General features: G+C 53.2%; 9 protein-coding genes and 2 non-coding genes across 11 annotated transcripts; 5 read left to right on the forward strand and 6 right to left on the reverse strand.

The window, feature by feature from the left end:
* The first annotated feature begins 11,251 nt into the window (after positions 1 to 11,251).
* Positions 11,252 to 11,324, forward strand: COL26b_011051. The gene has a single exon. It is a non-coding gene; the product is annotated as a tRNA-Lys (tRNA).
* An 8,232-nt stretch (positions 11,325 to 19,556) lies between these two features.
* COL26b_011052 (uncharacterized protein) lies at positions 19,557 to 20,852 on the forward strand (the record flags this gene model as incomplete). Its single annotated transcript, XM_053183732.1, has 5 exons — positions 19,557 to 19,580; positions 19,637 to 19,702; positions 19,818 to 20,046; positions 20,093 to 20,159; positions 20,228 to 20,852. The coding sequence occupies 5 exons, from the start codon at positions 19,557 to 19,559 to the stop codon at positions 20,850 to 20,852; spliced, it is 1,011 nt and encodes a 336-aa protein (XP_053032319.1).
* Positions 20,853 to 21,090: 238 nt separating this feature from the next.
* COL26b_011053 (uncharacterized protein) lies at positions 21,091 to 22,134 on the reverse strand (the record flags this gene model as incomplete). The annotated part of the gene is made up of 2 exons (XM_053183733.1): positions 21,091 to 21,511; positions 21,581 to 22,134. 2 exons carry the CDS (start codon positions 22,132 to 22,134, stop codon positions 21,091 to 21,093), a joined length of 975 nt encoding a protein of 324 aa, XP_053032320.1.
* A 98-nt stretch (positions 22,135 to 22,232) lies between these two features.
* COL26b_011054 (uncharacterized protein) lies at positions 22,233 to 23,045 on the reverse strand (the record flags this gene model as incomplete). The annotated part of the gene is made up of 1 exon (XM_053183734.1): positions 22,233 to 23,045. One exon carries the CDS (start codon positions 23,043 to 23,045, stop codon positions 22,233 to 22,235), a length of 813 nt encoding a protein of 270 aa, XP_053032321.1.
* A 230-nt stretch (positions 23,046 to 23,275) lies between these two features.
* On the reverse strand, positions 23,276 to 24,118 carry COL26b_011055 (uncharacterized protein; the record flags this gene model as incomplete). The annotated part of the gene is made up of 2 exons (XM_053183735.1): positions 23,276 to 23,619; positions 23,764 to 24,118. The coding sequence occupies 2 exons, from the start codon at positions 24,116 to 24,118 to the stop codon at positions 23,276 to 23,278; spliced, it is 699 nt and encodes a 232-aa protein (XP_053032322.1).
* A 292-nt stretch (positions 24,119 to 24,410) lies between these two features.
* COL26b_011056 (uncharacterized protein) lies at positions 24,411 to 25,864 on the reverse strand (the record flags this gene model as incomplete). The annotated part of the gene is made up of 3 exons (XM_053183736.1): positions 24,411 to 25,310; positions 25,357 to 25,425; positions 25,475 to 25,864. 3 exons carry the CDS (start codon positions 25,862 to 25,864, stop codon positions 24,411 to 24,413), a joined length of 1,359 nt encoding a protein of 452 aa, XP_053032323.1.
* Positions 25,865 to 26,152: 288 nt separating this feature from the next.
* COL26b_011057 (uncharacterized protein) lies at positions 26,153 to 26,816 on the forward strand (the record flags this gene model as incomplete). Its single annotated transcript, XM_053183737.1, has 2 exons — positions 26,153 to 26,300; positions 26,362 to 26,816. 2 exons carry the CDS (start codon positions 26,153 to 26,155, stop codon positions 26,814 to 26,816), a joined length of 603 nt encoding a protein of 200 aa, XP_053032324.1.
* A 23-nt stretch (positions 26,817 to 26,839) lies between these two features.
* COL26b_011058 (uncharacterized protein) lies at positions 26,840 to 28,096 on the forward strand (the record flags this gene model as incomplete). Its single annotated transcript, XM_053183738.1, has 1 exon — positions 26,840 to 28,096. One exon carries the CDS (start codon positions 26,840 to 26,842, stop codon positions 28,094 to 28,096), a length of 1,257 nt encoding a protein of 418 aa, XP_053032325.1.
* A 5,053-nt stretch (positions 28,097 to 33,149) lies between these two features.
* On the forward strand, positions 33,150 to 33,783 carry COL26b_011059 (uncharacterized protein; the record flags this gene model as incomplete). Its single annotated transcript, XM_053183739.1, has 2 exons — positions 33,150 to 33,254; positions 33,475 to 33,783. 2 exons carry the CDS (start codon positions 33,150 to 33,152, stop codon positions 33,781 to 33,783), a joined length of 414 nt encoding a protein of 137 aa, XP_053032326.1.
* Positions 33,784 to 45,789: 12,006 nt separating this feature from the next.
* COL26b_011060 (uncharacterized protein) lies at positions 45,790 to 46,176 on the reverse strand (the record flags this gene model as incomplete). The annotated part of the gene is made up of 1 exon (XM_053183740.1): positions 45,790 to 46,176. One exon carries the CDS (start codon positions 46,174 to 46,176, stop codon positions 45,790 to 45,792), a length of 387 nt encoding a protein of 128 aa, XP_053032327.1.
* Positions 46,177 to 56,300: 10,124 nt separating this feature from the next.
* Positions 56,301 to 56,395, reverse strand: COL26b_011061. Its single transcript has one exon. It is a non-coding gene; the product is annotated as a tRNA-Met (tRNA).
* Between the last annotated feature and the right edge of the window lie 13,467 nt (positions 56,396 to 69,862).

Genomic DNA, 69,862 nt, shown 5'->3' on the forward strand with positions numbered 1-69,862 from the left:
TGCAAGTTTTCTTTTCCTTTTGCATTTAATTCCTGTAACCCGTCATCTTCAGGTGTCGGTCTGCTTCTCATTCTAACCTTCTCTGCCGCGCCCAGTCGGGTTTTCATCATGCGGTTTTAGGAGTTGTCGAATTGCAGGCCTGTGGCGGTCTTGCTGCTTCCTTAGTTTAGATAGTTTGTGAGGTAAATGGAGCGGCCCTGAAAGTCAATCCTTCTCTTGACTTTCGTCACTTCCGTTCGTCACTTTCGTTTGTCACTTTCGTTCGCCACTCTCATTCGTCACTTGCGTTCGTCTCTTTCGTTCGTCACTCTCATCGTCACTCTCATCGTCACTCTCTTCGTCACTCTCTTCGTCACTCCCAATCGTCACTGCCAATCGTCACTCCCAATCGTCACTCCCAACCGTCACTTTCATTCCCTCACATCCGTCACTTTCACTCATCACTCTCATTCTTCATGAGCCATGTCTTCTAAACGGGTCCACTTGAGATGATTTGCCCATCTTGTTGGTCCCGGAATTGTAACCCATCTATGTTCAGTTCGATGGATCTTCCTCGTCGGCCTGTCTGAAGATTCATTCCGCTTAGCTTCGGAACGAAGCGTTATGGCCCATGAGCTAAGAAAGCAGATGGCGGGGAAGCATATTGTCAAAAGTCCAGGCATTGATTTGTGCTGGTATGATCCCTGATAGTACTTTCAAACTAACTCCAACTGATTGCTGTCTCTCTCCCCACATGCGTCCCGACTGGCAGACCTTGACAACTGAGTCTATGGGAAAGTCAATGTGGTTCATGCTCAGACTCTGGCTACGCCTGGTATAACAGGACGGTAGTAGGATCTTTAGCCAGACATGAATAGATGTCGCATTCTTAGTATCCACGTTGAAGTCCAAAACCAGGAAACCAACAGCTGACCCCTTGCCTGGGGCAAGTATCAACATCTCTTCCTCTCACACCATGCCATCATTCGTACGGCATTCGCTGCCATCGGCTTCAAGCTGGACGCAAAAGGCATCTCTACTCCCGCTCGCCTTCAAAGCCGCAGCAAAAGTAAGTTATGATCAGCAATCTGGCCTGACCAACACCCCGCCGTATATTGAGGGTTATGTTATTTCGCCTCCAATCTCACTCTTGCAAAAGTCTCGTCGGGCTCATGGCTATCAATCTTCGTTCTTGACGATCAAAAATGTGATATCTATCGCCTGAGTGTCCCTCCACCAATTCAAGTATTTCCATTTTCATCAATTTCCATTACGAGTCTCTGGTTTAATCCAGTATGCATCGCATTCCTTCATCTGTGGCTTGAGGTGTAAACAAGCAAAAGCGCTGTTGACGCTTATCTCATCTGCCAATTGTCCAGAACGATCAAATGGTAACTTGACCTTGGAATTCGATGGCTACAGTCGTTTCAAATATAGACAGTCGACACACGGGCTCAATCTCATGACACCTGGATCGGAAGATTCTGAGACAATCCTCACCTAATGATAAGTCTCAAAATTATGAAGAAACAACTAATATTCACCTCCCCCAATATGAAGACCACCGTAGCGTATTTGAAGCATGTAATGTCAAGACCTCAGAGAGTCTATTCTTGCAGAACTTATTAGATCTATGACGCACTAGCTGATTTGGCTTGAACCACCTTCGACACAATTATGCTCTGGCATAGTGTCGAGGTCACACTCTCCAAATATCGCGCTTTCGGAAGCTCCCATCAGGGAACTTGCGCATCACCATCTGGCCACTACTAGGCTCCATCGCGAAGCGGACCGCGGCGTCCTTTCCGCAAATTTCATGGCTGATGCGCCTGAGAGTTGAGCGATATCTTACGTGAAGACGATTTGATACTGCGCACCTAGACTCGCGGCTGAAGGCTCTCGATCCCCATGACGCCAACATCCACTTGGAAGATGAAGCCGTTCTTGTATGCGAGTCGGGCACAGCGCACGCGGAGTCCTCAGGACCAGAGGAGGAGAACAGAACATCCACCCAGCAACTGGGATTCATCAATGTTCAATTTACAAAGCTCGTCTCATGAGCTAAGTGGGGCTGGCTAACGTGGAGTTCAGTTGGGGAGCATGGACAAGAGTCTAGATTTCGTTCCATGAGACATCGTTCTGGGAGACGACACATGCTGGCTAACATTCCTCCTATACAAACAGGAGCACGCACGCCAGGGTAAATCCATACAACTTCCATAGAAGTCGTCAAAATATCGATTGCCCTGATGCGGCGTCAATATTGCGTCTCACGTTCCTAGACTTCCGCAAGATTGCTATGTCCCACATTCAAGCAGCTCAACCTGCGTCTCGGGATCGCGAGTTGAACTTTTGGATAGACGTCATGTGCGGAGATGACTGCATATCAGTCCTTTCAGAAGTCCCATGTAGGCATCATCAAATTTGCAATCTGTGAATTATCCATTGCTAGCCAACACTTGTGCTGCATCCTTCTCCAAGTGATTCCATCACCTGAACTAGCCCTTTGGACTTGCAATGGCTGTCGCCTGCCGCCCTTCCATCTCACGGTCGACTGAAGTACTTATGTCTTATTGTCCTGAGACCCAAGACATCTGCGTCTTTCTTCATACCAATGGAGCTTTGTCGTCATTGATGCAATAGGGGCCAACGCAAGGCCCAGATGACAGGCTTTTGATCGACAGGGTGTCTGAAATTGCTAAGAAACCTCCAATCTCAGCCACCCCGAAGCACAATCTGAAGATCGCCTGAAGCCCACGTCTGATGAAGTTGGCGGCTTGAGCTTGTATCGATGAACGAGCTGTGTTTCCCACGGCCCTTGTATTTGGCTTCAAACATCTTGTTACGCCAGACGAAGACTTCAGTTGATTTAAAACTGCTGGTACCGACTCAGAGGCTCATTGAATGCGAGTGTTGGTTCTGACTTGAAAAGACGAGCTGCTAACTCCAAGTACGGACGAGGAGGTGACTCTGACTTTGACCGCAGTTCAATCCATGCAACACTTTCACGAACCATTACATCTGTCATTGCTCAATCTGGTACTCCTTTATGCGCACAGATGAATGCGCGGACGGCCGATGTTCGTATCACACGCGGATGGGACGCATGTTGAAGATTGCCAGCATGCGAAATGCGGGAACAGAGAAGCACACTTCAGTTACAATCGCCGTCTTTTATTGGAGAGGATCTACTCTCTACATAAGACCCCAGCAAAAGCTTGTGTCGGTATGATTGATACTGCTAAGTATTCCTCGAATTTATCACATGAGATGTTTCACTTGAGGCAATAAGGGGTAGCAGACCGTTTCAGACCGCTTGATTACTAGTAGATCAAATACCGATATGAGCTTTCGCCGCTCAGGCTTGTATATTCTCGATATTCTCGTCATCCTATCCCTCACTTGAACAGTTTGTGATGTCAGTCACTCAACCGTCATTCTGAATGATCAAGATACACACAATATCATGCTCAATCATTATTCCAAAAAGCACGCGCCGCCAGAGACATCATCGTCTGAAACCCAGTGTTGAAGACAAACTAGAATCTGCATATAGAGGGAATAATGAACTGTCGGCCTCCATGGCTTCATAAGAGTCGTTTGACCAACTCCAAAGACTCAGCCGCCGCATCTATCAGAAGGACGAGTCATGACGCGTTCTCAAATATATAAAGTCCTCAAGGAGATGAGAAGACCACATCGTGAATTACCCGTTGCCTTCAGGGTGAAGCTGCATTTTACAAAGCGTTTCTCACATTTTAGTGCTCGTGCGCCGGTATAATATAATACTGACAGATCTCAGTCAGCGTCTCAAGAAGGTATTCTCCATGGTTTTCTCCAGCATGGCGTAGAGTCTGAGGAAATCGGCTGACGACTAGGTGGCCAGGTCGACAGTAACGGCGTCAAAAGTTCCTCTGCGTGAGGTGGTCTTGTGCTGTAAAGTCTTGTTGTTTGAGAAGCATTTGGGATGCCCTCTTTTGCGAGCGATAAGACTGCCATCCTCTGCTACATGAGGTTCCAGACATAGTTAGCCTTCGCATGCCCTGAGGAAAGAGGAAGAAAGTGTTCACAGGCATGATGTGTAAATCTGATGGGACTGGATCGTCGAAGGGCTTGGCTGGTTCTGAGGGACAATGGAGGCTCACTTTGCTCGACCTCGATGGTGAAATCCTTGGCTTTGTTGAAGACTAACTACTGCGAAAGCATCTACCAAGACGTTTCATTCATCAGGTTCGAACGCTTAGACATGCGGCTCCTCCTTCTTCCTCATCGAACCAATGCTCAACCAACAGGGACGAGCACAGCATCAAGGTCTTCGATTGTCTCATGTCATTCGGTATCTGAGAGCTGACAGGTCGGTGCGCCTCCAGGCGGCAAACTGCGAAAGAAAAGTTAGAAGGGAAGAAGGATTCGTACGAAGGCTGTGCAAACTCGGTGATTTCGACGAGCAGAGTAATGACTTGCATAGTCTTGCCGAGGCCCTTGGTGTGAGCCAGGAGACATCCTTGTCTTACTTTGGGATCACAGATAATCTGCGAGACTCCGACTCGTCTGATTCTCCTGTGAAACAGTCCGGAAAATGCCCTCATGGGGACAGAAGACGGTGGTCCTGAGCTTCTCTCTTGTTCTCCTCGACACCTTGGGCTGCTTATGGCGGTGATTTCCAACCGAGACGATAGGAGAGGAACAGTGTGGACCTCACCGTCGGCCCTGCCGTGAGGCGGAAGCGTTGAGGAGGGATGCTAGAGACATGCCCTCTTTCGCGAGGACTGCGAAGGCGGGATGGTCGAGGGATGGCGTTCGAGAGAATCTTAAGGGGGCGTCAACAGGCCCTGGTGTGACCCATCCTGGCCCCCGTAAATGTCTCCGTCAGAGTCATACGGCAGTCAAAAAGGTGCGCCTGTGGGCGTTAGAAAGGTCAGAAGGAAGGAAAGTGGGTTTCGTACTGCCTTCCGTGGCTAGTAGACACTTTGTGTCAAGCCCTCTGGGGAGTGTTGTCCAGACAGCGAGCATATATTGGGTGAATTTCTCGTAGTCGTTTTGCGGGAACCGGTCCAGATCCTATCCGAGTCTCAGCCCAGAGCCCGGGTCCCACGTTCCGCCCCGCAGGGGTTTATTTGTGGGCGCAGCCGATGAGCCGGCCGGTGCCGAGAACCTGATCCCCATATCGGGCTGCCGCATGCTAGTTGGCCTGGGGTGTTGCGGCTCGCAAAGGCAGCTGTCGTTGTTTGCTCTCTTGACTGTGGAATCGTGAAGGAAAGAGCCCACGACGGCACGTGAGCCTCGGCGGGAGGACGTACCACTTCCTGTCTTGAGCGAGGCTGTTGCTGTGGCGAGGAGCAGCCGGGTACGACACTGACGTTGAAGTAGGATTTGTTGGTGCGTTGGTCGAGGGTTTATTTCGCACCACAACACGCCCCTCACTATCGATACCACGAGTCATCTTTGGATTCAATGTACTTGAGGTAAGGACTGCCAATTGGTTGCACGTCTGTTGTTCTTGTCCTCGGCGGGGCCGTCTTCGTCGCTGTACTCTTGGGCCTTGACATGGTTGACCTCGATGGTGACCTTGACGCCTGAGAGCTCGTTAAGGACCGCCATCCTCGCAGATGTGCAGCGGCCCTCCGCTTTACCGGCGAGATAGGTGGCGCGGGTATGACCGGCCCCGGGGGCGGTAGAGGTCTGAGAAGTTCATAGTTGTCGGTAGAACTGTAGGTGATGCTCAGAGGGTTTGCTTGCCAACAGGAACCTGTTTGGTTTCTGTATGGTTTTCCTTCAGCGTTAGAGGGCACAGGTCAAAGTATCCATGCAGTGTTTCCAGAATCGAGCCCGCGAACAGGGTGAGTTTGCCGAAGTCTTTTTGCGGGGGGGCTGCGTCGTTACTACAAACTCAATGGTCTGTCGACGCCTTTGAAAGTGGTTGCTTCGCCGCAGGCTGCGCAGATTCGACGGTGTTTGGGTCCTCCGATTGGCTGATGAAGCTGCCAGTACGGTTATTGACGGTAGCGTCAGTGGAGTTGTGGCAACTCGAAAGGTTGGAATGGGAAGAAACATGCGGCCGGAGGAGGGAGGGAGAGGGTCAGGCTTCTCTAGAACGGAAGTCAGCACATGAAATCCAAGAGTTGGTGCGCCTGCGGGGCTGTCGTGGCTGACCTCAAATGCACCGCGTCATGGCTCTGGTGCATGCAATCGCCTTGCCAGATCGGTTTCCATGTGGAGTAGGAGTCGCAGAGAGACATAAGTTCAATGTTGGCTGGAGTGCAAACCAAAGCCAACACCCGGTGATGGGGCCGACAGCCCACCCATGCTCGGAGAGATACTTTGGAATTTGGGACGGATATTGAGCGTGTTAGAAGGTCACCGCATCCAGACGAGGTTGTTGCGGACGCGAATTGGAGTGGTTGAAGTTGGGTTCTGCGGAAGGGGAGCTACCCCTGAAAGCAAGACGGCTCGCGCCCTCTCTATATACCCCATAGGTTTGCCATAGAGGTTGCTCTTCCATCCTGGCCCTCGAAGATGTCTTCATCAGGGTCATGCAGCGGTCAGAAAGGTGTGCCCGCAGGCGATACCCTGCTGCACGAAAGCATGAAAAGGGTGTCCAAGTTCGAGCGTCGGCATCCTAAATAAGGTTGTTATGGACGCAAATGGGAGCGGGCTGGAAGTGATAGAGGTTGGCGGCAAGATGAAACTGTGCAGAAGACGTCTCGAATGAAGACGGAGGCTTTTCCCTTGGGCTGCGTCTTGGGGCAGACAGCAGGGATGGAAGACCTGCGCGTGGTGGCCTTCATCCGCAGCAAGGCAGAGGCACGCGAGGAAGTCGAAATCAGGTCGACAACGTGCAGCTGCACATCCAGTAGCAGGTCTCCTGTGAACCTGGAAGGTAGCGTGGGGCGGGTACCTTACTTCACCGGGCGAACATGCATCACCTTGAGAAGGAACCTAAGGACTCACCCAAGCACCTGCGCAGCCTCATCTCGGTGTGTTCCGGCTTGGTTTCATTGGAACGGTCCACCGTACCTTGATGGAATCTCGGAGCACAGGGGTTCAGGCAAGGATAACAGAGTCGATGAGCTTGCTGGCGACCTTGAAGACAGGTTTCAAGCCTCCAGACACGATTGACAGGAGGCAGATTTGGTCCGCTAGGATGCACAACCGCATCGAAAGCCAAATATTTCTGCTCGATGAAATGACTGTCATCGCTGGTTATGCAGTTGGTGAGGGAGAGGTTATTCGGAAAGAAGGTTCGAGAGGACCATTTAGTTCGTGCCATACCTTGGGAGTTGGGCTGCCTTGCACGGATCACCCCAAATTTGGATGATTGAGCATGTATCATCCTAACTGGATTTAAAAAAGCAGGATCAGCCGGGTCGGGCCTGTCGCGATTGTTGCTCGCAGCTCCGAATCCTTACAGGGTACCAACTCACTGCGCGCGCATTATAGCAGAGCACCGGCATGCCCGTTCTGGATCCGCGTTCCCCGTTGGTTCCAACAGAAGCAGCCGTCTATTAGTCTCATCCGACGACTGATTTTGGGGTGCCATGGGGAGGGAGCTTGCAATCGAAGCGCACTAGATGCTAGTTGAGGCATGGGAGGAGGTCATGCTGGAGATGGCGTGTTGGCAGACTGTCGGGGATGGCGGGTGCCGGGTGCGGGCCTTTAAGGGTCGGGGCGGAGGCTGGGGATGTGTCGACGCACTTGTCATCATCTTGTTGATTTGGTTGTTGTCGTGGGACTTTAGATGCCTCTGGATAGACTTGGCCTCTTGGGGTTGCAGAAGCTCACGCAGCTCCTGACAAGTTCACCGTTTCTTGGCGGAAGGAATATTGGAACCATTCAGTACGTACCTTGCCTTAAGTGTTAGGTTACCAGGTGTGGTCAAGATGTCTGCGCAGAACTCTGACGTCATGTGCTGCGTCCGAAGGACAGAGGCAGGCACGAGGTCCCAAAATCTGCAGGGCCATCTGGCTACAGCTTCCTGCTGTCAGTAACACTGCCGAGCAGGCAGCACGTCGCGCGGTACTTTCCCTTCGGAGCCCTTCCGGTGAGGCGTTGACGATTTTTCGTCAGCACCTCCAAAATCGTCAGTACCTCTCCAAGCACCTCACAGGAATCAGAAGCCCACCACGGACTTTCCCCCCGCCCGTCTGCCTTCTGCCCGTCTGAGTCCGTTACTTTGCTGAACCTGCGTCGCCGGCAAGCTTGAAGCCAGCTAGCAGCACATTTTAAATCATTAATCTCCCACTCGTTCCATCGCCGCCGCCGTCCGCAAGACGTATGCAAGCACCGATTCGCCGAACAGGCCGAGGAGCTGTTCACAAAACCGATCTGCGATGGAAAAGAGCCGCACGAAGTCCATCAAGCGATGTTATCTTGATGTCTGCTATACCCGCGCTCGCCAACGTCTTGGAACGAAGCATTTTTCACCACGACGAAGATGGTTTGGTCAACACGATGGCTGCTTGGAATCCGGAAGTGGCTCGGTGCAACCACTTTCTCTCAAGCCGGCTGCCCCCTTGATTCGGGTCTGTTTATGCCCGACGTCCTTTCTTGACAAAACCGCCAGACCGAAAGCTGACTTGGTGCTGGAGACAGGAAGCTATCCCTTTTTCTTCGAAGATACCGACACAATCAATTGGGCACTCGACCCTCAATCCCCCGAGAACAGTTCGAAATCACCTACCGACCTTCGCAGATCGCGAAAATCCAAGCCATGCCTGGTGTGGATCTTGGCTGCATCGCTGTGGTCAAGACAACAAAGGAAACCTCAAAGAAAATCTATCACACGCCCAGAAACGCCGTCGAGGGGCTTTGGAATGCGATGGGGGCCTCTTCGATTCTAGGAAATGGGAAGTTTGGCGGGAACCTGTGCATGGCAACTTTGCCGGGGGTTTTAGGCAGGTCTAGGGTGATCAAGTACCAAGGGTTCGGAGACAAGATGGCCGATTTTGAAGATGCGTCAGGAGGAGTACACGACAAGAAAGTGGCCATCGAGAGGGAGGGATTCAGGCGAAAGAAGGCTTGTAATTTTTGTCCTTTTGGGAAAGCAAACATTCTTTGGTTGGTGTTGCTGATATGGGCCGGCTCTCTCAACTCACCTCTTGAACACGATTGAAAGATGCACGACAGGGCAGGAGAATGATGGATTAGGGGCTCCCAGCATTACGCGAAGCCAGTCGAACTTTTTATCATAGTAGTGCCTTCTTGCATTATTCAAGGGCCAAGTTCTCCGTGACCACTTTACCAACCGCATGCCCCTGCTCCGCCGACTCGGAGTTTGCGCCGATATTACAAGGGCAGCAGACAAGACGGAACCCGCGCCCGATGCTCTCCCGCAACAGGCTCGGCTCGGGAGGATCAAGGCCTTGATGTCCACTGCGTGGTCGTCCAAGCCATAATCTAGCCAGCGTGGATGATGGTGGCTGTTGAACAAGGACGGGCTTCGCAGCGTTCCCGGACGGCAAAGCCTCTCCCTTGGGCAACGTTATGAGGGGGCTGAGTTATGCTCGTCAAGTTTTATCTACAGCACGTACATATCATGCGCGCTGCGGAAATTGTGTTCTAGAACGGGGTTTTCGAGAAGCCGGCTTCGTTTCTGCATTGATTAACTGCTGGTCTCTGGTTTGGAAGCAGGGCGTCGACACAACGAGAGGGCCTGTGGCGGCACGTGCCTTTCAGTGGGCAGGTTCCCTGTAGCTACAGGGGCCAACTGCCGATCCCAGGCTTGAATTCGGCAGGTGGACCTGCAAGGGGAATTTGACCGCCCCGCCCAGCGCTTCAGCCCGGGCCCCTCCTTGGATTCCTGGAATGTAACCGGGTGGTCGTCATGTTCCGCAAGCCTCCGAGCCCTGGCCAACTTGTCGGGCGTGCATGTGTATTTCACTACCTTACCTTACGTTCTGGAAGACGACTGGATTCAGGCGACTGCGCATATTAAATATTGCGGGATGAACATGCAGAAATCGATTCCTGGAGTTTGCATGCGCGTTGTTCTCATCGACGGGCGTGATGTTCACACATGGACTGCGCCGAATCAAAATGCGCTTTCATCCACCCGAGACTTTTGACAGGCCAGAGTTCTGTGATTGGCTAGGGATACTATCTGTAAATCGGGACAGTTTTGACCGAGTCAACCTTTTTCTCCAACACTCCCGTCCCCGTTCCCGGACCTCTCCGGAAAAGACGTCTGCGTCAGACACGCCGGTGGCGGCATCTGTCGCTGCACAGTGCCTTGCACTTGTTCAGTCAAGGCGACTCGGCCAATCGTTTCTGACCTCTCAGTCCCAATTGTGGGGCATGTGCGAAATTTCGCACAGGAATGCCGCGTCTGGCCAATCAGATGAACCGCCAGAGGCAGAGTGGGGCCCATGCGTTAGCAGGCGGCTGTGAGGACCAGGCCTGAATCTTTCTTCTGTGTTCACCATGATTTTATCATTGATCCTGGCGTTTATGGTCGCATTTTCCATCGGCGGGCGGCGACAGGTACCTTTCACCTGGTCAGCCACCCACGCAAAGCCCCACCCGTGAAGGTTGGGAGCCCGCTCCAGGTCCAAGCCCCGAATGCCGGCCCCAATCATGCACGGGGTCGGCCACACTACTTTGCACTTTATGGCCAGGTTACCCGACACTTGTAGCTAGGTTAATCGATTGACCGCCGGCAACTGGATAGATGTCCTTGATAGCCCCTCGGGCAGCAGCAAATTCTGTTGGTGGATGCAGAGACATGCAGATCTTTTCAGGACTTCGTGCAGTCCTTGAATCCATTCTGAGATCACGGGGCAAGCATCGGCGTTCATCTCTCACAAGTTACAGGCTTGAAGTTGGCATAAAGACGAGCTTCGGACGCTCCAAGATTAGCAAGATCCTCGCCCTTCAAACCGAAAACTTCAACGGCTAATGCTGGCACGACGGGCATCACGGGAGATGCCGAGGCTTTTGGATGAGCCAAACGAAACCGATCATGATGCAGATAGAAGTGACGAAACAAGTTGTACACAACGACCATGCGGGAAAATAGAGATAACGGCCCGGAAGAATAGTAGCCGTGGGTCCTGCCAAACGGCAGCTCTTCCTCGATAAAAGATTTACCTAATTTATAGCAGTCCTTTCCTGTCAAGAATATCTCCATGCACATAGTGTAAACGCAGAATACAAATGCTTCAGCTCACGCTCGCTTCGCCTCCGTCAACTCCGGCGCCCACGTTCCCGATGCCCACCCGCCATAATCCAATTGTGCTTCACTCGTCCCCAACCATCAAACAAGCTGGGTTCAGTCGCCCGGCTAGCTCAATCGGTAGAGCGTGAGACTCTTAATCTCAAGGTTGTGGGTTCGACCCCCACGTCGGGCTCAATTCCCGTCAGCGATTGGCATCCAGCTTCATTTTTGTGTTTTTGATCTTTGGAGATTACCTGTTCTCATGGTTGGGCTTGCGTGGGTCGCTGCGACACTTAGAATCGAGCTGAATGGCTTGCCTCGCGTATAAACGACATGCAGCGTTGCAGGAGTACTCCCACCTTTGACGCTGAGACATTTAGATCATCACAACGTGATTTCAACGTTGTGGACTCTGAACTGTTGGTTTTTGTCAATTGAAGCAGGATGATTGAGGCAAAATGCTCATTTACGGCACACCAATCCCTGAGCGACGCAAAACTAATGTTCGGCGTCTCTGGACAGAGTTCTGCTCGAAGCTTTGACTGATTACAGTGCACTCACATTGAACGGTCGCAATTACATTGGTGTCTCGACCGCCGGAGTACCCCGGAGGCAGGCCCCACTCCGTCGCCGGGCCCCACTGTTACGGGCCCGTGGGTGAGAGAGCACTCAAGCCGAGCCACTCACATCATTTTCAACCTCCCAGGCAGGAAAGCGTTCACCCTGAATGCCTACCCACAGCCAATATGGGGCATCAAATCTGAAATGATCTGTGACGCGTTGGTGGTGGCCTTGGAAGAGCACGCCTGAATTAGTCTCGGGGCAAGGTGGGAGGGAGACTCTCAGGAGGTACCCACCGCACGCTTATGAAGGCTCATTCTGAGATCGTCTAGAATCGCTCTCGGTTCATATCCTTCCCTCGTGGCTCTCTGACTGGGAGTTCTGAATGAGTACCACCAGGATTTCATCGCCATTAATCATTTGTGAGAAGTTCTGCTGCGAGAATTTGAGCAAACCTGCCGAGTGCCGATGACTCTTCCCACTGAAGTGGCCCCCTTCGTATGTCTAGCAAGCGCCAGTCTAATCACATACAGGGTGGCAGCGCTATCAATAGCGGCACTACTAGGTGTTCTGACAACAAGGACACGGCATCAGTCCTTAAAATCATCGTCTGCTCACCATGCGGGCTAAGATTTGTCGCGATTTCAAATATTCCTACATTGCTGCGTCTGAATTCATGGCTTGGCCGGGGCCAGCTTCCACGCTGAGACACCGAGACCACCCGGCCTCACAATGTGTTAGAGGCGCGTTGAACTTGAGGGTATATCTCAGCCTCTGAGCCCCCCTGACTGACTTCAAACTGACGCTAAACAACATGATCCCCATTCAAACATAAAAGCAGTTTCAATAGTAATCTTTTAGCTGAGGTAGAAAGGGTGGAGACTGCTTCATATGGGCGTGTTGGTTGTGGTGGTGATGGGCTCAATTACAATATGGACCATCTCAAAAGCTTGAGCTATAAGCATTCAAACCTAGTACGTCTAGCCTTTATGGTAATGGGAGCGCAACTTTTTCATCCACCACTGGTCGCTGAAACTCGGAATTACTCTTTGAGTGAAGGTTGAGAGCTTTGATTCCACATGTGCATCAGTAGCAATAATTTCCGCTTCGTTCATTCTGAGGCAGAAGCTAGCAAGAGATTCATCAGCTACCTGGAATCACTAGAAAAACTCCAGCTTAAGGTAGATGCATCTCAACGGTCAATTTGCACGGCCGGAAACCGTCTTCTGAAGTGTGTGTTCGTGCGTGGCACCTTCGGTCCACCTACAAACGGGTTCCCCCCGTTCTCGCCCAGCAACCACAGCGAGAAAAACACTCAGCAACCTCGAGAATCGCTGACGAACATGAGGGCATTCACGCCTTGGCCATGTCCCATCCCCCAGTATGTTGGAGTCATCATAGTGCATCCTTTCAAGCTCGGCGTAAGTTGATCTGCTTGCGGCGTTGATGGTCCAGACAGGAGGAGGTAAGGCGACGGGCTGAAGGGCGGCTTATGTCTCCAAAGGGTTAGCGGGTCCATTCTATAAAATACATTCAGTATGTAATTCCCAAGGTGGTGAGTCAACTGGGCGCAGAGATGCCTGACGGTCTCCTTAAATGGCACCCAAAAACATCATCCAGGATCATCATGCAAGACAGGCTATACAAGGTGGCGAGGAGGACAAGGGACATGGGCGATGCTTATTTTTGCTTATAGATACCGGAATCCCTTGCTGCAGCTGAATTGCAGTGTCATAGGATGTTGCTGAGCTCCCTACGATGGAAGATGCTTGTGCGGATGACAAGCCTAGAGTTATTGCCAACATAAACGAATGCTAGATCATCTCACCGGAACAAGCAGTGAAGGCAGCCTGCCGTCCTTGACCAGCATCGTTAGAAAATTCAGAACTTCGAGGGAAGATAGAGGTATAGCACCAATGTTGACAACTGTAGTTGGAGATGGGAAGTGGCGGCGTGGCATCATACTACTTTGGAGCAAAGGCTTCCGCAGGGAAAGAACACCCAAGTACCAACTTGTTGCGGGATAGAATGAGTCCAGATCATCTTTGGATAGCTTTGCCCCGTTCCCAAAACACCATGTTCAAGGAAGACATGCTGCGTAAGCAGTGGGCAGAAGTCGAAAGAGAACAGGGACCAGAAAACAAAGACGGCCACGTTGCCTCTCAAGCGAGGGGGATCCGCGAAGCGACGTTTGAAACCAGACGTGGCCTGCGTTATCCTGCTGGGTCTGAGATCCCTACATCAAAACCAGGACAGGTAGAAGCACCCTAAGACGGTACCAAGCGTATGAAGATCTTGGCTGGTGTCTTGGGAGGCCTTTCAAGCACTATTTCGCAGATGTCCAGTAGCTAGACTTGGAGTAGCCTGTAGTATGAGCCTAACTCGGGGTCAAAGACATGCTGCGTGAATCAGCACGTCATGCGGGCAGCTTTGGATGGCTGCGGCTTCAGGCACGCAAACAAATTTTGGAGTTGAATTGTTTAGAGTGGGTCAGAGGCCTGTCATTATCTTACCTGTTGTGAAAGTATGAGATGGGGAGAGCTGAGAGGAGACGTGGCGAGAAGGCGTGTTTAGCGAGCCAGATCATCGTTGCCGACGACGGCGACGACGGCGAGGAAGGCGATGACAAAAACGGCGAGGACGAAAACGGCAATGACGACGACGACAAACAACGATAACGACAAAGAACGACAATAAGGACGACGACAACGGCAACGGCAATCACCTTGCGCACAACAATGATAGCGGAGAGGAAGACAAGGAAACTTGAACCAGATGTAGAGCCAACAACAACAACAAAATCTGCCCCAACAGTAAGTCGACGTCGTTGAAAGGGCACTCTTGGGTCTCCATGTGCTTTTCTTCTTGCCATTGGCCCACTTGACTCCAACGATGTGTTCAAGCCCCTCCAGCTTGCCATCCTCCGTGGCCTTGCCGGTCGTAACAAATGGTGTGAAGATGGAGGTCTTCGAGCCAGCGCGTCTCCGAGTGGACTTGATCTACTGCAGGGCATGTGAGCAGCGATGGCATCTGTCTGGACATAACTTGGCATACCTCTTGTGGTAGCCCGCCTCATCCTTGTCTTCGAGGTCCTGCTCGACATTCTCTTGGCTCTTTCTCTGTCTCTTGGGTTCAGGCAATTCGCCCATCTCAACGCGGCGATACCGAAAGCCAACGTCACAGGGAGAGTTGCAACGAAATCGGAACCGACGCGGGCCCCAACGTGGGGAGGCCCTGACATACCACCAGTGCCGTAAGCAGGTACAACTACGCGTCTGCACGCTTCGGAAGCAGCAACGAAGAGACTTCTCGGGCAGTAGGTACGGAGGGTGAGGCGGTTACCAGTAAAAGCCACGCTGGCGACCATAGGTCGTTGTCGTTGGCGTCCTTGGAGTCTTACGAGGGGTCAGCGTATTGCTGGTCATCGAGATGGCTAGCCTTGGTCTTGTTGAACTGCAGCGAATAGGACGATTGAGGGGAGCATTGCGGCTTTCGTGGGGGAAGGTTTCGAATCGCTCGAAACACCCCCAAATGAAGGGGGGGCAGAGGGTGTTCGCAACGCGGGGGCACGCATCGTACGATCAATTTCGAAGTGGCGTACCCTCCTCTCGAGCAGTACCTTGCATCGCCACAGACACCAGGATGTGAATTCTGGTTTTCGCCTCGCAAGCAGACCGACTACTTTCTTGCAATCGTCGTTGTTGTCCGTTATCGCTGTCTTCCGTCATTATTGTCGTCCGCCATCGACATCGTCTGTCGTTGTCGTCCGTGTCGAAAGATGCCGAGCCTGGAGGTTGCAACTCGGATGGGCTTGCTGATGGTCATCTCTTGCCGAGATCCACGGGCAGAGAGAGATGAAAAGCAGCGATGCCAGACTTGCTCTGAAGATTTCTGACAGAAAAGAGCTCCGAAAGCAGGCAGTTGCAAGAGGGGAAGTCGGCGTTCGGCTGCAACTGAAAGGAGGGAGGATGCTGCGTCGAATTAGAACTGGCCCGAGTCGCGACTGCCTTTTTGCTAGTGATAGGACGACACCGCCATCTCGTCACACGTCTCTCGTTGACAGCCTTCCGCATCTTTTCGCGCAGGACCGTCTTCTCGCTGGTGAACCGCAAAGTCCCAGGGTCGGCCGATGCGATCTGTGAGTGGGCCGATTCGCTCTGACGGAGCAGTCGTAGACGCAAACCTTGATCAGACCCATGCGCTTCGAGTCCTCAATGTCTCTTGCCACGCGATCCTTTCGCGCATCATCAACTGGGCACACCATTAGCTTTGCGCGCGCGCATTGGCGCAGCGAACTGACGCACTGGGGTCCCATTCCCATCCCTCTCGCATCCACATCCACCGCAGACACGCCCGAAGCTCAGAAATATCAGGCCGTAACAGCTTCGCTGGCTGTGGCCTACTCGCCCCGGTGCTTCTTCGTTGGAGAAGGCGACCCAGTGTCGCGTGGCACTTCCGTTGAAGCCTGGCGGCTTACTGGAGAAGCTGGCACACTCGGTGAGTGGATTGTCGGTGGAAAAAGACGAAGCGGTGTTGTAACTGACCAAGATGGGTTTCTCTTGAGGCGGGTACCTTCCTGTTGTGTGCAGTGCAGAGATCTCAGGCACGAGCTGGCCCAGTTGCTTCCTAGGCTTCACAAGCTACACTTTGAGGCTGGTGTGGTCCAGTGTCGTCTTCGGACGCATCGGATTGTGTCCGAAGAACCAGAGCAGGTACGAAGTAGGGGAGGCAGGCGCATGCTTCCAAGTCCATTGGTCGGCAGGACATCAAATCGGCAGGACATTTTCCAGTAGGTCGTCTGCGCAGACACCTGGACCCACCACGGGCCTACCTTCCCACTTGAGTGACCAGCTGCCGGTTCTAGCGCTGAAGTCGGCAGGTGGACCTCTCTTTGACCAGATGACCAAGCACCATCGCTAACGGCCAGGCACCTTTGGAAAAACACCTCAGCGATCTACCCTCACGACCGTCAAACTCAATGAGCCGAACTTCACAGACACCAGACATGCTGGCTCCTCGACTGGAGAAGATTTTCATCGACGCGACGTGGTCCTTGCTCGGTGTTCACGGTCGGAACCCCATCCCCAAGACAGGATCGAGGGCATGCCCAGCAACACGGAAAGAGACGTGGCTGCTGGGTGTTCTACTTGATAAGCGGGCTTTGGTGTTTCAGTGGTAGGGACAATGGTGGCAGGATTGAAGCGGTACTGCGCATCTGCATTTCGGGAAATGGTTCAGGGCCTTGGATGGAAAGCGTGGAGTTGTGGTTGCCGTAACTTAACCTGGCGTTGCCCATGTGATGTGGCGCATGCGGAGACGTGGTGGGCGGAGCACTGAACGTGACTGAACACACTGCAGTGGGAATGGACGGTGGGGTCGACGGTGAAGGTGGACGGTGCAATGAACGGTACGAGTCTGGTCCGTCCTACAGAATCTCGCTGGCACTCACTGTTGAGGTGTCTCGTCGGGTCACATCCACCAACAAGGTGTCTCGTCCCCTAAGGTACCATCAGGATGTCTCGTCCACCACAACCAAGGTGTCTCATTACTAAAAAGAGCCTTGTCCACACACGCTCTTGAAAACTGAAGGCGCAGCCCCACACCAAAGCATACCGTGGCACACCGCGATCGCGACGAGCGGCCTGCTGACTGCGCCCGCACAGTAGACGCCTTATCGCCGTGCGCTGCGTTCCATCAAATTTTCTGCACCTGGCCCTGCATCCAGTTTTCACCGCACATCTCGACGCGCGATGTTTCTGTAATAATAGAGGATGGCTGCACTCTAAAGCGCAGAATACGGTCACTTTAACCGACAGTTGCACAAACCCTCCTCAAAGACACCATCTGCATATACCTAGAGGCGGCACCTCGAATAGCAACTTCGATCTTTGACGTTCAGCCGGCAACCTGAGCGACTTGACGCCCCGACTTTGGGCTGCGCAGCGTGATCTTCACGGAACCTTCGACCTGCATGTAGTTTGTCAGAGGCATTGGGTATGGGGCATCGCGTCAATATGATTCTTTACAGTCAACCTTGAGCGACATGAGGAATCTAAGCGCCATCATCAAACCTCGACATGTCAACTTCGGCGTGCATAACAACTTCAACTTGGGTACTTGTCGTTAAGGTCGCTGATGTCCTGGGCGTCCGATTACGTGACCGAGAAGTTAAAAGTCGGTCATTGTGCACCCCCAGGTGTACATTGACCCACAAAGGTCTTAGATTCGCGATGGGCTGAGATCTTATTCCCCGCTACCCGAGGGGGGGGCGCTGTTCAATACGTGGGGGCAGCAACGCCATCCCACGTCGAGCGCGCGCGACAACATCTCTCGAAAATGAGCATAACGAAATCAATTAATCGCACATGATTCATGCCTAGTCTAGACATTCGTGATAAAAAATTTCCGTCTTTTGGTCTTGCGCGGATGGACGTGGACTGCAGCGAGAAATTTCTGTGCGGTGCTTTGGCAGGCATGAGTTCGAGCCTCAGTCAGTCTTCAACGTTACGTAAGCTGCGGTTTGTAGGCCAATGTACACGGTGCTGTGACCCACCAGGTGAATAAACTGGCCCACTTGAACTTCTCGGTGCCTTGAGGTACCTACCGTACGTGGCTATTGCGATTTGAATGGTAGCACAGCGCGGCTGGTGCATAGCGTTAGTCTATTGAACACGACGAAGTAATCACTAAATTCGCGACTTCAAGGTGCTTGGACCAGACTGTAATAGAATGAACAGCTGTCGGCGGGCTTGCGATACTCCGCGATAGAGCAGTCCCACGGTACAGGACCTCGTAAAATCCAGGTGCTGCGTCGAGCAGGCGCACTTGGTCTCTTGAGTCTGGAACCTACTGTTCTCGGGTCCATACAATGCATCGTAGTGACGGAAGCTTCCGGCGAGGACCTTGAGCAACTACGTCTCGTTCGTGGGAGAATATATGGGTCTGACGAGACTTTTGGTTGTCCCTGAAAACGGAGCGACCGGCCGAAGAGGTCCACGATGAGTGGATCGGTCAGAACCTTCCTCGTGGCTGTGACAGATTCCGCTATTGCACTACGGTCCCACTGATTGGCCTACCCTTAGGTATGATACCGACGGTATCCTAAGGGTGAATCGTCTCTCTGGTTGGCCTGCCCTTACGATACCAGCGGTATCCTAAGGCTGGCCAGTCACATCACTAATATCAGTGAACCAGACCACTAAGGTACCACAAATGCGATTGTCCGCTGCAATTAAAGCTCTCGTCGCAGGTGCGACGACTTTATCAGGCCAGCTGTGGGCGGATGTGAAGTGTGGCGCCCGGCAGCACATCGCCCTAGAAAATCGGAGGCTTGTGACCGGTGTGGCTGGTGCCCACCTGGCAGATACGACAGGTGCCAGCCCAGACCGTCTCCCAGCGCGACTGGCATCCTCCTTGCACCGCATCAACACCTCTCGTCTGCCTGCATGCCTGCAGTCCACCATTCATTTCCTCTCCACTGGCAGAATCCACGTCACGATGCCCGCCGCAAACCAGTTCGCCGGTCTCACGCAGGCTCCAGTGTTCACGCACCACGCCGCATGAACCTGCAGAAGCTCGCAGGAGCTCTGGGGAGCTTTCAGTGTCGCCGGCCATGGCCACCACGATTGCCCCTCCTGTTTCGGCAATGGGCAGCATCAGCTCAGAGACATTCGAACGAACGGCGATGATGGCGGTCTAGAGACGGTCGCAGGAGCGGTGACGATAGCGGTAAACGGTTTGCAGAGCACATTCTGCAAGAGTCGTCTGGTATATCCACGGACTCCCCGGGAGATGCAACAGCGACCTTTTCGTCACCCGCAAGCTCGTCATCTTACGAGCCTATTGCTGGTTGTCCGTCGCCACGATGTGCCTCACCAACAACTCCATTGTACGTCGCAACCCCCCTCTTCATCATCCTTCTCATGCTGACTGACCTCGCCCCAGAAACTCTGTGGCACCCTGCTGTCCTTCTACGAATCCAAGCCCAAAGAAGCAGCGCGGCTTCCGCTGGTGCGTTCGCACGCGCGCCACCATCCTCTTCGCCCTTTACGCCGACCGCATCCTCCCCTCCGACACCAACCGCCTCCCGATCCCTCGCCTGCGCGCCGAATGTAATATCCTGCAGCACGACCCGGCCTGGGCGTTCGTCCTGCCATACTTTGACAAGCTGGTGCAGCACCATGCAACCAAGTGGGTGAAGGAGCCCGGCAACGGGGCGCTTGTCTCTTGGTGTGCGGTGTCTCGCTGCTACAGGTGGGACGAGCAGCAGACGGCGGAATGGGCACATGGCGGCGTTGATGCTGTCGAAGCTTGGATGCGCCAGGCTCTCGGCAAGACGGACTGGTGGCAGGGAGGTTGGTCGTCCGCGTCATGGTTGGGAGTATGGGCTGATACGCGCAGAACAACCCGCACTCGTCGAGCAGTTTGGCAGCATGTCTTTGCAGGCGCCGTCTAGCCCTGAGAGCGTGTACGTCCCCGGTTTCTTTGTTGCTAGCCGTGATGTTGACCAATCTCGAAAGCTCACACCTTCAGCAGTCGGCCCTCGGTCCACGATCTCAACAGCCCGGCCACCGACCCCGCCCCCGCTCCCGAGACGCCCAACGCGTGGGCAAGTCTCGAGCACGACCCCGCGTTCAACCCGTGGGGCGCCAGCGAGGCGGACGAGGTCCCCGCCAGCAAGCCAGTCGCGGAGCCCATTCCATCCGTCGACCTGACGCCCGCTGGTCCAATGCCGTCCCCCCAGCCCGCCCCGGCGGCAAATCTCGCTGAGACCGACACCGTTGTCTCCGCGCCGTTCAGCACCGTCGGCAACAACACGGTCATCTCTGCGCCGGCCAGGACCGTGTACACCCCGCCTCAGACGCCTCGCACGCCTCGCAGGGGCAGCGTTGTGGGCAACAGCACCGTTGTGTCCTCGCCCTTCAGCTCCGCCGGCACCAACACCGTCATCGACCGCGTTCACCCCGCCGCAAAGAATCCAGACGCCCCACCCCATGCCCACCAGCACCATCATCTCCTCGCCGCCGACCACCGTTTTCATTTCCCCGCGACGACCCCACGCGCGTCGTACCGCCGCCAACAGCACCGTGGTCTCTTCCCCGTTCGGCACCACGGTCGTCTCCTCGCGGCGTTCGACCGTGGTCTCTCGTCGACCGTCTAACGAGCATCACCAACCCAGCGAGGCGTTCACGCGGGCGCTCGAGATGCACCGCGCGGCGCAGCGTATGAAGGTCGAGGCGGAGATGGCCATGAGGGAGCATGGGTTGTTTGGGTATGTTGGATATGTTCAGTAGCGAGGGGATGCTAGTCTACATGGTCGTTTCAATACATCGTTTGCCCGCTAAGTCTCCCACGCACTCTATGCAAGGTTTGTATGTCCCAATGTTGAACAATCTAACTCACAGCTTCCACCACGCCTTCCTCCCCCTCTCCCTCTCTTCCCTGTCCCTCTCTTCCCTCTCCCTCCTCCTCCTCGGTCTCCGCTCCTCCACATCCCTCGCCTCTTCCTCCCCACCCTCACCATCTCTCAGCCTCTGTCTCTGCCTCACCCCCACCGCCTCCAACTCATAGTCCAGCAACGCAAGCGCATCCTTCACCCGCCCAAGCAACACCTCGAGCCCCTCAAACGTACATGCACCGCGTGTCCCCTCCTTCGCCTCCGCCCGTATCCCGTGTAGCGTCGCGTTGAAGTCGTACACCCTTCCCGCCGCGTCCTCCAGCATCCTTGTCGCGGACTCGAGCGTGGTCAGGAGGGCGTCGCGGCGCGGGAGGAGGGGGGTGAAGAGGCGGTCGTATGCGTAGAAGACGTCTTCGGCGGGGCTGTGTGATGTGTCACAGAGTCAACGCGGTCCTCAAGACCTGGGTGTTCAGGGACTGCAGTCGACTCACAAGGTATTCGGGTCCAAGCTGCCAACGGCGAGTTTGAACGCGCCCAGTACATCCCCTTCCATTCCCCTCGCCTGCCTTAGCGACTCCAGGGCCGATTGCAAGGGCACGGCGAGGGCGTTATGGTCGTCCCACCAGTTGGGCAGCTGCGCCGTCACAGCGCGGAAGATGCCCTCGGCTGTGCTGTTCCACACACCCTCGCCACCACCTCCGTTCCCCTGCTGTTGTTCCTGTTCCTGTTGCTCCTGCACCTGTTTATCGATCCCCCACGCCATCAGAAGCACCGTATCCCTCAACGCACCCACCAAATTTCCCGGGCCAGCGCGCGCGCGGATGCCTACCAGCTCGCGCGCGAGGTGCACACTCGTACCGTCCAGCAGATCGACAATATCATGGCACACGCCCGCGGGGATGGCGAGGGCGCGTCCGAGGGTGCACAGCTCGGTGAACTCGCGTTGCACGGCGGGGAGAGGTGTGGCGGGGGTGTTGGTGTCGAGGAGGCGGACGAGGCGGGCGTAGGGGTGGACGAGGGTGGTGGGGAAAGCAAACAATAGCATTCAGGACTGCATAACTCTCAAAGACGCGCACAAACCTCGACATACACGGCAACGAGTCCGTAAACATATGATCCAATCAATTGACCTAACACGACAATCTACTCTTTATTGTTCTTGGCGGTGTTCGCGTTGGCCTCCCGCTCCATCATCGCGTGGCGATGCCAGTGCAGCACCTTGACGCGCACCTCGCAGTCGACGGCCTCGAAGAGGTGGCCCTTTTGCTCTTGCGGGACGCGATCTAGTTCGGCGTCGATTTCCTGCAGCGAAATGAACGGAGCATACAGTGGCAGTGGCAGTTGTTGGTGCTGGTGCTGGTGATCCTGGTATTGCTGGAGGACTGACGCCGCATCATGTTCTGGCTGTGGCGGGGCCTGTGGCTGGTGTGGCTCAGCAAGTGGAACCGAGGGGCGTGGCTGATACTGGAAGCCCTGTGGCTGGCGCTGCTGTGGCTGCGACTGCTGCTGCTGCAGCTGCTGAAGCTGCACCATCTTAGTGCCCCGCCACGAATCAAGGTACCGCGGGTCGCGCATCGCCGCTTCCACCGTCTGACGGTCCTGCGCCGACTGCAAGCCCGGCGCTTTGCGAACGAGCTGGCCGATGTTGGTGAGGCCGGAGCGCATGATGCGCGAGGACAGGACGGAGCGTCTGTCGTCATCGTCATCAGCATTGTTGGCGTTGATGGCGGTATTGTTGGCGGCGTTGGCGTTGGCGTTGGTGGTGCTGAGGGTGTTGTTGTTCATGTTGGTGGCCCAGTTGGTGTAGGCGTTGATATTGGCACCCTCGGGAGCAGCTGTGGCCTGGTTCTTCTTGGCATCGAGCGCTAGATATTCCCTGTCCCTCTCACTCAACTCGCGCTTGTTCTCGAGGTACTCGGCCATCTCGCGCGACGTGATGGAGTCTGAATCTGGCATGGTGACGGTGGAGGTGAGTCTGTTTAGACAGACTTCTGCAAAAAAGACAGAATAGATGCAGAAACGCAGCACATCGTATTTCCAGACTCCTGCTCCTTTATGCTGCTTTTCATACCGTACGTCTTCCCATCCAATCTCACTCTCCGAGACAAGAACCACCCACGAGACACCTAACAAAGAAGCCCACAGACACTGTCCCGTCACGCGTCTCCCAGAACCCTCCTGTCATCTCAATTTGCATTGCGCACCACTCCTCCAAGCAGCCGCTCCCAAATAGCACCCATCGGCGGCGCCTTCGCCCCGCCCACCTCCCGGATCTCCAACTCCCGCACCGCGGCACGGTCCAGCGCGCCCTCTAGTACCCGTAGCTCCTCCAGACACCGGTCGCGCATCGCCTCGGCCTCCGCCCGCTCTTCGGCGCCGGCGCGCGCAATGCCATGCTCGAGGAAGTCGAGGTGCACCTTGAAATCGAACAAGTTGCCGGCTGCTTCGAGCATAAGATTGCGGAGGTCGGCGAATGAGAGGGCGTCAAGCTCCGCGGCAGCGTCATCCTGCTCCTCCTCCTCTTCCTCCTCTGCGACGGGAGGCAGCTGCGCGCAGTGCGCAACTCACGATCGGATCGGGGTAGGCGGTGGGGTGAGGATGAAAACATTCGAGACCGAGTCCTCCGGGTGCACTGTGCCTCTCTCATCCTCATCCTCATCATCTCCATTCTCACTCTCACTCTCATTCTCAACCTCCTTCTCATCCAGCGCCAACAACCGCTCCGCATCCTCCTTCGAAAAACTGACCCCATCCCACTCCTCCTTCACAAACGCCTTCGCCCACTCCTCATACACCACCTCACCATCCTCATCATACCGCCACACCCCCGCCTTCCCCAGCTCCCTGAATCTTCCCTGCAGCGCGTCCTTCATCCGCGGCACCATGAGCCGGTCGAACTCGGCGCTCCACCGCTTGGCGCCGGGGCCGGGGCCGGGGCGCACCATGTGCATCGCCGCTTCAACCTCGTCCATGTGCCGCGTGTGGCAGCTGTGCAGGTTGAGGGAGTGACGGATGATGTGCTGGTTCATCGCGCGCGCGCAGCGCGGGCCCCAGACGTGCCGCGTGTTGGAGGCTTTGAGGTTCCTCAGGGGTCGGCCGCATACTTGCTGGAGGGCGTTAGCTTACTGGCAGTGAGAACTGAGGGAAGGAGGGGGTACGGTTTCGGAGTTGGATTGGCACATGACGGGCGGATGAAGCCGAGATTAGATGAGACCGAGATTGAATGATTGAATGCGGAAATGATTGAGGTGGTGATCACCGACAGCCGAGGTCTGACATCTGGTGGTGATGACGGCAAGTTACAAACACACAAACGGCAATCTACTTTCCACCAGCCTCTCTGGCCTTCTTGCGCTCTTCCCGCGCCACCCACGCCCGGAACCGCTCCATCTCTTCCTCCGTGAAACCACCTCCAATGACAGGGTTGTTGCCGCCCTTGGGGGAGACGCTGCGGCTGCGGCCCAGGCCGTTTGCGCGGTTGCGCTGCCGACCGCCTGGGCCGAACATGTTGGGGCTGGTGCTGAATAAAGCCGCGGGGGTGTCTTGAGTCTCGCCAAAGTCTGGAAATGCGCCTGGCACAGTCGCAGTGTTTCCAACACTAGGGAATGCGCCGGGCACAGGGGCAGTCTGTCCAAGGGAAGGGAATGGGTTAGGTGAAGTGTATCTGCCGCCTGCTGGTGAAGAGTTGGTGGTATCTCTGCGCGTCTCTCCAACCCGAGGCAACGGGTCGAAAGTGGCAGTGCCTTGGACGGTCTGGCCAAGGCCAGGATTCAGGGAAGGATAAGCTGTGTCTCTGCCTGTGACTCCCAAGCGAGGGGACAGGTGAGTGACAGTGGCTGCCGTCTCTCCCACGGGGAGATATAGGTCAGTTGTCGCAATTTCTCTGCCCGGTGTCAAAGGTTTCGCAGCACCTCTGCCACCGCCTGCCATCAAAGGCCTAGCGCCCGGCAGCAGGGTAGTAGACACGGGTAGCCGCGAGCTACCACCCGTCAATGCCATGGCAGGCGTCTGCAGCGTTTGCGTTTGGATGTGGCGCGGGCGACGGGGAGCAGGGGGCGCGGGCTTGACGGGCGTCGTTTGCGGAGCAACGGTGCCCATGCCGCTCAGATTCAGGACTGAGCCCAAGCCGCTGAGGTTCAGCAGGTCTGCGGCAGCCTGGGCTGCCTCATTGTCAGATTGCTCTGGTCCTGGAGCGGTTTCCGCCGACGGCTGTTCCTGATCCTGACATATGTCAGTGTTGTCTTTGTGAAGGTGAGAGAGAACTAACCTTTGCGGCTGCGACATCCTTCTCATCCGCCTTATCCTCCTTCTCCTCCTCCACAATGGCGAGATATCCCTGTTCAACATTAGCATTCTGTCTTTCACGGAAAAAGGGGGAAACGAACCTCTGTAGCTTCTTTCCACGGCCTACACGTCACAAACCCCCGCAGGCTCTTCACGCTCTCCGCCCACTGTGCAGGCCACCGCTCCTCGTCCTCCTCCTCATCTGCGGCAGGGTCGTACAGCGGTTGCAGGAAACGCGCGCGGCGCACGTGCTCGTTGGTGATGGTGTCGGCATGCGGCTGAGCCGGGTCCGCGGCCGCGTAGCGCAGGAGCTGCCGCGCGCGCAGGCTGTAGTCGGTGGCCATCCTCCTGTTTCGTTTCGATGTGACGAGTTGATTGACGCGGAAGGTGCTGCGAAGGGGAGCGTCGGCGGGCCAGTCTGTTTGGGGGTCGTGGTCGCGGTATTCGGCGAGGTGGATGGGGGTGTTGGGCGTGATCAAGTGGCGGCCCATCGATGGTAAGGCAAAGATTTGCTGATATGGGGGTGAGAAGTGAGGGTTGGAAGGGGGGATGATATATCCTCTTGGTTTTCTGTTCTTGTTTTGCCGGTCTGGATGAGGCTGACGAGAAAGCCTTGACCAGATCTGAAATGTGACGAGGCTTCTTCGGGTCGCATGTTGTTTCGGCCCGTGTCTCGTGTCTTCTTTGTCCATCGCTAACCATCGAGCAACCCTCAGCTCAAGTACAAATGCGCGCATCACTCCCTCTGTCATGCCGCGTCTCCAGTCTGCATCACCACAATGCTCCCCCACGGCATCCCCTTCAACATCTTCGTCGCCGTCTGCGTCCTCTTTTCACTCTGCCAAGGCTGGACCTGGTGCTCGACACCGCCCCCCGCCCTCGTGATTGAGATCAAGAAGCCCGCTTCAACACAGACTGTCACCAAATGTAAGACACTTCCCCCCCTCTGTTAGCCCTTTCGAGGCAACCACAGCTAACCGTCCAACAGCAAGCGAAACCGTCACGCGAATCTGCCGCGCCTACGCCGTAATCCTCTTCGCAGTGCCCACGAACCGCCCGCCCTCGCTGTACGAATACCTCCACATCGCCGCCGCCTGCGCCCCGACCCCGGCGCGCTCCAAGTCTTCCTCCGCCCGGCGCTGCTCCACGCACCAGATTTATCTGGCTGTCGAGGGCACGTTGATTGAGTACTTTCCTCACGGGGGTTTCTTCTCCAACTCCAACTCCAACTCCAACTCCAATCCCGATAACAACAATCGCGATACGAACGAGAACAACATAATCCATAACAACAACGCCGTCGTGACTGCGCTTGTCACGGCCATCCTCTTTGACGAGGACACGCGCACCGTGTACGACCACCTCTTCGAGCCTTCACTCTCTGGCGGCGCGAGCGATCGGATTGCGTTTCTCCAGGAGAAGTGCGGCGAGGCGTGGCGGTAGCTTGCTTACTTGCTGCTGCAAAGATGATGACGGAGGAGGAGCTTGCGACACACAAGGCTGGCAAGGAGAGGCTCCGGGCGGAAATTCGTGCTCAGAGGGCTGCGAAGGAGGCGAAGGAGAGGCAAGTGTCGGATGCCTCTGATGTTCCCCCGCAGGAGTCTGTGTCAAAGTCTGGCGAGAAGACACAAGTTAGTTACCCCATTTCCACCACCACGTCCTTCAGAATCAACACCACTGTCACCAACGTCATCTTCACCGTCATCACCACAATCCTCTCATGGCTCTGGTCATGGTTCACCTGGCTCCTCACCTTCCGCATCGTCTACATTCCCTTTGGACTGTTCTACTTCTTCGCCCCCGCCCTCAACACTCTCCACGCCACCCTCTGCACCACCATCCAAACCCTCCAGACCGACACCCACGACGTATCCATCGCCTCCGCCGTGTCCAACTTCGCCCTCAAGAACCTCTGCCCGTCCCAAGCCTCCGAGGAGCCTCTGTCCTACCCCATCGCGCCCGCGCCTCCCGTTCCACGCTACGGCGACGCCCTCCCGAACCTCGCCGCCTGGGCCTCCCACGCAACAGACTTCACCCCACTCCCGCCGTCCGCCGCCGCGCACCTCACAGCTTTTGAGGGTGCCGTCCGCACCGCCCTGGGCGCTGTGTCGTCGAACCAGCGCGCGGCCCGGAACATCGCGAGGGAAAAGAGCGCGGGGAAGGTGAGGTGGTTCCACGTCGGCAAACTCAACACACCCGCCTCGGCTGCCTGCGCGCGGATCGGCAGATTGAAAATTGTGTTTGACGGCGCGCTGCGCACCTTCAGAGACCTCGTGGAGCAGCTGGAGCCGGGTAAGGTGGAGGAGACGTTCGGGCCGGTGGAGGAGACGTTCGGGCCGGTGGAGGCGACGTGCGGGTGGAAGAAGGCGCTGGGGAAGAAGGAGAAGGCGCTGCGCGGGGTGGGGGATGGAGATGCAGACACAAGGACCGGGGAGGTGTTGGCTGTGGTGGAGGCGCAGGGGGCCGTGGCAGGGATCGCGTGCGAGGCAGCCGGAGCCGAGATGAAGCAATTGAGAGAGTTGCGGGGACGGTTGAACAGGGGTGTTGTGCCCGGGTTGGTCGAGCTGGCGAGGGCGGTGCGCGGCGTGGAAGAGGAGGCGCGGGAGAAGGGCGGCTGGGCGACGGGCGCGGATCTCATGAGGTGGGAGGAGGAGCTGAAGGAGCTGGCGGTGGAGTTTGAGAGAGTTGTGAAGAAGGCGTGGGATGCCTGGAATGGGGAGTAATGGTGTTTCGTTCGTCTTGGATTAGATCATGGGTAGAGGAGTTGGTCTTTGGATATTGCCGTGTGGAAATCTGCTTATGTAATGTGGCTTGAAGTCGTGTGTTCAAACGCTAAGGCAAATGCGCCACCAACTCAAAACCAACGTCTGACTTGGATGATATCGCGAAGCACTTGCATCAGCTTCATGGATCGGGATTTGCGCAGTTGTCGAGAAAGAGGTCGAGTCTGGCATTTCGGGAGGCTGCATACATCCCAGGCTACCAACTGAGCTTCCGGCGTACGGCGTTGCTCCGTTGTGTCGAAAGCCGGCGACATCGTCATGCGTGGGAGCGTGGGAGCGCCGTCGCATCGCAGTCAAGAACTAATTTGAGCGAGAACGGCAGGATGAATGGGCCAAGCTAGCAACTCAGTGGAAATGAGCGGAATGTTAGAGAAGAAGAATGGGTTTTGCATCCGGGTTGATGGATTTGATGTTGCAGTCGTGGCGTGTTAGTGTGACGCGACGCGACCTTTAGGGACGGCTGCCCGGGCGGCTACAAGCTGCAGCAGTGGCGGGTGGTTGGCGCCCTCAGTGGCCACATGCCGATTTCAGCTTTGGAATGCAGGTGGTCGCTGAAAGTTCAGTGGGGAGGCAGAACCTGGAAGCCACCTCATTATGCATGGGCCAATCAGTGGCGTGGACTGGTAGCCAGAAATGCGCTACGGACAGGCATGCTGCGTAGCTACAGTGCACCTACCCACTGAAAGGTACGTATCGCTACAGGTACCTACATGGTGGAAGCCGCCAGGTAGCTAGCAGTGCACCAAGGCGCTAAAGACGAGTTGCTCTCAAGAGAGTGACAATCAACAACGTTTTCGAATTTGCCATCGACGAGGAACTCGCATCCAGAATGGAGTGCACATACACTTGCTAACCTTTCTCGCCTCCCTTACCATACAAGTACTGCTCGTTCCAGTGTCACCCTGGAAAGTCATACCCTTCTGACTTCGAGAGATCAAGACATCACCAAGGTACGTACGAGCTGCGGTGGTCGCACTGGCCCAAGCTTCTGACGCCGGAATTTCCAACCCCAAACCCCACTTCCTGAGTGAGCGGCCAATCAAACCGGTCAAGGGGTTCGCAGCAAGTTTCCCCCTGAACGTATCGCGCCGAGGCACCTTATGAGATGGCGTATCCCAACTTCTGACTCTGTATCCATGTCTGTTCTTCAGGTATCCTAGTCGAATTCCTCTTCTTATCGTCAATTTGTATGGGAGTGGTGCGGGCACATGTTCGACTGGGTCCGTCTGCAACAAACGCCTGTTGTTCCACACTGCTATCATAACATCCCAGTCTTCTGACCGTTTCTCTTCATGATTCAAATTGCATATGAGGTAGCAGTCAAGTCAAAGTTACCTCTGTGGCCAAATCAGCCGACTCAGATTCACGCAAGAGCACCTGGTGATCGCGGTCACGCTTCGCCTCATCGCAGGCATCAACAGTTTCGCTCCACAACTCCACCCGCGCGATCTGACCTGACAGCCAGCCCAATTAGCGACGAGTCTTCGGTTGCCATTATCTGCGAAACTCATGATATTCTCTTCCCGTTGCTGATTCCGACACTGATGATTTGTATTCTGTGCCAAATTGGGATTACTCTGTGGCTTCTGATTATGTTGCAAGCGGGTGCCTGACGAGTTGTGCCCCCTTGACTATGTCTCTGCACCTTGCTGATGGACATGATGCCGTTCGCGACCGTCCTGGTGCTGATGACGTTAACGCCATCGGCCTTGATGCTCATCGGCTGGCTCGCCCGGATGGACGTGTGAAACCTGTGATGTCAACATCGCAGTCCGCCCGACAGCCTCGGCCTGAATCTGGGCGTTGCGGTCGTTGTCCCGTCTCGTTGGCACCGGAATCCGTATCGGCTGGTTGCTCATCAGCTTGCCCATGCGCAAGTCATACTCCTCGCTGGATTCTGCCTCTCTTTCATTGTGAGTCTTTTTTGACGGGTAGTTACCATAGCCTCCGAAAGAGGTGATCGCGGGCTGGCAAAATGGAAGTTTCAGGGTGGCAGACTGGACCGATGACAGAAGCCAGGGCTTTCTGAAGGCGCACTTGACGAAGAGCAGGCGGTGGTTTAGAAGGGAAGGCGGGGGGAGGCGTGACCTGAAAGTCCGGATGATCGGGAAGTTAATGCCGGCCAGCACTTGGGGCAGGTCACTTTCCGCTGGACCATCTTTGAAAGTATGGACATAAGCTTGAGGCAAGGAGGAAGGCGGACACTGAGGGAGGCCTCCGTAGGGATTAATGAAGCAAAGTCGTTCTAACGCTGCCCTGAGAAACACCAACATTTCCATGAACTTTGGGATCATGTTCGCTGTGATGGCGCGTCTAGCTGTGAAGACATCCTCACGCTCCAGCCCGGCGTTTGATTGCACTTCCTTGGGTATGAGTTCGTGGGCGGCTGAAACGAATCCTTTTTACGCGAGGTCGACAGCGACTTTCGATGTGGATGATGTGCCTCTCAAGGTCGGACAGCAAGGCAGCATCGATGCTGAGGAGGCTTGTGAGCTTGCGCTGAGGACTAGGCCTTGGTTGAAACGAGGTTCCAAGGTTCATAAGCTAAGGCGAGAACGGCACGCATCATGCATGCCTCTTGAATCAGCGGTCCGGTTGAAGGCACTGCCGTTGAGATGACCGGCAGATCAGAGTCAGTTGGACATGTGCATTAATTTTATACTTGGGCAGGTGCTTGTACAGGTGCAGCTGTGTTGTACTTGCTGTTTCTGAGTGAGACTGGCTGGTTCTCAAAAGGCAGGCAGGCATTTCTGTACCTGCCCAGCCAAGCCATGAGGTCGCAGCTCTTCAGGTCCTCTCTGCCGTTTCATGCTCTTGCCCAACAAGCTCCAAGTCCTGGGCCATCGGTCGCATGGTCCATTTGATAGGTCAGTGGCTTTCCTTCTCCCCTCTGCCAAGATCTCTCGCCGCTTAAATAAAGCGGTGCAGTCCATCAGACTTAATCCGTCCATCCATCCCAACCAGACGACATCCTCCCAGTCCCCTCGACTACTACGCACCGTCAATCTCGTTAACAACCCCAAGGACTGACGACATGGTGGTATTTTGCACCTTTCCAGACCTTTGAGTTCCATTTCTCTGACCCATCTCTTGTGCAGATGCCCAAACTCAGAACCAGCCCCTCCAGACCCCTCGGCACAAGCAATGCATGACGAATCAGCCCCCGTTCGGACTCAACTCCTGCGGACGAGCTTCGCGATGTTCCCCTGACAAAGAGGCGGAAGAAACAGACCCATGGGAGTCCGGCGAAACAGAAAGAGGGATGGCTGCTGGTAGCCTCAAAGCCGCCCCCAAACGGAGGAAGAAGAAAGATTCAGATGCGCCAGAAGGCGATGAGACTGTTGCAATTCCAGTGCAACGGTTTACGACGAAGAAGACTCAAGGTGAAGGGGACGAGAACAGAAAGTCTATGCCTGCGATTCCTGCGGTTTTCCTGAACAGGTTTGTGCCGTTGCTGATCGGGATCGGTGTTCCTGGACGCTGACCAGAGCTTTAGATGCGCCTCCTGGGGAGCAGCTTGCTCGTCTCAACAGCCTGATGAGGGTTGAAGGACTAGCATTTGAGAATAGCGGAAGGCTGTGGATGTGGACAAGCTTGAGGTGGCTGGCGTTGAGTATTTGGGGAGATGGATGGAATTGGTCCGCGGACATGAGGGGGAAGTCATTGCTTTGGTGCCTAATTATTCAATCCACGATGCGTGTAATCCTACTCTCTGACGCGAAAACTCCAAAAAAGAAGATGAATCGAGACGGGAATTCTGCTTCTTCAACCTTACCAAAGCCACCACTGTACAAGCTGCGGGTGCATCGTGCGAAGCAGAACTTACGGGTGGGTGACAGTGGGTGCGGGTGGCAGTGGAGAGAAGTGCTGACGAAAAGTCGGCAGGAGAAATTGGTGCCAGCTGCCACCATTGAATTTTGTGCAGCACCTTCCAAGTGATTTGTGTCTTTTCGCGACTGGCCCGCCCGCTTTCCCTCTTCGCACTTTCCCAGGCGGGCTGGGAAGGTGCTGCCTTCAAGTGTTGTCTGTTTTCCCTACTTCCTCCGTGGGTCGTTGTCTCTTGCTTCCACGTCGATGCCTTGACCCTCTCCTTCTTTCCTTCTAACTTTCTTTTCATACCTTCGGCAGGTTACCGCCCGCGAGCACATCTTTATGACTGCCGCATGACTCTGACGGGGAAATATGTGAGAGCCGAGAAGGTCCTTTCTCTGTTGGGGTTTTCTACCCTTCCACGTCGCTTTCCCTCGTCCCCCTCGCTCGAGTATTCTTGCCTTGCAAAACCAAATCCTCTCGCCTGAACGACCATTTCCAACATACCCCTCGCCGTGTCTCGGTTCCCTCTTCTCGTCAAACAAGCATCGATCTCAACTCCAGTGCGTCATCTCGCCTCTCAGCTGTTCATTTCGAGGCGGCTCTTTGCACGAAGTCCGCACCGCAGAATTCTCCATCCTTCTGGATGTCGCCGTTGGAACGAGTCCCTTTCCGATCCTCGACCGCCATGCCAGCCAGTTCCATCAGGATGCTCAGCATGAGCGATCTTCGGGGGCAGCCAATGGGTTGCTGCCGACATTGTTACGAGGCCGATGCAATCTAAGGTATTTGCAGACCAAACTACACCTCACAGGGCTACTTACCTCCCACCCAGACCACGTTCCACAGAGGACGCTCATCAGGCACGCATTCAAGATCACTTCACAACAAGACCCAACACCCACATGGAACAGAGCGACATCGAAGCCTCGACCAACTTCTCCAAGGTTGGTGTTTCCAAACCCCAACCTTTCTGGAAGTCGATTCCGCTCTACCTAGGTCAGTCCTCTTCCTGTATCTGGCGCTGGATCTGGGTGCGTCCTCTCGCTCCGCATATGGGAAACACTCTAACCTTGATGCAGGGAGGACTGCCTCGTTTTCACGCTACGAACGGGTGTCGAGGTCTGTTACAGCCCTTCAACATCGATCTGGAAGTTTGGGACTGAACCATCGCATCCCCAAAATGCGTGGATCATCATGGCGTGGCACCGCGACACTCAAGTGTCGAGGACCTGGTCCAGCAATCTACGACCATGCACGCACCGCTCTGAAGGATCGACTCACGGGTGTACGTGCCAAATCACGAACGTTCTTTATGACCATCTAGACTGACGCTATTCCAGATCATTCGTGACTGCATCACATATGTCGAAGCGTTTTGCTAGCCGGGCAGTGTCAGTTGGCTATCCGGGCAATGTTGAGTACCGCGGGGCCAAGAATATCACCATCTTCGACCATTGTACGTGTCAAACCACGAACGTTCTTCATGTCTAGCTTTACTGACGTAGTGCCAGATCACCGGTGGCTATTATGTCACATACGTGGAATACCGCGGTGCGAAGACCATCACCATTCACGACGTGAGTTCCTCCCACCTTTGGCCTCCGCCTGCGGTTCTCGCCAGACCACCACCCCTCCGAGGGCCAACTGCCAACTGGAATCTCACGCTGAAACGGCTCCAGGTCATTCACTCCCTTCGTCGCCTCGGGGCACCAATCTACGATTTCGATCCCGAGACCTACCATGCTACCAAGAAGTCCCAAGAAGGCTCAATTGACCGTTCCTGGCCCACCGCGTTTTTCAGCACGCCGAAATAGTTTGTCGAGGTGCTGGCATGAGGACGGGAGCTGCGCACCACACGTTGCACTTTACGACAAGGGTGACAGGGCATTGCCAATGTATCAAGATGGTTTAGTCTCAGGAATTCGTAGCCAGGTGGAACAGAATGAATGAACCAGAATCGCAACGCACCCATGGATCACCGATACTTTTTTCACCAGTGACTGCCAGGTCTGACGCAGCCGCCGCTCTGGCAAGTCCTCAGATGCCGGCTCAGGGAGTCGAGGCTATCGTTGAGCAGCGGCACCGCGTTGGCTCAAGTTGCGTGGTATCGGCGCTCGTTTCGGACAGGGATGCGTGGGAGAGGACCAGCATGCATGGCTAGCTGCAACTCCCTTGGCCCCGCGATGCGACGTGAATGCTGGCTGTTCCGTGATGGGCTCCGTGATGATGTCTGCTCGCGAAAAAGTGTTCCCACTGACACCGACCGAAATGAATGTGCCACGTTGTACAACAGATGCAGAAGCATGCCTGCAAGAAATGGTCTCAGAAATGACTGGACATTCGGCCTGTCTTGATGACGATTGGCACGCTCTGGTTCTTGGCAACACGGCGTGAAGTCGGTCTTGGCTCGATCCGCCCGTTTGCCCGGCCGAAGCAACCGGAGATCCCACAACACAAGCGAGCAAGTAAGCAACATTATTTTGTGTTTAATATTACAGAGTCCTTGTCCACTAACTCATTTACGCTCTCGCATCTTTGCATGTGGGTTACTCTCGCAATCTATTTCTTTGCGTCGGGCTTTTCCCCTGTCTGTACGGGTTGTTGACCATGAGTTGTTCCAGTCTATATTGGTTTCGAGCAGAAGTATTGCTTATGATGATGATGTTATCTGCATCGGGGCAGCTTCCTCGTAGGGGCTGTGCTGGGCTTGGTTTCGGTGCACTTTACCGCAAAGCTCAGCCTCATAAAGCACGAGTTAAAGTGACGGACGCTGGTTGTGGCATGAAACTGTGCATGCTTGGACTCACCTTGGTCCCGCTTGATGCAGGGGAAACAGGCAAGCGGTTGGATACAAGAGACTTGAGATACGGTCTTCTTCATCTTGGGCATGCCGGCGGAGTCAGGAGGAGTCATGTTATCTCTGTGCCTGCCATCAGGCATCTAGGACTAAGGTGTGTTGGAGGGAAACTTGGGATTCTGGCGTTGGGAAACCGAACAAAGACGGTCGGGATATTGGAGGAAAGATGATGGCAATAAGTTTCAGGCAGCCTGTGCCATCCCGTTTATTACAGCAAGCTTTAATGGGTAGTTCGTGTACGGCGACCGACAGCGGCGAAGAAATCTCAATCCAAACAAGGGGTGAGACCAAGGCTGCTTTGGAGTCAGCATTGCGCAACCTCACCAACCTTGTTGTCAAGATCATGGCCAAAGAATCAGCGCTAAACATGATATTAGCTGCGCAAAGTGGCTTGGGGACATGGACCCTTCAGAAGTAGCTTTCGCTCTGATGCTCAGAGCATTCATTCACCGTCTCTCCCTCGTCATTCAGTTTCCAAATCGCTACAAACAAGGCAGGTCACCTCGCTCTTCAGAGACAAGCAAGCTACTGTGGTGCAGCACATTGCGCAGCATCGCGCATGAAGTGAGCTAACTCAGCTGAGATTTGCCAGAAAAAGCTCTATGATTGCCAGAAACTGACTGTTTTGCTTCCTGGGGTGCGTCAATGCCATGAAGTACCTGATAACACGCGTTTGAGATGCGAAGGTAACTTTGTGCGGGCCCATTGCTACCAGTCACCGCATGCGTGTTCAGACGGTTTCAAACACCACAGAGAGAGACAGTAAATGTAGAGAAGAGCGACAGCCGACCGTCCATATAATACATTTACTCGTAGCACAAACCCTTATGCCACCAGAAAAAGACTCAAGGGGTCAAGGGGGGTATTACCTCCAGTCTCAACGAGCTGAATCGTCAGAGCTTCGAGGAGACCTAGCCTCGAGATGAACTCCTTCAGCCGCTTTGCCAAATACGTGTCTGAGAGATGCGAGATGCTTTTGGGGGTGGCACTTGCTACAGGTTTGGAGCGGATGCACGACTTTCGCAATGCCCTTCGCCGAGTAGAAGGTGTTGAAGAACTAATCTGGCTGAGAGTCTCAAATCGGGACTAGTCGAATGCAAGCCACATTGAATCACGATCCATGAAGTCCAGATTAATGATGTGGGCTTCGTTGCTCGAAATGGCTTCATCTACGTCTGCTTTGAGTTTTCTTCTTTCTCTACCTCTGGCTTTTCTTGTTTCGGATGAAGACTCTCCTCCCCCGGATCACGCCCGTTTGGGGCAGCGCATGAGAACGGCGTCCGCCATGGAGTTGATACACGAATCGGAACAGACGGGAAACGGGTGGTGAGACCTTGAAATCGACTTTTCGAAGTTTCACACGTACTTCGCGCACCCCTCTGGTCCACTAGAACGTGAGGTCTCTGGTGGATGAGTCCCTGCGACACAGCCTCGCTATTCGAGGAGCTTTCAGAGCCATTTTGTGTACGCTTGTGAGTCTATTGATTAGTAAATTCTGATGCCAGCCCCCCTTGCAAGCTGGTCCTGGCCGCTTGTCATTTGTCTTCGTAGGTGTCAATCAAGAGTGGACTTTGTTGCTCCATTTTGGTGGCTCGGTGCCGATTTTTCAGCAGGGCAGGACGCGGATTTCAGGGCGGAATACAGGTATGGAGCGCAGCGGAAGGGGCTGCAACTGCCAATGCTGCGAAAGCCTGCGGCTTGTCGGTACGTGCCGATTTTGCCCTTGAAGTTGGGACATGCAGGTCAGGCAGTCAGAAAGCCAACGTGTGTGATTGGCACCTTGTGGTGGGCGACGGGCCCGGTGGTGCGTCGGTACGTGCCTTGTCAGACGCACACAGGTTCGGAGAATTCCTTCGGGCCGGGCCGATGAGATTTTCATAGATCAGATCAGATCAGATGGCACCATCCGAATCTGGTTAGCGCGACACTGCCCGGAGCAACCTCGTTTTTTGTCGTTTGCTTTGACGCCGTTTGCCTTTGGATTGAAAGATTGCAACCTACGCCGTCGACGTCCGCTTCGGTGGTTTCCGGTTTTCTATTACTGGCTTCAGAGTTCCGAAGCCGCATTTCAATTTGAATCTTTCGAAAGTCCCAAAAGCGCGCGCGCCTTGCATCATGTCCAACAACGCCAACAGACCCGCTGAAGGCCCAGGCCGTGAGGCCGACGACGATAATGACGACGTCCATATCATCAGTTGGCGGCGATTGCCCTCTTCCAGTGCCAATCAAGCTGCAGACGCCCGACAGGATGATGAGGAGGATGAGGTAGAGTTCCTTTCTTCACGCGCCATTCGGCCCAGTCCGGGACCCAGCAGCCTTTATACTCTGTCCCACTCAGGAATGTCCCGTACCATGGCGGGTGGCGGATGCCTCTGCAGCAGCTCTGTCGAGAAGAAGTATCTTTTTACCGAGTGTTTCCATGTGAGCAAGACCTCGTTCTCGCCACGCACCATTGCAATGCTGACCGTTGGCTCACTGGCAGATGGCATGTGGGGCCTGCGCCCGGGGCGCCAAGTGCTGCCATAAAAGCCAACGTTGCATCCTGGCCTACCCGCCTCAGTCTCCAGAATGTCCCCTTTGCGAAGAAGAGCCGGCGCTGCACCTTTTGGTTTTCGAGTGCGGTGAGTCTTGTGGATATCCTGTACATCGGATGCATGCCTGTGCTGACTGCGATGGTGATAGGTCACATAGTGTGTCCGACCTGCCTCCCAAAGTTGCCGAGTCTCCTCTGTCCGCTCTGTCGCTTGGATGTGTCCACCGGTCCGGTCGCACAGTACCCCATCGCACCAGGACAAGCCACCCTCCGCGTCTGAACAAGCCACGCGCCGACATCGTTTGCTGCGTTTTCGCTGGTCAGCCTGTCTGGCGTCCTCCTTGAGGTTGAGCGGTGGAAACGGCAATGTCTGTGCCGTGGATAAATTGGTATGACCTGCGGTACCGCTACAATTCAAACATGACCAGAGTAGCTTTCGAGTGTTGATAATGGCGGGTTTGAAAGGAGCCACGCATAAGAGGGGTGGAAATCAGAGTGAAGGGTGCGAGGAAGGGTACTTTGGTGTGGGTCGGTCTCGTTTCTTGGTGGCCAGAGGGGCCGCTGGGCTTGGTGGGCTTGGTGGGCTTCATTGTGACTGAGGAGGGGATGAATCTGAAAGCCCTGCAGCCTGTGATTGCCTTGCGTGACCTTTACAAACCACGACATGACGTCTCATCCAGGCCCTCAAGGTGCACTGAAGGAGATCCAGATTCTCGTTGTGCCTGCCGTGCCCAACTACCTACGGGTTGATCTTCTCCTCCAGCAAAAGGTGTCGCGCTTGAGACGCAAGAAAGACTCATTGCCTATCAAGATCTCGCCATTCTCGAATATCCAAGCTTCAAAGCCGAAGGCGGCAGCAGATAAAAACGATGGGCGCGGTGCCTTGGAGTGCCAGACAGGCGTTTGGCGTGGGAAGTTTGGTGGTGTGGGTTCCAGGGCGTGGGTAAGGCCCGTAGCTGGAAGTGCGCTACCCACAGCTTCAGTGGGTAATGAATGACACTGCACCCACCCGCTAAAAGGGACGTATCTTACAGCGAGACCAATGCCTGGTGGGTGCCTAGCAATTTGATCCCAACCATCTCCATCGACAACCACTGCCACGTTCAATTAAATCTGTCCAGCAAGAAGGTAACTCTTTGGCAGGGGCATGCGCCAGTAGCATAGCTATCTCATCGATACGGATGGGAAAGGGGGCCCAATCCGCATTCTTTGAAGACTGGTTGGAAACGTATCGGTCGTCGTGAAGTTCTTGGTCGAGTTAGACGGTTGGGGGCTGGTTGGCAACATGCGCACATCCAATACCCTCCACAAGGTCGACCGTCGAGGTACCCGTAAAAGAACACATGAGCCCGTACAAATAAACCAGCACAGTGCAAAGAGCCCGTTCATTTTCCAATGTCCATCGGCTCATTGCCGAGAAGGCTGGTATGTTGAGATCTAATCACCAAAAGGTACGATGGTGTGGTTGGTGCTGACCGCCCTGCTGCTGCCACTGCTCAGGATACCCGCCCGCCCTCCAAGCCCTGGAGCACACCTCACATTTCTTCCACCAGCCCGCCTTCGACCACCCCGATCAGCTCGCCATCACTTTCCTTGAAACTTCACGCAGCCACACTTTTTCCCGCGCACGCAGCATAGATTTTATAAACAATATCAACAATATCCACACTTAAAGTCTGACATCTCCACTGGCCCCGAGTCAACACGTCGGTGGAATCGCTGCTATTAATCGCTACCAGTGGAGTCGCTACCAGTGGAGTCGCTAGTGGAGTCGCTACTATTTATGCTTTCCCTTAAGGTTCCTACTTGTAGACTCACTGCCATTTATCGCTGCCATCTGTCGCTGCCATCTGTCGCTGCCATCTGTCGCTGCCATCTGTCGCTGCCATCTGTCGCTGCCATCTGTCGCTGCCATCTGTCGCTGCCATCTGTCGCTGCCATCTGTCGCTGCCATCTGTCGCTGCCACGGCACCCGCATGGCATGCCCTCAACCTCTCGACCACATCTAGACACCGCATACCTGTCTTTTCCACCCCTCCGCGCCTAGATTTAGTTTCGAGAAATTCGCCGATGCGTCTAAGCCGGATGAAACAGGGCAGGCTACCAACATAGATTGGACGGGGCAACAACCACATGCAATATTCGGGCGGCTGACATGCAGGCAACAATCTAAGGCCAGCAGCTTAAGTGCTGTATGTCTGAGCGAATTTGACTGTTGGAAGGCCTGAGATGGACACTGGACCTGTGGTATTATCTTCATCAGCGCCCGTGACTTTGCAGTCTCGAATGTTTGCAAATCTCGTCGCAGCGAGAGCATCGATGGTGACCCACAATGGCATAGCCATATCAAGCAGCCTCAGACGGCATGGGCTCGATGCAATAGAGACCGACACCTATCGTAGACACAGACTTTTGAACCAAGCAGCATGAGTTGAGTTCGAGCCAGCCGTCGAAGGCAGAGAGATTGTTGTCTATCCGGTTGACTCGTGTAAGCACTCACATGCACATTGGGCATCAGGCTTCCCTGTCAGATTGCCAGCGCATCGACTTCATTGCAAGTATCTAAAGCCACTTACCGTCGAAGACTGAGCAAAATGTATTCAACGCGCTATTCCAATAGAGAAACTAGCCATATTCGTGCCGCGCTGATGCTTCTCAGCCTGTGCTGGCTCCTCTGGGATGGAAAGGTGTTGGCTCAGAGTCGGGAGCATCATCATCAGCTTCGATGGATTCCAAAGGGTTGGCAGACAGATCAAAAGACGCTAGTCATAAGCATCATACACCAGGCTATCTAGAACCGAGGGGAGGCCATGACATATCAAACGCCAAAGCGCGAGGCCTCCCTGCGGCGTTAAGCCGACAGATCCGTACGGTGCGCAGTGCAGTAGCCATCCATCGAGCTCCCAAACATTCTTCCGTAGTCAAAGCCGGCCGTCGCCGACTACTTCAATAGCAAGATACATCTGCCCTTCGCCGGTGAAGTCAAGGTCGCTTCCCCTGGTACTCTTGTCATGGCGCAGACCTTCAAGCGTCAGCTGGAGAAGCAGATGTAGGAAAACGGCCGAGGGTGTACCGTCTTGTTGGTTGCGATGAGGAGATCCCTTGGAAGATTTCTGCACGCTGTGAAAGTGGACGTTTGGCGTTGTCACCATCATTTCTTTCGGGTGGACCAGCCTCGAAAACCCGTCACTGCTGTAATCACCGTCAATGAGGTTAGTGGCGATGGAGCGTCGAAGCTTTGTCAGAGATACACAAGTGCGAGAGCCGAAGCTTTTGGTCGGATTGACTCGTTTACTCCGCCATTGTGGCTTGATAGGCAGGGTCGGCTGAGCAGAAGCCAACGGTCGAAAGATAGAATCTGGGAGCGGGGCCTGGCAGCCGATTAAAAATGCAGACAAGGAGAAGAGAAGTGACGAACAGACCGGCCAAGCGGGTAAAAATGTCGGCAACAGAATTATTATGGTGGGTGGGCGCGAGGCGTGGAGACAGGTAGTTGGAGTAGGATGGCCAACATCCGACGATGCCGTTCGGAGAATAGTGTGACGAATGAGGAGGATGTGGAAGATGTGGGAGGAGAATCAGGTGGAAAGCAAGCCGGGACCGTGCTGGCGTGCTGGAGCACCCGGGTAAGGTAGGTAGGCAGGCAGCCTTCCTTTCACCTTTGCGGCGTTGTATAGGGGAAAGAGCGGCCTGGTCTGTTAGTGACTGCCCGATAGAACGAGGGGCAGTCATATGTGATTGAGGTGGGGGTGGCGTGCAGCTGGGTGGGTCGGTGTGAAAAAGTAGGCAGGATCTATGCGAATCAGCCCAGCTGGGTGCGGCCGGCGCCTAACCCATGTGGCAGGTGCACTCTTCAGCCCACGTCACTGCAGAGACGTCCAACCATGTAAGCACAGCGACCAACGACGAATACTACCATGACGATGACGACGGCAACATTGATTGAGGATTTCTATAACTTTCCATCCGCCGCCACTTATTTAGCGAGATTTTCCTCGAAGATCCGGTCGCAGTCTCAGAGCTCCCAATCTCACTTGAAATCGGAATGGTTGGAGCCGACATCCAGCGCCTACTTCGGCACCCAGGCTTTGAATACTGCCGACCTGGTTCCAAATTCAAGCTTCTTCTTCTGCGGAGACAGTAGCCTGCTATGCGAAAGTATGAAAAGGTCAGAAAGAAAGAGGACCGCCGTCGCCGCAAAGAACCACTTTACCACACATCGCTGAATGCAAGGGAGCATCACAGCAAAGGGGATCTCCTGTGCCTTCTCAGTCGGCAGGTGTACCTCTTTCCCAGCTGGAGCTGTGCCTTCTCCCTTCTGCTTTGCTGTTTCAAAAAGCTCGGTGATATCCATCGCTGCTCTTGCCCGGCTGACGCCTGCAATGCAAGATGACGATGCAGCGTTCCACTCAGCTTCCAAGCCGCGAGAAAACGCACCAGGTTGATTGAATCACTGCTCTATCTCAGAGCCTCTTATCCATAAGAATTAGTTCAAATTTGTTTCTCATGCTTGAACGCCACCGACTCCTAGTGATGGGTCAGACTTGCCGTCGACAATTCAACCTGGATCATCCGGCCGCAACCCCAGCTCGCCACATTGTCGCTCGCCGACTTCCGCGCGCCTGCGCCACGGTGCTGCAACTTGCTATCCAGATTCCCCTATTTCGATTCGACAACCAATTAACACATGCCCATTTCCCGCTTTCGGGCAGCACGTTGCACCGCGCATCGCCCGCCTCCACTGGCGCTACGGCCTTCTTTTCACAGTGAACCTTCGATGCGGATCTTGTGTTCGTTGGGCGTTAGGCCTCCCCAGACTCTCAGCCGTCCTCTCAGCTGCGGCGCTATTGCTTTCCTTTCCGATTCCATTCACGCTTCGCCGGGCAACCCGCTCGTATGCATTAAAGCGAGGCAGATGTTTGCTGGATCATGGAGGCCGCTGAAAACCCCCCCCGACTTGAAGCGAGGGCACTGTCGCCGCCGCGTTCCTGGTATTGCGGAGGATAGCCTCCAAGCCCTCCGCCCCCGACCAGAAGCCAAGACTCCGCCGCGCAATTTGTACCGTCAATGGTGATTTGAACCCCGAACTATCAGGTCTGGCTGGCGATAACTGCCTTGGCTGGATAAAATTCGAAAGGTGCTCTGGGTAAGGTGTTCCAATCAAAGCGCAACCGCAGAAACATAATACAGGCGCACCCCAGACAGGACAGGGCAAGCGAACCTTGTAGTGGAGTGGGTTTTCAGCAACTGCCGTTTACAAGCTGCTGATTTTACCTCCTGCTGATTCTCAACTACCTGCCGATCCAACAAACTGACGGTTTTCAGCAACTGCTATTCCGTCCCTTCCCGCACAGCCCTTTGAGGTACGAACCTTCTGACTGGTTTGGACTCTTCATTTTTAGTAGGCGAAATGCGAAGTCTCTCCTGGCACACTGGCCCGGGGACGTTCGCGACTGTAGTGGCGGCGACAGATGGCAGGGAGTCCAGTTCATCTGACGCCACTTTGTAACAGGGAGCCTCCGTCTCTTTGTCACTAGCATATGCACCTCTGGAAGCCAAAAGAAATCAGATGGCTTCTTCAGATGACCACTAAAAAAAATACAACGCACATGTCTTGGTGGTGGTGGTGGAAATTAGTAATAGGACCTCGCGATAAAGACTCTTCTTTATTTTCTTTATGGGAGCGCGAGGTGGTCGTGGTAATAAGGACTAGCAGCGACTCCACTAGCAGTGATAGAAGGCAGCGACTCCACTGGCAGTGACAGATAGCAGCGACTCCACTAGCAGTAACAGATGGCAGCGACTCCACTAGCAGTGACAAATGGCAGCGACTCCACCTAGCAGAAACCTTAAGCGACGGCATCGATAGCATTGACGGAAAGCCGCGACTCAGTTCTGGCAGGTGCACAAACCAGCATCGTGGAATGGCTCGCCGAACCTAGATCACCGCACCCAAAGCAAAATGAAGCCTTTCAAAAGCCATAGCTACAAGGTTGTACTTTGTGTCTTCCCTTGGCTAGGAGCGCATCTGGGAGTCTCTCTCTAGTTCAGCTAATCTGCATCCCAGCTTTTATTTAGCGAAACTCTGGGCGCCTCCGCGACGGACGCGTTGTCCTGGAGATTCATTTCGATGACGAGGTCGATGATATTTGCCTTCAGGATGTCGCCCTCGGCGGAGACTTTTGCTGCGGGACCATTATTTCAATGGCTTCAGTAGCGTAGCCGGGAGGGATGGATGCAGAGGCAGAAGTCGACCTATTTGCACATATCGGGCTGGCAAGGTCGAGGGTAGTATTGGTTTTCGTTCTCTGAATACGTTGAGACGTGAAGAGTCAGACTAAAGGAATAGCAAGCGAATGGGAGATTGGCCGCGGTACGAACCATCAAAATTTAGCTCGGCCAGATTGACGACACCACGATGGAAGCCGATGTTCCCGGCGCTTCCTTCTATGCGCGATGACGACAGATCTTGCTCCGCAGAAAACGCTTGATTTCGAGCATGGAAATCCGAGACGGCCGCCTAAGGGTCTATCGACAAAGCACAAGAAGAATCTGGCTTGCTTTTAATTCAGCTGGGTGTTACTTTTTGTTCTCCAACGCCGCTGGCTGGGGTGACGGGAGGATGGCGTTGACAAAGGCTGCGGCGATGCGGGTGGTGGTGGTAGTGGCGATAGCAGCGTACCTAAATTCCGTTGGCCACACACTGATTTCGAACCTGAGAATCAGCGGGAACTTCTGCAGCTTGAGCCATGAGTCTACCTTAGGTGTGGCACTTCTAGCCTAAGGAGGGGCAGCAGGTCCATATTAGTCACAGTAGGCTTGGTAGGCGTGGTAGGCGTGGTAGGCGTGGTAGGCAGGCACCCTTAGGGCCTTCCTACCTGCTATCCTTCCTACCTTCAATCCCTTTTACTGGGTCCCTCTCAGACTTGAACTTCTTCCCTAAAGACAAACACTTGCGAAATACAAGATTCTTTCTTACCAAACCGTGGGTTTTCCCGCTCGTTCCACGCGTGGTCAATCTGGTACGTTCCCCCACTCCGATTCAGTCTCTTCCAGCTGAATTGCCCCTCCCCCCTCACTTGCAGATATGCTAGCCGCGTACTGACTTTGAAGGTCCCCGACAGCAATCTATTCCGATCACAATATCTTCATCAAGAATCCCAGCCAAGCCACCACCGCGAGTCTCTCCAAGTCCCAACACAGGTGTTCAGCTTGCGCGATTCCCTTCAAAAATGCTCCTGCCCAGTTTGCCTCAACGGAAGCTCCTCCCTTGTCGACCTGATGTGAAAACTTTAACGTGACTCCAGAGTCAACCTTGACAAGTGCCATCTCTATGGATCTTTTTGGCGCTTCAACCCTTCAACGCAAGACGGGGCATGCCTTTTGCTTCGGTCTCCGGCCATCTGCAAGATCTCATTGGAGGCGTCGCTCGCCTGCTGCCCCCATCCACCCCCTCTTCCATTTACCTTGGTCGGTGCGTCAAAGACGCGAGCATTCCACCAAGCCTCCTCTACCGGCGTGTCACCTTGTCAACCGAAGTTACTCATGGCAGAGATCCTTGTGTTACGGACCAAGTACGGAAACCAATGCCGCCACAGCAAAAGTCTGTCATGCTGCGGGAGACCTTGGTCGTCCTCTGAGGGGTGTGGTCAAAGACGCAAAGAAGGTCTGCGCCGCGCGGGACAGACACCACATTACTATGGCTGCCACACACATGCGATAATTATCATTCGCATATAACGCGCCTTCATGACTTGATGGTATTCTTTGGCGGGCTTTACGAATGGGCATCACGCGAGATGCAAGCACGCAAAAATCACCTTTCTGGTTCCCGGTTTTCTCTAAAATAATGGAACCTGCCTGGATGCTTGTGGTTCAAGATGGTCTGTCGGTGGATATTGCTCGACTTTGGCGCTGCTTGAAATCGGCATGTGTCCACTGAAGGCCCATGACGGGAGATGTACCCGGGCCTGTTGCGAGCTGCTCAGCCAGTGGCTCGTGTTACTTACTTTTTCCAAGGGCCGCATTTCTCAGTTCGGGCCTTGGACGGCGTCTCTCCAAGCGACAGAACGTGTTTGGCAAAAACGCCATTGTCGGCCCCCAAAGTATGTTCTCGGCCTCGAGCATCCAATCGGGGGGTGTCATCGGCTTAAGCATCTTCACGCGAGCGGTGATGAGAAGCAGATAATTGAAGATCTGATGATCTTGTCTGTATTGACACTTCATCAATCGCAAAGGTCCTCGACGAGCATAGAGGAGTCTGCTTGTCATTACTAAAGATTACATGCGAGCCATTCCTCCAGCCGGTTTGTATTAAGCTGCAGACTCGGTGCCTCGTCTTGGGACGCAATGGGTGCGGGCGTTCGCTGGAATCATAAGGCCAACAATGACCACAATGCAGATACACATGATTCAATCGATGCACGCGAACTACCGATCAACATCGTTGGGGCCGGCCGCGGAGTTGAGCAACCAGTCGGACTCGGCGCGGAAGGGAACGCCAATATGCTTCCCATAGCACTCGTCACACAGCCTCAAGCTCTTGAACCTTCGCTTTTCAGACCTGCCGCACCACGTCGACACAACACCGCAGATGGCGATTTCCTCTGCCTTGTTCATCGGGTTTGGGCCAATAGGAGTGTATTTTATGATAAGGTCGATGAGGCGGTCGGCGGGGTAGTCTCGGTGGCCCCAGGTCGGGTTGCGGTCGGGGTTGGCCATGCGTGCCTTGATGGCGCAAACGGGGCATTCGGTCGATGGATCAAGAGGTGCTGGCTTCGGGTCATGCGGGTCACCGATGAAGTCGGGGCAGCCCATTGTGTTCTGTTGGTTGAGAAAGATTGTAAGCGACGGAGGCGGCGGTCGGATTGGGAATCAGGTCGGCAGTGAGCGTGGCAGCGGAGACGGAGAGATTCAAAGTGGGAAGATGCTGCGACGAGACCTGTCGTCTTCTAATATGCTGCAAAAGACTGTCAGCCTGGTGGCTTCCGGGGGCAGACAATACAAGGGGCCTTGTCGATGTTGGATCAAGCAAACATTTCATGCTGGCTTGGCGTTGGCGGTTAGCCGGGGTCTTCCGGCGAGGCTGCTGTGGGAGGGACTCTGGTGGAGGGATGAGCAGTGAAAGTGAAGTCCGTTGGGGTTTGCTGTGCGATATAGACGATGATGACGCACTGCGTGTCGAGTAGAGCACTGCGCTCGATATGCGATGTTGGCGGTTACTTGGAGGTTCCTGAAAAAGAGAGAGAGGAGATGTTGAATGCCTCGTCGAGGGCGTACTTTTCTTGGGGTCGAATTTTTGAGGGTTGAAATCTTTTACCCTAGGTTCGAATTCTTGTCAGGTCGAATTCTTGTTGAGGTCGAGTTTTCCTCGAGGTCGGGGTTCGAGACTAGAGCCTGATGGAGGTCGAAGCTCTGCTACTTTCCGTGAACCAGCTTCTTCACAGGGACGGCGGCGGGAAATGCGCTACCCAGAGCTACACTGTGTAGCTACAGTGCACCTACCCACTGAAAGAACCTACCACGTGACGTTCCAGGTTACCACAGGTGCGTGGTGGGTGCTGGGTGCTGGGCCTGGAATCGGTACGTGCCTAAGGTACCCACCAACAGCACTGGAACGGTTGCGCGGCATCGCCCTCGGCCGTCCGTGTCCCCCTCCAGTGGACGCTTTCCCCCACGCAGCAAACTTCAACAGGACTGGGAGTCTGCTGAGGACTTCCTTTATTCCATAACATCTCATTGGGGTCCAACTTCTGTAGCCAATGTGGAATGTTCTAGCTTGAGTGCGGCGGCGCTACGACAGGTGCTATCCTCCGTGTGCATTGCCAATTTCATCAAGCGTCTGGCGGCGACGGCACCCCAGCTACAGTGCGGTGACCAATCATCTTACATGTTCAGCGCCCAGACCCTGCACCAACTGCGCAGCCGAAGACGAAATGAACCAGCTCCATCGGTCGCAAAAGCTCATCAGCCGATGAACTGCAGACGGCGCCTCAAGCAGAAGGCGTCCGAGGTCCAATTGCAGAGAGTCACCAACAGGTCATCCCCACTCGACAATGCTCACTAAAAAACGTCGAATCCATGTTGGAGCAGGGGTCGTCAGGTCAGCCCAAACCCCGGGATGGGGATGCGTGGCAAACATGCCGGGGTCGGGGTCAGTACAGCTGTTTGTTTGCCTGCATGCGGCTAATTGGAGGGTAAATCGACCCTGCACCATGCTCACCAGGCTGGTTTTTTCTCCTTGCCCACTGTTGGTTTGGAAACTGTTGGTGCATGTTCGCCATGGTGTTCCCCTTGCAAGACAAGCACTCGGTTGGGGTCTGTCGCCCCCCAATCTGTCCACCCCCTGCCGTTGCAGTCTTTTTCTCTGGTCGAACACCATTCAGGCTTCCACATCCTTTCTCATTACAGCTTGGTTGTTGGATCTTTGAATCACGTCGACAAACACAGGGGTCAGTTGGTCTGGGCAGCGCGAACGTTGCCCCTGTCTTCACAGGCTGGCGACTGCGGCTTCTACGGATACCTAATCACAGCAGCCCCTCGGTACCTTCCTCCTCCCCCTGAGCAGACCCCCCGCCTCCCCGCCTTCCGCAAACTTGCCTCCCCAATTTTCGACGTCACAACACAACAAACAATGAACCAACAAACCACAAGCAAACTCGCCAACGGGCCTACACCCAGCTAGAGCTTGGGCAAATTTCCAGCCCCTTCGATGCCAGATCGTCTACCTCTTTTGAGAAGTCGTCTTCCGTCCCCGATCCACCTTCCTCTTCCGCAGGTGCGGTCGGCGTCCACTGAAGACCGATGGCAGACCCCAACATTCTCCAATCCCTCGCAATGCAGCTCTAGCGGATGTCTTCTCCCCGACTTTGACTCGCGCTTCAGCGAGCCGTGGACATGGATTCGCAGGCTGTCCAGCGATGCTACCTACCGAGAAGTCCTCTGGCGCCGCCACTTTCCATCAGCCACGAGCAAAATGCAACCGAGTGGCCCAGAGCTCTGGGTTTGCGTACCGAGGTTGCTGTGCAAGAGATTGTCGTCATTGGCTGCTGGCGGAGGCATTCATCCCCATCACGCTGCCCTGATACGTACGCTTTTCCTACCCTGAAGATCGTCTTTTGTTGCAGAAGCTGACTGGCCTCGGACGACTCGCAGACGTTGCAGATTTCTCCACACGATTCGTCAGCCCGGCCTGACGCGCAGTCCGCGCCCACGACTTACATCGCCACCCTCCTCATTGCCATGACACCGCACCAGCAGCATGCGACCCCGCGAGTCCTCATCATGATCCCAGGTGAGCAGCTTCGGTCGCTCATATCAAATGATTGTTCTGTACTGACTGACACTGTTCTAGATCCACCGGCTCGTCGGTCGTACCACGATACGTCTCGGTCGGTGATCTACACAGCCGGCGCTTCCCGTCCCCTCCTTCGCTGGTTCCACATATTCGAAACGATCATCTCCCTCCGCCTGAGTTTACATCGACGCCAGGACAGCCCCAAGCGAGCTCTAGGTAACATTGAGAATCGTCGTCTCCATCCCATCGGCCCCAACGGCAAGCAGCACTTCCACGACCTGAATACCAATAATACGCAGGAACTTCACAAAGATTCCATAGTCTTTGAAATCGACACCGAGCCATCTTTTTACGCTTGATTCGTGTGGCAACGAGAACATATTCTGCCGAGAGGTTTTAGAGCGAGCGAATATGCTGAGTTTGGGAATGGAGTGTAGTGGATAGAAAGATGAACCCGCATGCTGTCTTCTTGCTCGCCTGAGCATCGTTATGGCAATGCATCTGCCGATGTCATGTCTAGGTGATTGAAACATGGCTCACATCCACCCAAGACGCACGATCGTCACCACAACCCATACTGATGCATCAGGCAATTGGGCAAGGCAATCAAGCTTTGGTCGATGCTTCGGGCATCTCACCCGTCAGACTAATTGTCAAGCCATGCGACAGCTTCGCGCAGAGTGGTTATTGATGCTGCAGGAGGGAAAGAGACACACCCGTGGTGCTTGAGTCTTCGAATGATCAATTCGTTCTCTTTGGGAGGAAAGACCACAGAAGATGTCGAGCTTGGAATGGGGTCAGCTTTGGGAATGGAGCACTGCAATCGCTAATCACTCAACCGACGCTCTTCTCCTTTTCTTTCGCACTCATACCAAGCGAGGCACCTAGCTATCTTCTGTTCACACGCGCGGCTACCCAAGAAACAAATACCTACCTCAATTGCATGCAGATATTTGCATCTTGCCTGCATCATTTTCCTGCATATTCATCTTTCCACCTCGCTTCTGACCGACTTGGTTATCCCCCTTTGGCACTCCAAGAGGGCCTTGACAGCAGCGGTGGCTGCATGGCGGCATGACGAAGGATCTGTCCAACTCGGCAGGCTTTGAATGATGCAACAGGCGGGAAGATACATGAGGCGCGTGAGAAGACCGCATATGGGGGGAATATGTCGGCGGGGCGCGCCCATCAGACAACTTGATGCTCAGGTTGCTGAAACCGGAGGGAGATTAGGATGCTTGGTAGCATGCGTGTTTTCTTTGCCTGCAAGGGTTCTTGAAGAAGTAGCTCGTACGCCATGCATGTGAAACCTGCGACTAAGGTATTGCTGTCTGTAATGTTTGACAGCCCGTGTCAGGTAGTAGACATTTGTGTCATTCTCGTGTATGATAACCAAATCAACAGACACTACTCATTCACAGTGTTCGTAGGATCATCAACGCGGCTCCATATTCACCACGTCTGCGCTGAAATACAAAGCAAGTCTCCTAGACATCACCGTTCGGGTTCTGTGTTCATGAGACTCACAGGTCAAATGTGAAAACAACTAACCTGATGTGTCTGAGATTTCGCAGAGCTGACGAAGCGGACAATTCCGGCAGCTGCAGCTAGATCTAAAGTCTCCCCGAACGCCATTCGCTGCGTGTGCCAGGTGCACTATTTATGCTTCTTGACTTCAACTAACAGACCCCTGAAGCCAACAGCCGGACGATCGGCGCCAGTGCCGGTCGAGAGGTCGCGTTAGGCGGCCTCGAATCTGAGTCTCGCTTTCAACCGGATGAAGATCAGATCAGCCTGGGTTTGAGTGGTCTGGATCAAGAAGTGAGTGCAAAAGGCTGCGGACGACTATCAAGCAATATGGAGATGGCGGATATGTCTGCCTGGCGGCAACTTGTGGTAGTGGCGGATGTCATTGGTTCAGTGAACCTCAAATGAATCCGGCGCGCATCGCTAGAGGTCAGAAGTCCACCAGCTGGCATGTTACTTACTCCTTTAAACCTTTCAATACAGGGCCTAACACGTCTAGGAAGCATTTGAACACTTCAAACAGGTGAGCAATCTGTCTCATCATACCAGAAGACTCTTTGGATTCGCCCGAGTATTTGTCCATTGACTAGCCGGCTTCCTTCCTGTGTTATTATCAGCCGCTTGAGGCTTCGAGATCGAACATAGAAACTCCCTTCTTCGGTCATCCATCTGAAGCATGAGGTCTTTCGGAGCCAGATAGGCTGATATTCAGAAGGAGGATTTGAGTAGGCTTGTGTTGGGCAGGAATGCGCCATGACACCGGCAGATGGAGGAACCAAGAGATAGTGCAATACTACCTATGCAACATAAACCTCAATCGCAGCGAAAATGTGACAAGCATTGCGAATTCGACGCTAGAGGTTGCAAAAAGCAGAGCGAAACATGGGAGATGTCGTTGAACATGGGTTCAGCAACACTAGCACTGTGTCTGATCGGGGCAACGTTCTGCTGGCTAATCCTGCTTCACAGCTTCATCCTCTATGAAACAGAGGCAAACCCAGTCATAAAGTGAGCAACACAGCTTCACACATCTGCGCAACCGCCAACAAGAGCATACCGCGGCAGACAATGTTTGGGACGAGGCGTAAGATGAAGACGGAGCGTCAGGCTTGAGGATCGACTAGGATGCTTGTCTACAGGAGAGGCTGCTTGATAGGCAGAAGCTGAGCAGAAGAATCAAATCATTAGTCTGAGCAATTATGACCTCGTGAATGCCAGAATCGGTAGTGCTAGATATCATGAAAACCTGGTCTGAATTGTCGTGTTAGATACTGACTTTTTCACTGCACGGGCTACGTCGCTTGTCCTCCGCGGTCTAGCAGCCGCACCGCCTCGTCCGCGAACTGCGGGTCTCAGAACGGCCAGATGCCAATGCGTTTGTGACAGAGCTGAAGCGGTTTCAACCAGAGGCAGGACACTGTTTGTAAGGCGAGACGATTCGGGTAAAGTGATGGACGAGTAGAGGAGCTGAAAATGATATTCTAGTCGCAAATGCCCATCTAGGAAGTCCCATGGTCTCAAACAGATCAACTGAAAGCGGTGGCCTGCTATGAAATGCACTTCTACTGGGCACTCGTAATTAGCTTGAGCCTTTTTGCCTCCCATTGCCAAACATCTCAGCAGAAGTCTTGTTTCTCCTTTTCCTTGTCGGTAGAATTAAGAAGGTTAGCTTGGGAACGCCACCACACTAGCTGGTGGAGCAGATCTTGTACAAAAGTTCTCCTCGTGGACTCGATGCCGCTGAAACATGCCAGTAGCAACAAAGGCAGACCAAGCAGGTGGGATATGGCGACACAATGTCGGGGTCGAACACGGTAGTGTATGGCACCATTCCAGTAGCCGTAGATCATGCATCCAACAGCGGGACGCTCCAAAAATTGCCGCGAAGTTTCTAGATGAACGTGGAAACCCAGATTGACGAGAAGTTCCCGCCAACAGATAGGTGGGTTATCCATTTTGGTCGGTGACCCCATATCGGCGCCGTGAAAACATCGCCGATTATTGGTCGCTGCAAGCACACGGCTCGGTTGCGAACACATGATTCGGTTGTAGGCGAAGGGGGTTGTGCATGCGATGAAGATGGAACAACAAGACGATGAGGCATGATGGCAGCGGGGCTGAAAAAGAAGTCCCGGAATAGAACGGGAAAGAAGTAAAAGAGACTTCCGGTATGATGAAGGTTCTCAACAGTCAAATCATGCGCTTGTGGCTGAAGCATGCACTTGTGGCCGAAATATGCAAGTTTCTGTTGAGTCTTAATCACCTTGGATTCCTTTGACATGACCTCAAAATGTTATTGGAACAGCCCTCGAATGCAGTCAATAGTTCCCTCAATTGTTACTTGGTAGTCAACAAGACGATAAGGTATCATCCACCAGTCCAAACCCAGCAGTGTACCAAATAGAACCAGGTTTCAGGGTACGATTATACAACTAGCTTGCGCACAATAATCATATTAACGGCCAGCAAAGTTGTCATGATGGAAATCTCATCGTTTCCTCCCCCGAGTTATGTCTGTTATCTTGCGTTTGCTGACTTTTGCTCTTTCGTCTAGCTCCTCTAATGTGCTCAAGTGCAATCGTTGGAGCCGGGAACGACAACTACAAAAATCTGGACTTGACCAATAGCCCTGGGTATGATTCTTCCCTGAGATCCAGCGGTGTATTCCGCAAGGGAATATCTCGCATTGAGCCGCCTGGCGTCGATACACTCGTGAATTTCAGTCGCAATCACGACAATGGCGCAAGTGACGACATAACCATTGGCCACATACAACACGGGCAAATGTTGATGTTGAGACGTCTCACGTTGGGAGAATCTTCTGCGTGGATTCGGCAGAGAGTCCACAACAGAACGGAACTTTTGCATCACCAGTGAGTCGCAGTTCCATCTTTCGCACAGCGTATGCGGTTTTGCAGGGCCAGCAGACAGAACCCATTCGACACAGGTTTCCCATATTGCGTGTTCATGAGGCGAAGGTCGGCTCGGTGTAGAGGGTCCGGAGGTGGAAGAAATCTGAGGTCGCGAACCTCCTCGAACCATGCATGCAGCGAGAGATTTGTACCGCCGGGCAAGGCGGCGACAGCCAACTTTGGTGTGGGAAGCGGAAGTTGACTAAGGTGAGACATTCTGGGGGATATATCTAGTTGGTCTGAATCGCTGCAGTGCGATGCGGTGGTGTGGCAAAACTTCATAAGCAAGGCATGCTGATATCGACCGAGGGTGGAAGCTGAACTTGAGTTGGGATGTTCCCATGGGGCAACAGAAGTTAAGACATCAACCCGCCGGATAGTGGCGTGGTAGGTCTTGGACAGGGCCTTTCTCTGTCTGAGCCACTAGCAAGCATCGTCGGTGATGACAGTTAGTTTCTTGGACTCTGCACTGCGGGGCGGGTCTCGTCGCGTCGCCTTCGCGGAGGCGGCGCGGAGGCGGCACAAAGTCACGTGCTTGGAAAGCGTTGAGCAAGTGCGTGCCTGGGTACTGGTTTCGCAAGCTGGCAGGAGGTACGGAGTAAAAATCGACAGTTGCTCAAAATCGGCAGGTGGTAAGTGCAGCCTAGAATTGGTGGGTGCCGCCCCGCCCCCCAATGACCGGTGCCTCGACTGACATCACGAGCTACAGAGCTGACTGGGGATGATTGTTTCCGAATTCAACTCGTTAGCAGGGCGCGGTACCATTGGCCCAAGTTGAAAACACCCATCATGTGCGAGAGTATCCTTTGTCCTCGTCCAGCGGCCCATTGTACGTTTATTGCTTTTTCAGGGGCTATCTCTTCAAGGGTCGTGAATCGTGGATTACTCGCGTATCTTGTCAACGGGCATATCGTATGTCCTGGAGGCCAACCTCAAACAAACCATAACATTCAGCAGACCATGATTCCTTGTCATCACACGTTAGCCTGCTTGCGCGCGAATGCCTCTAGGCGGTTCTTCGACCAGGCGGCATCGCGAAGTCTTGCACATGAGGCATGAGAAGTCATTGGTGACTGCAGCATCTGAAGAGAGCTAGCTTGAGGGTGGTTGAATTCCTAGCTAATTCGTAGTTGGAAGGACCGGTTCTGAACCAGTCTCTGGGGGCCGGAAGTCCGGCCCGGAAGTTGGCTTTTGAGTCCTACATTACTCAGACGAACAGCATGAGGATTGCGACAACAATCATCATACAGAGCTTCCATACGGAGGAGATAGTCTGAGGGCTTGGCATTGTGCGCAGCCGTTGTCTGTTGGCCACAATGGGGTGTCACCTGGTTAGCTGTAACCCCGTCTCCCGCCGGTCTTGGTGGTTCCTTTTCGTTCATACTGCCCTATTTGTCTGGGATAAGTTTGGACTTAGTATGCGATCCGATCGCGGGCTGAAGACTTGCTGCATTTAATTTCACAGCATACGGAAGACAGCAGCAGCGTGATAATGGCACGTAGCGCGGGCATCCCAAAAGACTTTCTCGGAGGGCCCAGCCCATCTGTCCATGCTGGAAGTTGCAGCCGTCTCCTGAGTGGGACACCCACTCTCAATTTATGGAGCTGTCTTCCGTACGAGACTCTAAGTTATGCAGATACCTGAAGTGTGGTCATTCAGGTGTCTGTGGGTTTGGTTGATTGTGGGCTCCTTACAGAGGACAAGGTGAAAGAGACGCAATTCCAAGATTCAAGTCTTCTCAGCCAGTGAATCACATTCAGTCAACTATCTACAATGAAGGAGAGCAGGTCACGTGGCTATGGAACTCAATGCACACAGCTGCTTGTGAGGTATGGGTCCCTCCGTCGACCTACCCCCTTGGAGGCTTGGTGGTTTGAATGAGTCTTTGTTAAGGGGCACATTGGCATTGTTAGAGCAAGTTATCGCCCCGGAAGTTCTGGTCCAATCCAGCAGAAAGAAAAGCTGATCACTCACCGAAATGGCCATGATAAAGGCGTTGCGAGGGCTGAGATTCCTAACACTCGAGACTCCACCTTGGCCTCGGTTGTATGGGAGGAGCAGGATGCAGAACCTTTGTGTGAAATCGTCACCGTTGCTGAGTAAAGTGAAGTGAAAAACAAAAGGCACATTCCAGATAGGTAAGCATCAAAGAAAAGTCTGCTCAAGAAAGGTCTGGTTAAGAACTGATGCGATAAGAAAGGAAGCTTGACAGTTTACTGAGACTATGATATAGTGTTTTTGCACTTCTGGGCTTCATTTCCTCTCTTACGACTATTTCCTCTCTCTCCTATCATCTGGGACTACTTCTTCATCTCCAACACTAAATCAAAGCTGGGAGTCAATAGCTTCCTCCTCGAGACAAATCATATCTCCCGTGCGTAGGTCTCGTCAACAACACATATTGCGCTAATTCAACGGCCAGTTTCGTGTTAAGTAACCCCTTGCAGCGAAGGCGTCACTACCCCATCTCGTGCCACCCAGGCTCGCAATTCAATGCGCCCAAAGCGGGTTGACCTGGCCATAACTCTCCCCAACATCTCTGGCGCCGCTTTGCGCTGGCAAGACCCTGTCGTGAATCGTCATTTAATTCCGTGTGATCAGCTTTTCGAAATGCAAAGGACGCCGTCGCGCCATTCTGTGCGATGGCCAGCATCATATGCCACCTGGCTGGGGTCAATCTCATATTAAACCTCAGATACGTCAACGACAACCACTTTCTCTAGTCTTTCTTGCCCGCATACAAACTCTGATACCGGCCTGGATTCGCCTTCATCTTCTCGGTCGGCTCCGTCAAGCTAACCAACTCATTGCCCCGAGTGGTCTTCCGCAACAAGTTGGCTAGCAGCACCTATTTACCTGGCATTTTTACCTGAAAGGCACCCACTGGCTACATATTCACTGAAAGATGAAGATCCACTGGAAGAATTGTAGGGCTCGAGATCTCTTTTAGAGAGCGATACGCAGCTCGGTATTTTCCCCCAGAAGGTTCCGATCGCGCTGGATGATATGCTGGGGGTCATCCATTTCTTCTCTCTTTTCCCTGTTCGTCATCAACTGACTGATGTAAGGTATTCGAACAGAACCATCGCCAAGCGTGTTCAACCGCACCGATCACGGCCATCGAAATCACAATCTGAGTCAAGCTTCAGAATAATTCGAAGGCTAATACCATAATTCAAAGTATAGAGAATAGCAAAAAGGAAACTGTCTCCGGTCAGACTCGAACTGACGACCTTCAGCTACCATCACCACACTAAGAATGCCATGAGGCTGATGCTCTACCGACTGAGCTACGAAGACCTTGTCGTTGATAATTGCTAGAAGATATGGGTAGATCACTATTTGAAAGTTTCGAATGTGAGTCAAGGATGGACTTGATGGGCTTGATGCACTTGATGGGCTGCTTCAGAGCTCTCTCGCGAACCTTGCTGGCTGCCACCTCGCCAGCTGCAGGCACCTTTGTGATGGCATTTCGTGTGTTCACTTCAGCCTCCATTCTCATTCTTGCAACATAGAGACACGGGTTCTGTTCATGTCTCTCGCTAGTTGATCCAGGATGTAGCTTGGCAGCCGGTTGGAACGGCCTCCTCCAGGGGCTCGTTCAGAAGTGCCCCCATCATCCGTCTGGGACCTTGATTGGGTAATATGGGCCAAACTTTCCACAAAACCTGTCCGTGTGCTTCTCCTCAGTTTTCTCATTGGGGCAGCATCGATCCCGCCGCTTTGTCTTGGATGGAATGGGATCGACTCGTGGAGATTTATGCCACAGTTGCGCTTGAGAAGTAAACACGATGAGGGCAAAGACGGCAGCTCTGCAGACAGATTCTGGACATGAAGCCCAACACATTGACGGGTGTCTTGATCCCAAATCAAATGGAGGTGCAGCTTAACCGCCCGCGCTCCTGGGGCTTGGTCCGAAGTCAAAAGTTGAGGATGACGAGCAACAGAGAGCTTCTTGCATCCTACCGTCACTGCTGCTCTTGGAGTTGAAGTCGAGTTGCCCGCAATGCGTCGGCTGGGTCCATTTGTTTTCGGTCGTCTGAACCAAGTTGCGCTGCGCGCTGTACGTTTCTTTTCTGTCTGTAATTGCGGTTCTGGTTCTGAGAGAGATGACGAGACTGATGTCGAGCCATTGAAAACCGGGTTGGTTGAATCGGGTCGGGCTTGGCCTGGCCTGGAGCACGCGGGCTGTGCGAGGGATTCGAACAGCCGACGCGAGGCCTGTGAACTGTTCGTTCTTTACACGTTTGCTCCTGTCCAAGATATTCTCAATTATTTTCGTTCTAACGCCAGCACATTCGTATCTTGTTTGCTTCATCGCCCGGACGCGGGTCGTTTTATTCGTTTGCCACGGGCATGCTTTGAGATCCCTGCTGTATGGCTTTCGTTGGTGGTTCGTTGGTGGTTCCGTCGAATATTCTCTCTCGAATTCAATCTTTTGGACAGGATATTACAGAAGGCGGGCTGCTTGTTCGTGTAGATCTTGGTAACTGGCCGTCTGAACTTCATACTTGTTAAAAACGACTCCCATAATTGCTTTATTCTCTGAAGCTGTTGTTTCTGCTGAGCAGTGAAGTCACTTGGCTCAACTCCTGAATCCTTCGTCCCAAGAGCCATACTTGAAGCATACCAACTAGTGGGGGTGGAGACTCAGATGTTGCAATGAGGCCACCAGCTCTATCACTGAACCGAGGCGGCATCCTTGGGTCTAGCTCTTACTTCCCCGTCCACCTCCGTTCTAGTCTGCTCATGGGCGCTTCAGTCTTCGCTCCGGTACGTAGAAACCACATTCTCAATGTTTAGTTCATTATCTTCCCCCTTTCACTTGCACGCATTATCGCTGTTCTGACCTCCGTCACGGTCGGCATAATTACGTGCCCTGCTCAAATACGCCTCCGTCGCATTGGTACTGCCGTCCAGGTTTTCATCGAAAGCCTAATTCAGCAACATGTTGGTTCTTGTCATACAGCTCCCATGCAGCGGGCCAGAACATAACTTTCCTCAAGCTAAGTAAAATATGATTGCTGAAATCCAACCTTTCTGTAGCCATGTCCTAGTGGTTGCGGCTTCTAAAACGATTGCTGTTACACAGACTATAGACCGAGCCTCCGGTGACGACGCCTCGATCACCGAACGCGTTCTTGGTGAGACAGATCCATGGTGAGAGAACGAAGGGACCATGAATAAGAGACAAACTACAGAATGCTTACAATACCCCAGGAAAACACGCATCCCGTGAATCAATGCGACAGTCCCCTGTGAGCTTGAACGATGATGATTACTAGACTGTTGATGTTTGATGAAAACAGAGTACCCCTCGATGATCGCCAGCACTCCTCGTCCTGGTTTCCCAGCCCGATAGCTCCCTTCTTCTTCCCACGCGCTGGGGCAGACTGAATGTAACGGAACTGGAATACAACATGGATGCAGCGGGAAATGGATCCAGTGCAGCCAAAGCTGTTCCATGACCGACGGTACATGAAAATGTACTGGCCTTCCGCGCGAATAAGGGCGAAACGGCCTAGTTGATCAGTGCAAAGGGGATGACTACCGCCAAGAACGTCGCCCTCTAACGTCCAATTCAAAGGCCCCTCCCCGATCGGCTCGTCGCAAGCACGCATATGAAGCTTCGGGCAGACTTGTTAGGAGACATCTCCCGCATGATGAACCATGATTTACATACAACTTTTAATTCTTCTGGAAGCCTGCTATTGCGTTCCGGTCTCACCGATGCCGTAGATGGGTTTTCCAAGGTCATGGTCAAATTTAACAGCCTGTGGCACCATCTCGTTTGTCTAGCCAGCGATCTGGGGCATGATCCCGCCGCTCAGCATGTACGAACAGCTTGATCCCGTACCATTGAAAAGCTGGAGGCCGATGAAGCAGTGCGCGTTTACCAGACCACGTCGCGGAGATCCAACGCAAAATTCGTGGCGGAAAGTACGTGGCGTATGCCGCTGCTCAGGTCGGGTGACGAATAGCGGCGGCGGCAAGCCTGCTGATGAACACAGCGGAGCGGAGTTTGTATGAATATGCTTTAACTTCATGCTGGTCTTGCTCGGGGAGCAGGGTGACTTCGAGATGTTGCAGATAGGACGAGGGTAGTTCCAAGCAAGATTGACTGATAGGGTGCCATGTGACGAAGTATCATCATCCGGCTGCTGAATATTGACCATCCGCTGGTACTAAACTGTCATGCGTACTCGTATCATGGAATCGGCAGAGAACAGCGCTCCCGGATCTTATCACCTTAGGGAGAAAGCCACCGACAAATTCCATGTTCTCTGCTGGTCAGCCACGCATACATCTTCCTTTCAGCGTCTAGGTAAAGTGGAAAAGTTCAATACTCCAAATCAGGCAGAAAACCGGACCCCAGTTAAGGTCCAATCCCCGATAAGGGATAGAAGAAAACAGACAACGTCTAAGGTTGCAGCTAACCTCACGGTTCAGAACATGAGCAGAGTCCTCAGACTGGTGACAACAGCAGTTATCGTTCGATGTATCTACTTTCAAGGGCTCTCAAGGACTTAGTTCATTACAATTCGTTGCAACCCGTACATTCCCGGCGAACTTGTCTTCTTCGGTAAATATCGCTCTGTTGGTTACATCTGTAAACTGACATCTCCTGAAGACAGCAGCCGGATTAATGAAGCCAGCTTTGAAGCAGATTGCCCGGAGATTCGCCTGAGGAATACCTGTAAGATATCAAACTCTGTAGCCAAGCACTGCTCTGATGAATGTGGCTTGTCGCCCCGGTCTGTGGGGTGTGGCCACGAAAGACTGGTACTCAGAAACTCCTCGCCAACTGCGAAAGTGGTAAAATGTCTGGGAACAGGTGAAGAAGAGGTTCCCCGTCCACAAAAGAGACTTCAATCAGAGCACAAACACCTGAATCTACAAATTTGGGCGGAGACCCAGTGAAACGATGATGACTTTCGTCCGCAGAACCTTCATGCGACATCAATGTCATCGAACAGTCCAAGGAGCTTATACGCATACTTTTTGATCGCCTCCTCAGTTCGAAGTAAAAGACTTGCAATGAGGGGCAAAGCCTGTATGCGATGGTCGGTAGAAGCCTGCTTTGAGGAAACATCACGGCTGGGTCCTGAGGTTCAAACGATATCTTTGAATGCATCATCGAATTCTGCCTGCCCTCTTGTCAGAACCCGCGTGGGGACAAGCATGTCTCCAGCTGAGAGGAGTCATGAAGAGACTCATCGAGTATGTCAAAAGATTGGAGGCCGGTTCTCACTCGGCCTTCCCATTTTACGCCACATCCATCGCACCAAGTCCAGTCTTAGACCAGCCCATCCCAACATGTCTAGTTTTACCAGATCGGCCTACAATAGCACAGACAAGACTACAGATCCCTTGGAGGTACCCCTTTTGGACGCGGAGGATGCGGGTGTGGAGGCTCCTGTTGTGGGTCAACAACATGACCATACTGTCATCTCAGTCATGGTGGTACTCACAGGAGTCGTTCTCGGAGTCGGTCCTTTACGTGCTCCAACTGCGATGACTCTATGAAATATGGCGCGCAGTTTTCCACATAATCATCAACCCTTGTATCATCGTGATGAGATTTTCAGGTATGTTGCTTATAGGAGCCTCTGCTAAATCACTTGAAGCCCTCAGGGGTGCCAGCAATTGGTTAAACGTCGACAAACATTCTGGTGATGGGTAGCGGTGTGACCAAGTAGAGCATCGAGTTATCCGGCCAGGAGGATGCTTGGAAAGCCTAGAAGTGGGAAGGCAGAGGTCAGTCTTGTATTCTCTCCACGGTGGCTGACAACTTGCAAGCTGGAACAGCTCGTGTGGGTGATAAGAACGCACCTCTTTTTGAGTAAGGTATATCACCACATCCCCCCTGCGCATATTCGGCTACTCTAAGGCAGAAAATGACTTCTTGGTCCATACAAAGGCAAATATCGAGGTTGTCATGAAATCCAATCCCGTGGTAAGGAAACTCAGTCCCGATCCCGGCGATGGAAGAACTTGAAGCCAGCAGACTGAGTATCTAACTACCTCTTGAAACATATCAGCGGGATCACGAGCCGCAGAGAACTTTTGGATCGGTTTTTCAACGTCGAACGCAGACGATGTACGAGCTGGGTCTTCAACAATCTGGACGTTCCAGGTTGGAGCTGGCCGATGGACGGGAAGGCATCGGCGCGCCGGGTCAAATCAATGACCTCAGTGTTCGGCCGATTGACATGCATCAACGAAGACCTGCGTCACCCCGAGAAGGCCTTTTTAGGATGGGGCAAAAGTAAAGTCACTGGAGCGGAGATGGGAAGACTGCTGGTGGACCATTGCTCATTGACTGAATTTGCTGGACTTAAACTGGTCAACTGTCTTCGACTGGCTTTTTGAAGTGTTCAGCAGGTGATGTTCTTGAAAATTTGTGATGGCACCTTGTCACCATTTCGTCAAAGTTCAAAGATATCTGTCTTGACTAGAACGTCCATAACACTGAGGTGGAATGATGGCTTGAAGCATATGTAATTGCGATTAACGGCGCTGCTTTCATTGAGAACCGGAACAAGAGACTGCTACATATTTGGCGAGATTTCTTTGCCGTCACTATGAACGACATAGGGCCCAAACTTCCCAAGCTGGTCGGCCATCTACTCCACCTCAGTATGTCTTTCAACAGGTTTTTGATCATGGAGCTTCGGTCAGATCATTCGAGGTCTTTCAACTTCTTGCATGACTACTTTGAATGGGTTGACTTTGAAGACTCTTATTTGAAACTTCGAAGAGGATCATATTTTCAGATAAAATCACCGCTGAAGGCTTCGACTTGGCTGTTGAAACTTTGAGCACGATGCGCGAAGACAACCATTGGTTCAAATGATTGATGAAGACTTCTAATCACCTTTATAGTAGGGAAGAACTCGAACGCCCAGTATGATTGACACATTATCTCATAGAACTCATACCAAGTCGGGCAGCTCTAAAGCAAGAGCTCAAATAGCGTATATGGAACATCCTTCGAAGGATGCCTCGGTTGGAATGATGTCTAGGCAGAAGCAGGAAGTGGAACGTTCCTTTCAATGGGAAGCTGAAATCGCAGACGCCCTCGCCAGGATATTACACGCCGTTCACACACCGTGTAGGCCAAAACTGATACCATCCCAGACTTCAGTCTCTCGTTTCCGTCCGTCTGCGGATACATCCAATAATGCAACAAGGGTGGTGTGTTTCCGGTGTTTTGGGACTTAAGCCTGGGACTGTGATAGACGACAAACTGGTCTGGATCATGAGGATTGAGGCATTCATGTTGATGCAATTGTCAGGCCCAGAGAACCAGTAATCGGAGGTTGAGAGAGACGCTCTCTTTCGGACGAAATTCTGAAAATTAGACGTTCGCTTCCACGACAAATGTGAGCGCAAAAGTCGGCAGGTGGCCCTCAAACCTCAGACGAATCCGGTCCGTTGCAGGTTTCAGCCGCACTGCCAGCACTGCAAGCACAGTCACTTCCATGCATTACACGTCAACGGTTCGCACTCTTCAAAGCTGGACAGTGCTGCAGGATATGGTTTCCAACGAGAACATGATGCACCTTGTTATGAAACCTAGGCAGGTGCGCAAAACGTTCTCTACACATTCCGCTCCTTCTTCTGGCTCTGCTTGACGTCGTCTCTGGCACGGAATGAGATCGTTTTGGAGTAGACCCGAGCTTCCGCACGTGGGCCAAAGGTTCGCTGCGAGGCGAACAGACAAACAAACTCAAGCTGGCTCGCGTACCCAACATAACATTTTTTTCCACTTGACCCCCGTGGGGCCTGCGGGTTCTATAAGCATTGTTACATTCCCATAGTCCTACTTGCAGCTGCAGCTCTCAATACCTAGCCCATATCTAGATCAAGCGTCACCACGCCACCAACCCTGACAAGGTTTACTTCGGCCATATGTGAGCCGAAAGCGAGAGATTCTGAGCATGATTGCGGCTGAATCGTTCGGCGAGCCGAGCAAAGCGTCGTACTCTGCGATGTGGGTGCCTCCAAGACGTAGAGCGGCATGGGAAGATGAGGACACCTTTCTCATGTTGATGGGGTGAAAGTATGTTTCATTTATTTTGACCAATGAAGCGCGAGGGGCAAAAAGCAAAGACTGAAGTGTTGCTGCCAGCACTTTTGCTTTGTTCTCGATCATGGACAGTCTCCTTTTACTGATATGAGTGATATGTCTGCGCTGCTCTCATTCATAAACTCACTGTGCGATATGAAATCTGATTGTAGATGAGCTTTCTCGTAATATTAAGCTGCGCAGCTAATATCGCATGAGACCTTTCAGCTGAGTAGCATCTGTCTGGCTGCAACACTAATTCAAATGATTAAGAAGTCTTTATGATAGTTATTAGTCTTAACATAACATAGCATGATCTAGAGAGTTTATTCCATGCATCATTCAATGAACTTAAGTTTATATTTGCATCACGATCATTACGGCTTGGGTGCTAGCTAGCCTCTGGCTGAAAAATCAACAAAAAGGGGGGCGACGACAGACTAGCGACCATAAAAAGACATACAACACCGGGCATTCGCCGGTCGTCACCGACCCGACTACTACTCCAGCCCTCATTGGCTTATCTATGGGAGAGCGAACGGGATCCCGAGTTTTCCAATGGGTATGGTCGTATGTGTTGGCATTCATCGTAATACAATTTATATTCCAAGCTGGTCGATGCGTGCTTAGTCTTTTTTGTGCAGACACAACGCAAACAAGAGAGTAGGGCGTGTGAACTAGTAAGCTACTTGAATGAAAACGTGACAATGAGTCGATTACATGCCCCTATTTTGCGTTTTCATTCCACAACACATGGGATGCCGGGCGACTCAGTTGCTACCTGGAGCATGATATTGATGAAGCCCTCCAGCCTATTGAAGAGCTTAAGCGAGGCTGGTCCGGCGGCCACCCCGGTTCGTCTTATGTGTCTTGCCCCCATACCCTCTTCTTAGCCACATCCATGTGAAGGTCACGAGGACTCAGCGCCTCGGCGGCGGATGGAGAGAGAGCCGGATGGGAGTTTATTGCAGCGGGCATCTCCGGGCTTCAAGCCGCGATTACATCCGCCCGGACATTTTCTTGCTGAGTCCTGCCTTTTTCTGCACCATTCTCGATACATTCAAAGAGAACCCACTGGATGAGGCCACAAATCGTGTTCAGTATCCTCCAATTGACAAGTGTGAGGCCACTCGCCACAGGATAATTACATGGGTTCATAGGCCGCCCGTCATCACAAGTTTTCATACTTACATTTGCCTTGATTGAACCGACCGTCGAATGAATTGATCGACCATTTTCCTGTCATCTAGCACCGTGCTGTATAAGACAACGATGATTGAAATGCGCAGACATAGCGATTCGGGCGGTGTCTGGTCGAGGTTGTCAACCCTGCCGCTCTCATTCTCTTCTTTCGACTTCCGATCCAAAGTCGCTCTCACAGCCTTGCAACATCACCTCTATATCTGCATACATGTATCAACGACGCTGCTCTTGCTAGCGTCAGTGCCAGCGTGAGTATCATGAAGCCCCCAATCCACAAGCTTCTCCTCCACACCAACTTCAGCCCCTCATTCCATTCTTTTACAAACCAGACCCCTTGAGAACCCCATTAGCTACCCTCACCAAGACCAAAATTGCTGCAAGGAAGCTTCGCAAAGTAACGAATAAAAGTCGGAGTTATGTGGTTTCGGAATCTACAAAATGGAAGGAAGAAGTTTACTTTGCGGAATCAGAGGTCTTGCAGCTGGATGCTAGTAAGCTTTGTCTTTCGTGAACACAGAGACTGCCCACATTCTTCGTCTCTTTTGGGTGACATTATTTCGGAAGACGCTGAAAAGTTCATGCTTTCTATATGCACCTCAACATACCATCTTCAGATACTGATCCTTTGCCGGCGTTTGCCTGCCTTTAATGGAAGCCATCCGTTGGGAACATGTCTAGGTCGACTTTGATCATACTGGTGTCATCTTCGGTATTATCTGCTTTGCTTGACACGCTACCGTTGTCGTCACAACGCGAGATTACACCTGAAGTAAGCCGCACCGCTCTTGTCCGCCTCCAAGTGCAATTCGTTGACCCAGTGCTTGTAGTGCACCCGCGTCAAGCGGTGAGACCGTCTTGTTACAAAAGCCATAACCCCTCCACTGCCCTCATCCGCGTCTGTTGCTTCGCTTGCTTCTAGCTTGTCCCATGCAGGATGGTCAAGGACTCGAAGAGCAAATACCCGCTTCGCATTTCTCAGTGCACCAGCTACGTCCCCGGCGCAACTGGGTATGTCCAGTTTCTGAGGTGTTTAAAGAAGTTCATCACCTGGCGCACTGTCAGGTCTTCAGTGGGATACTAACTTGCATTCTTTTATCTGGTGCCCTTCGTGGCAACTCAAGACTATTGTGAGGTTGCAACTTTCGGGACGACTTGCACAGGAACCATTGCGCGGAAGTGGGTTGCCATTACTCATCTATTCTCTCCTTCAAGAGCTTAGTATTATTTGGGATCTCCTGCCCAGAAGATTGTGCCCCCTTGCCGGCCGACTTTGTCCTTGACACTTTGATGTTCGTTTCGGCATCATGCTCTGTTCGCGCCAGCCTCGGAGTGATCATGACTGGACTATTGCTAGGACACGTATGCCAGCAAACGTGGACACATTGTGTGGCAACGACCGGCGAGTGTAAAGCTTTGAGACTGCAGCTGAAGCTCACCGTTGAACGGTCAGCACATGAAGAGAGGGTATAATAAACAGAAACATCCGATTTGACTCTGAAACGCCAGCGATAGGGGTCTTGGTTTCCCCTGATAAGAGCCGCGACCTGAATAACACCATGCAGATGTGTCACCTGGACTACTACGTTTTTCTACGACTCGAAACTTCGCATTGCGATCGATTAAGTCGTCTTAAGTTAGGTTTGTGATTGACCACTATCTTCGAATCACAAACTGAATAGACAATCAAGGCTCCAGAGTTTCTCCCTCCCTCCTCTCCTCGGCCTCATTACTTGACTTAATTGTTCCCCTGCCACGACCATTGACCGAACTCGATCACCTCGGCCGGTAAAACAAGGGCAAGAAGCCTAAGGACGGGCGCTCTTAATCTAAGAAACTTAAGGACACATGGAAGCGTTCGGAGGACGAGCGAACTTCTGGTCGAGGCTGATTGAAGCAGAGAAGACGAGAGTCAGAACAACGGGCGTGATCAGCCGCGGGATCTAGTTTTTTAAGGAGACAGGCAGTACATTTGCGATGAAATTATAGAGACGAAGGATACATTAGCGTGGCCGACGCATTACCGCAATCAAAGAGAGTTTTCACGAAAGAGATCAGGAGAACGGCCAGCAGAACGAACAGCCTTTTGACGACCGTCTTGTCCAGAATGAGCAGATAACTGAGCATGACGAGAAAAGCCGCGGACGGCCGCCGGGCCAGGCCACCCGTGAGCCGCCCAGGCAGCGATCAACATGATCAGAACGAACATGTGAACCAGGTTAACCGACATATGAATCCTCGTAAAGACTGCCATGTGCAGAACAAACAGACAACTGACCACGGTGGACGGTTGCCACTCATGCAGGTCATTCGGATGGCGAACGAAGTTATCGGGCGAGCAACAAGATGCATTGAACCGCTACATCAAATTGATTGATCTCCACAATTGGATATCTAGGGGAACAACAACCTTCACAGGAAGGGGGTGGAACCAAGAGAATGGGACTCGTTCATTTTCGGGAAATCATGTCATGCGTTTCAATAACTGATATTTGAGCACTCTAAATCAGTCAGAGAGGCTATACAGGAGAAACAGCCTGCTGCTTGCAGAATCACAAACCCCCTTTTGAACAATATAGATAACGATCCCGAACAGAATGCCAAGAACTAGGGCACCTAATGGAGAGTTCGCCGCCTACCCGCAGAATAAGGTGAGAGCGAAGCTGAAGGTTAAGATGAAGATTGAGATCAAGATCAAGATGAATATTCAGTTGAAGTTGAATAGTGAAGTAAAGAATAAAGTGAAGAGTGAAATGAAGAGCGAGGAGTGCAGTAAGGAGTGAAGTAAGGAGTGCAGAAAGGAGTGCAGTAGGGAGTGAAGTGAGTGAAGTATGAAGATGAATATGAAGGTGAAGAAAAGGATAAGACGAGGATCTGCAAGGACTAGAGACTGACGACGAAGTTGTTCTGTTCGTCGTTCTGACTCTAAACAATCTGAGAGTGCGACCACGAGACTTCTCGATGAGAAATTCCGCATCCCGAACTGCATCAGAGGAAGATACATCTCTGGGAGATTGTGAATCCGACTTTGGTATTGTTCACCTATATTGGGGTATGGAGAGATTGAATCATCCCGAGGACCGACCGAGCTCAGGTATAACTAGAATTGAAGTACGGCTCACGATAGATAAGTACCGCCGGGGAAGATGAATGGTACCTGCTTGCTATGAAACAATGACTCTTCCAAATGGTTCAGCAGAGTTAGAACTATCACTAGGATTCCTGTGCTGCGCGGTCATGACCCTCTCTGCCTTTTAAGGACGTAGAAAGAGGGAAAACTTTCAGGCTGATCTTGCAAGTATTTCCCTTATCCATGAGACGAGGGCCAGGCTGCACCGATATATCCGGCTGGGAGTATTGAGGTGGAATAATCTTGACTAGGGGAGAGCCATCTGTCATTGCCAGGAAGGCCTAGAGTATGGTAACCGGACCCTGACATCTTTCGATCGGAACACACCAGTGGCTTGAAGGCGGACACGTCGAGGCCCTTCTAAGCTGTGATAAAGCAAGCAGTCCTCATGGAACGGCAGTAATCCGGGTGTCCCGGGGTCATTTTCGCAGAAATTCAACTCTTGTCTAACATGTGCCTGCACGTGAACAAAGAGGACCGCTTCGTTGTTGCGCTATCCGAAGGAGGCGGAAGAGCGACCGGAGGGGAACCGGAGATCCGCACGGAGTCCAAGATATATCGACTCAATGCTCTTGTGGAACCGGCTCATGAAAGACAAAAAACGTAAGGCTGACAATGGCAGACATTGTGAAAGATACAGAGCGAAGAGCAGATGAGAGGACCTGACCAAAGCGTTGGGACTCTCAATTCCATTGCGAGAGTTACCTGAAGACCTTCGAGGCTCACACATTGAGGGATCACTCCAAAACCTGTTCGTTGACAATCCGGAACTTAATAACTATGGATGTGTGTTGAACGCAGTGTCAAAGAGGACAGGTTCACCCGCTCCTTGGGAAACAGAATGCGCGGCGAGACGATGGAAAAGAACAACGTCGAAAAAGACGCTTAGCCACCGCCGAGAACCTCTCTGTGGGATGTCGACTGATGATGCACAATTTCTGGAGGTTTCTAGAGAAGTCTTGCACGTTGTAGCCGACCATTTGGCAACCAGTGTCGACGGGCAGAAACGGGATCAAGCGAGGAGAGAGATCCAGTGGGCCATTAAGGAATTGCTAAATGTTGACTCATAGGAGCAGCATCAAGCGAGTCGTTCGCCAAATCAGCCCATCCAACCCTACTATTGGGGAGAGCACAATGGCCTTGGACTGGAGAACCGACTGGCTCAACAAGTCTAGCATGACCCCTGACCGGGACGGGAGAATTTTAGACCATCGCGATCGTGAGTGACATTCCGGAAGAGGAGAGAAATTCGGCTGAATTGGATTGCGATATCGGCGAGGAGAATGGGGCCATTCTATCGCTGGACGTCAATATGCTGGGGAAGGCTTGGGGTTGATACTGATGGGAGCATCTTTGGAGGGGATGGAGAGAACTATTGGAAGCTGGAAAGATTTATCTGCTTTGAATCTGGCAGGTGACTTAACAACCCAGACTGGCAGATGATTCACACACAGGGACCGTAATCATACAACCCTGCGACAGAGCTCGACTTTTTGCGGTCATGCGGTCATGGCCATTGCTGGAAAAGGGTGTTGGGAAATACCTAAACACCAAACTCAAATTCTCCACGGCATGCCACCCGCATAGCGATGGGCAACCCAAAAGGGGGGAACCAACGGACGGTCGAAGCCTGCCTGAGAACCCGGTGCATGATCTTCCCGTCAAGATGTGGATCCCCGGCGTTGCGTCCATTCAGTTCAGCTTGAATATTGCTTCGCGGCAAACTTCGAGTGTTCCCCAAACGATTGGCAGCACGACGCTCTTCACGCACAGAGTGGTGTGGAAAAAAACTCGTTTGCCGTCGGTGGATTTCGTTGGTTTTCGGTGCCTTTCACAACTTGGTCAGCACTTCACACTATTGGAGGAGTTCCCAAAGGTGGGTCAATGTACACCCCGGGGAGCACAATGGCCCACATCTTGTGCGCCAGTGCTCATTACCTTACGTAATGCGCTGAAATTTCCAGTGGTGGGAATCCGACCTGCACTGGCCCAGCCTCAGCGAAAATCCGTCTCCAACGCACCAACGTCACACAATAAAGAACTTTGTTCAGGAAAGGGAACCCAACTGACACTGCGTTTGAGCCATATCTCCTGCCGTTGGCGCCAAGCGCAAGCCTTCCAACGATTAAAACGATGACTTCGAGAATGCCCACCCATCCGTGTTTTCAAAGCGATCCAACATCTATCCCAGGCGGGTGAGTTGGTCACGTGTTTTCGCGGGTCGCGTCGTACCGCGTCGCGTCTCCCTCTTACCCCACCGCCCTTACCTCGATCGTACTGGACGAATGCCACACAGTTGATTGCCATGGAATTACATATCGCGGATTCCCAACCAACCATATTACCATATGGTAATTTATTACCT

This window comes from Colletotrichum chrysophilum (assembly GCF_026319265.1).
Source record: "Colletotrichum chrysophilum strain AFK26 chromosome Unknown scaffold_128, whole genome shotgun sequence".
NCBI classification, from domain to species: Eukaryota; Fungi; Ascomycota; class Sordariomycetes; order Glomerellales; family Glomerellaceae; genus Colletotrichum; species Colletotrichum chrysophilum.